This window comes from Lithobates pipiens, unplaced genomic scaffold (assembly GCF_037356315.1).
Source record: "Lithobates pipiens isolate NorthernLeopardFrog02 unplaced genomic scaffold, aLitPip1_a1.2 Scaffold_25, whole genome shotgun sequence".
Lineage (NCBI taxonomy): Eukaryota > Metazoa > Chordata > Amphibia > Anura > Ranidae > Lithobates > Lithobates pipiens.
This window is the reverse complement of record NW_027507787.1, coordinates 110,968,493-111,040,581: the sequence shown is the minus strand read 5'-3', so window position 1 is coordinate 111,040,581 and position 72,089 is coordinate 110,968,493. Positions and strand designations below refer to the sequence as shown.

Here is a 72,089-nt window from a genome sequence, read left to right as displayed (position 1 = left end):
AAATGATGTGCCCCGCTGTATATGCTTTTAAAAAAAAAAGTATCACTTGATTCCCGAAATTCACAGTAATACATCCCAATAATGTGCCACGCCGAGCCGGCCTGCCTCCCTCCTCTCACGTCTCTCGAGTCCTGACATCAGCGGGGAATTCTTAGCCCTGCCCGCCTCTCTTCTGATATAACTATAGTCAGTGGGCGGGGCTGAGAATTCCCCGTTGACGTCAGGACTCGAGAGAGGCGAGAGGCGGGCCGGTGTTGTGCCGAGAATGGTTTCCACGTCGAAATATGTTCCCCCTGGCTCTCGGCTCAGACCGGAACTCCGCCTGTCCAGCCCTCTGCATTGCGCTCCTCCCACTCTACCTTTGAATGCAAATCCCATTTCCACCATCCCCTGTACAATATTATTAGTCTATTCTATACACACACTCACACAATAATATACTATATATATATATATATATATATATATATATATATATATATATATATATATATATATATATATATATATATATATATATATATATATATATATATATATATATATATATATATATATATATATATATATATATATATATATATATATATATATATATATATATTTAATATAATGTGTGTGTATAGAATAGACTAATAATATTGTATAATATGTATTAGTCCATCCACACATATATATGGTACAATATTGTTACTCCTTCCATATAGTTCTGATTTGAGCCGAGAGCCAGGGGGAACAGATTTCTCGGCACAACCCTGGGCACGGCCTATGATTGGGATGTATTTACTGTAAAATGCGGTATAGTGACACATTTTTTTTAAAAAGCACATACATTGCATGATGTGTCCCGCTGTACTTATTAAAAAAGTAACAGTAAGTAGAGTACAAATGGGTTTGTACTTTACTTACACCTCATGCTGGCTGCGTTTGAAGGGCACAGGTGGCTGCGTTTGAAGGGCACAGGTGGCTGCGTTTGAAGGGGGAGGTTGAGTATTTTTTAGTTTGTTTAAAAAGACACTAGGCAGCCCAAGCGGAAGTGGGAGCTCGTCGGTAATCGTGATACATCGCCGAATCGAATCGTTGACCAGATAATCGAATCGAATCATGAGCCCAGTGAAGGTGTGCACCCCTAATAGAAACCACCACTGTACAGTCACATGAGGAAATACTTAATACTCACACAGTCATGCTGCAACAACTAGCATACCAGCAAGAAGACATTGAGAATAGAAACAGACACAATAATATCCGCGTGAGTGGAATCCCTGAATCCGTGGAACCCGAATAGTTAAAGGTAGCAGTGACAGCCATCTTCAATCAGCTATTGCATTTACTTAAAGATAATCCCCTTGAACTTGACCGGGTCCACAGGACCTCTGGCCCCAGGACACCTGACCCCTCATTTGTTCATGACACCCTATGCAGAGTGCACTTCTATAACATCCATCATGCGAGCTGCCAGCACTCAGGAATCTATTCTCTCGTGATGCTTCTACCTGACCTCTCATGCCAAACTTTAACCATGCGGACAGCTTAGAAGCCTCTCACGCAACTACTACAATCTCGCCAGTTGAAATAGCAATGGCGCTTTCCTTTCCAGCTGCGGGCTCACCACAATGGTAAGACTGCCATTTTCCGCACACTCGGTGACCTCCCAACATTCCTTAGCACACTGGACTTGCCTCATGTCTCTATCCCGGATTGGCCCTTCACTCCCACAACCCCAGGACTGCCATATCTGCCTCAGTGGCAAAAACAGAGCCGCAAACGGCATCCTGGATCCTCATCGCACAAAGATCCCAATGATTGATGTCCCCTAGGCCGGATGGTCTTTTATTCCTCCTCTTTTGTGAGCAGGATCACCTCCTGCATTTACTCAGAACCCTCTGAATACAACTTTTCCAAGACTTACCTGTTGCACTTCTCTCCATTGAACACCTTCCAATAGATTGCTACTGTTAGCGGTTAAATTCATGCGGAAGGTCCTTTGCCATATACCCACGTTGGGACTCGCCTACAAAAGATGCCAGGTTTTACAGTTCAGGACTGGAATGACTGAATCGGGATACTCAGGAGGGAACTTAGCAAATTTAACAGTCTTGTCTCCTGCATCCACCCTTTTTGTCCTGATATTCATTCCCATGCGTATCCATTCCTTATTGCCTACTATTTTGCACATTAGACTAACCGATCTCCTGACAAGAGCACTTTACACTCCTGTATTATTATCCTATGTTCTATTCATATGTTACATTTTATTGTTCATAACTTTTTCCCCCCACGACAGGTTATTTTGTTAATACCCATCTCCTGCCCTGTGGAGCCCGGGGCCCCGAGGGCCCCTCCATCCCTACCACTAACCCCCACTGACCAATTGGTGCCCCCTAGTGGCCTATTCATGCAACTCTGCCCATCCTCTACTGTCTGGGCCCTAGCCTCCTGTGCTTGATTTTACCAAAACATACTGTATTGTTGCTCTACCAACACTGGAGCCAGGGACTCTCTTTTCATATCTATGCTTTTATACTACCTTTCCCTACAACTATTTCTCTAGTCTCCGAAGGACTTTTATTACCCTATTTTTTACCACCCTTAATCCCCCCTCCCTATCATGGCAGTCACACCACCACTTAACTTAGCATCTTACAACTGCAGGGGCTTTAACACCGCGAAGAAGCACAGCCAGATTCTCTACCATTTTGACAAATGGCTAACATCCTGCTATTGCAGGAGACGCACTTCCATACTGGCTCAACACCCATGATACGCAATCGCCACTACACTACCTGGTTTCATAGTCCTAATCCTCTAGCTAAAACCAAAGGGGTTTCCATTGCAATTTCACAGATCTTTTCACCCTGAAGTTGTTGATTCCTGTATTGATGATAATGGCCGTTTTATATGTCTCAAATTGAAACTCATTTTCTCTTTACAGTGGCCATTATCTATGCTCCCAACGCGAACCAGGCTCGCTTGCTTTCTACCACTCTCACCAGACTATCCTCCTCCGGGGGTTCCTGTGTCACCGCCAGAGGTGATTTCAAAGTCGCTGTGCCCTTGTCTACCGATACATCCTCGGGTAAGTCATCCATATCCACAACCTCACTCTGACACATTAAATCCCTTCTGCACTCCTACCACTTAGTAGACGTATGGCGTATACACCACCCCACAGAAAGAGACTACAGTTATTTCTCCATAGCCCATAACTCCTACAGTAGACTAGATTATTTCTTCATCTCACAATCTTTCTTAGATACCCCACTGCAAACTTCCCTGGGACATGCTCTCTGGTCTGACCACTACCCCTGTATACCTATCCTTTGCACGCTCCCCACAATCTCATTGAAGGGCTTGCTGGTGCCTCAATGACAATCTATTATGGGACTTAGTGCTTATTGCTGAAGTCACCAAAGCGTTTCAACACTTTCGATCTGACCACTCCTCAGACAACACTACCTCACTTAATCCATGGGAGGCCCTAAAGTGTGTGGTCCAACGCGTACTCATACAAAACAGCTCTCGGTTAAAGAAGATTAGCTCAGACGATATCCGGAAATAATTGAGGTCTGACTATATCGGGGGTTTCCCTGACTTCCCGGCACAGGGAGGGGAGGAGGGAGCACTCCATTGTTGCTTCCTATCCCCGGATTCCCTCAGCTAGGTTTAGATGGGGGGGAGTAAGTCCCGTGCCGGCGGCATTCCGTGATCGCCGCCGCAAGTCGCGGGTTGCGCTGTGCGCTTGCGCAAATTCTCCCCGGGTTTTCATGGGGGTATTGCATTGCGCATGCGTGTGCGCATCATCGCGACGTCACGCGGGTTGCGTCGGAGACGACGGTGATTCCGGGGCATTGTTTGCCTTCCGGAACGCCGAGGAACTGACAGAAGCCATCATTATGGCTCTGGGCGCTGAGGGGAGCAGTGGAGGGGCGGAGAACAGGCATACCTTTTAGGAAGGAGGAGAACCACACCTATACTCGATCGAACAATTAAGAAAGTGATATAAATAGGGTGCAGTAGTCAGGACTCTTTCACTTGATTCCTGGAACACCACACGATACAGATCATTAAAACAGGTATGGAGGATGTTGAAGAGAGATATCTCCTCTTCCTTTGTTTTTCTCCGTTGACATAATGTGAAGCTTAGTAATTACATTACTTTATATTTTAGTTGTAGGGCTGCTGCGGTACTGGTGGGCTCTTTTATTACTCGCTATAAGGATTAACTTGCTCATCTGCATGCTACAAAACAAGTGCAGCAGATAGAATACACAGGTATTATATTATCAATCATTAATGCTACTAATATCTTTTTAGTTTTCACTGCACTTTCCATCACTAATACTATCACAGTTATATCACTATACGCAGATGGGGCCAGTGGTCTAAGCACACTCCTATGTCAGTTTTTTCAGCCTTTTTCATTTATTTTCATACACAACCTACACATTTTGGTTTGCTTGCACTATTTGTTAATCATTATGAATAATAGTAACACTACTTCACAATAACGATAATCATCATACTGGTGACTCCACACTTTTATACTAGTATTACTTTTCTTCCACTTTCTATTTCTCATTTATATACGCACTTATATAATAGCATAATATTGTAACACAATATATACTCACTTAGAATATCTTTACGTGGAATACCCATTTTATATTTTATTATATTTCATTATTTTTAGGTGCGCCACCTAGGGTGTGCCAAGAACCTCCTCTTCTGTTCCTCTGGTTCCCCTGGAGAAGCTCCAGATACTGTCAATTCTTGCAAGTTAGCGATCAATGCCCCCGTGAAGTCGTTTTCCTCTCCCCCCCCCCCTTCTTTCCCCAGTTTGGTGGGTGGATGAAGTGGGTTAGAACAGCAGGGCAGTGGACCCAGGATGACCCTTTGAGAGAAGGCACAAATTTCTTTTTCAGATTTTAATAAAAGTCTCTGGTTGAACAGTAACGGTTCGGTGGAACTGGTAAATATTACTGAAATAAGGTATAATAATTAGTTCATTTTTAGGCAAAAACTTTTTTATTGAAAGTCTTTTTTTTCCTTTGATTATTTGCAGAATATACAATATAATCACCCCTTCTGCTTGGGCTCTGTCCCCCCCCCCCCCCCCGAAGAAGACCCTGACTCCCTGAAGGCCGAAATGCATTGGGGTAGCATGGGTGTTATTTGTAGCTTTTGAAAAATGTATGTATTTGTGAAGTGTTCCTGTAACTATCTCTGTACCAAATGTTGCATATATCTTTTATCTATTGATATGCTGTAATAACACATACCAGAGTCCGTATTTAAAATTTATGACGGCGATTAAGCCTTTGAACTAATAAAATAAATATATTTTTACAAATTTATTTCTGCTTCTTGTCGCTGCCTGAAAACCCCAAGGGGAACCTATTCTTTCATTCTCACCACATATATATATATATATATATATATATATATATATATATATATATATATATATATATATATATATATATATATATATTTCACAGATTGTGAGCTCTCTCTTTTCCCTTACCGCATTGCATCATTTTGAAAGATTTAATTTAAAAAAGTCTCATGCATGTGGTATCTCCATACTCAGGAAAAGCAGCAGAGTGTATTTTGGGGTGAAATTCCACATATGCCCATGGCATGTTTGAGCAATATATCATTTAGTGACAACTTTGTGAAAAGAAAAAAAGAAAGTTTGTATTTTTCCCAAAACTTGTGGCAAAATATCAAATATTCCATGGACTCAACATGCCTATCACCAAATAGCGTGAGGTGTCTACTTTCCAAAAAGGGGTTGTTTGAGGGGGCTTGACCTGTCCTGGTATTTTATGCACAACATTAGAAGCTTATACCACATATCATCCACTCTTCTAACCACTTGAAGACAAAGCCCTTTCTGACACTTTTTTGTTTACATGAAAAAATATTATTTTTTTGCTAGAAAATTACCAAACATTTAAATCAAGGAGAAACAATCAGCGTTCACATATATCATAAGATCAAATTATTGCAAGCTGGACACCTCAAGGAGCAATACACAAAACACCTTAATGGCACATTAAATTATACAAATGGTGCAGCGCCAAATACGAAAGTCCACATATATTGGTCATGTATGACAGAAGAAGAGCATGTAGAGAGGAGACACCACGTGGAGAGACAACTATTCGCTTGTATGTGACCCTCCTTCCACCAGTAGGAATAAACTCTTACCAGCTCAAATGGACCTCTGAAATCTCAGATGGTCAAAAGCGCAGATTCACACTCAGGGTGTGCCGGAGCCTTATTAGTTGATTTCCACATATGGATGAGGCAATTTTCAAATCCGTTTAGTCAGGTGTGGCCGACTCCAGATGGAAGCCCAACAAATTCACTCCAGATGTAAATGGGCAGGCATGTATAAGCAGGAGAAATCCAGGAAAAAACAACGATTATTGTACCATACTGACTATGTGGATCGACATGTGTTGACTTAGAAAGTGAAAAGGTAGAGGAGAATCCAGTGGAGTAAACTCAGCACTTAAGCATGGCAGGCTCAGGATGCACAGAAACAACAAGATGCTAGCGGGATGATGCTGCCACTGCGACTCCTTACGTCGAATGGGCTGCTACACCACCGTGACTTCTTCAGTAAGGGCTGAAGCCCCAAACATTATATATTTTCTTAACCACTTGACCACTGGGCACTTAAACACCCTTAATAACCAGACCAATTTTCAGCTTTCGGTGCTCTCACATTTTGAATGACAATTACTCAGTCATACAACACTGGACCTATATGAAATTTTTGTCCTTTTTTTCACACAAATGGAGCTTTCTTTTGGTGGTATTTAATCACCTCTGGGTTTTTTATTTTTTGTGCTATAAAAGAGAAAATACAGAAAATTCTGTAAAAAAAATGAATTTTTCTTTGTTTCTGTTATAAAATTTAGCAGATTAGTAATTTTTTCTTCATGAATTTTGGCCACAAGCTATGGTACCAATATCTGAAAACTAATAACACCTGAAGCACTGGCTGCCTATTTCAATTCTTGAGACCCTAACATGCCAGAAAAGTACAAATACCCCCTTTTTGGAAAGAAGACATTCCAAGGTATTTAGTAAGAGGCATGATGGGTTTTTTGAAGTTGTCATTTTTTTTCCCACAATTCTTTGCAAAATCAACATTTTTTTTACTTTTTTTTTCACAAAATTGTCATATTATCAGTTTATTTCTCACACACAGCATATGCATACCACAAATTACACCCCCAAAAAGCATTCTGCTATTACTCCCGAGTATGGCGATACCACATGTGTGAGACTTTTACACAGTTTGGCCACATACAGAGGCTCAACATGCAGGGAGCGCCATCAGGCGTTCTGGAGCACCCAGGACAATTCTGACATTTCTCTCCTACATGTAAAAATCATCTTTTATTTGCTAGAAAATTACATAGAACCCCAAAACATTATATACGTTTTTTTAGCAAACACCCTGGAGAATACAATGGTGGTCGTTGCAAGTTTTTATCTTCCACGGTATTTGTGCAGCAATTTTTCGAATGCTTTTTTTTTGGAAAAAAACAGTTTTGTGCTTAAAAAAAAAACACAGTAAAGTTAGCCCAATTTTTGCATAATGTGAAAGATGAAGTTATGCTGAGTAAATAGATACCTAACATGTCACTCTTCAAAATTGCACACGCTCGTGGAATGGCGCCAAACGTCGCTACTTAAAAATCCCCATAGGTGACGATTTATTTATTTTTTTACTGGTTATAGGTTTTGAGTTATAGAGGAGGTCTAGGGCTAGAATTATTGCTCTCATTCTAACGTTCGCAGTGATACCTCACATGTGGGGTTTGAACACCGTTTTCATATGTGGGCGGGACTTACGTATGCGTTCGCTTCTGCATGCGAGCACATGGGGACAGGGGCGCTTTAAAAAAATATATATATATATTTTATTGTTCATTTTACTTTATTTTAGTTTGACATTTTTTTTCCCCAAAAATAAATTTTATGATCACTTTTATACCTATTACAAGGAATGTAAACATCCCTTGTAATAGGAATATGGCATGACAGGTCCTCTTTACAGCGAGATATGGGGTCAATAAGACCCCGCATCTCACCTCTAAGCTGGGAAGTCTGAAAAAAAAAAAAGATTCTGGCTTTGATCATATTGGCGAGTCGGTAGAAGCACCGGAGGGCGGCGGGAGGGGGGGGTGTCTATGGCTGGGTATTGCAGGGTATCACGGACTATGGCTGGGTATCTCCGAGTATGGCTGGCTATCTCAGAGTATGGCGTTGCAGAGTATTGCGTTGCAGAGCATTGCAGGGTATTGGCGGGTGTTGCAGAGCATTGCAGAGTGTTGCAGGGTATTGGCGGGTGTTACAGAGCATTGCAGAGTGTTGCAGGGTATTGGCGGGTGTTACAGAGCATTGCAGAGTGTTGCAGGGTATTGGCGGGTGTTGCAGAGCATTGCAGAGTGTTGCAGGGTATTGGCGGGTGTTGCAGAGCATTGCAGAGTGTTGCAGGGTATTGGCGGGTGTTGCAGAGCATTGCAGAGGGTTGCAGGGTATTGGCGGGTGTTGCAGAGCGTTGCAGGGTATTGGCGGGTGTTGCAGAGTGTTGCAGAGTGTTGCAGGGTAATGGCAGGGAATTGAGGGGTTAAATTTCGGTGAGCAGCGATGTGGGCACTGCAGATGCAGCCCACATTGCTGCTGACACGATCTCTTCCCCCTCCGCTGTACCGATCGGTACAGAGAGGGGGAGGGAGGAACCGGCGTCATAACATGACGCCGGTTTTACAAGTGATCACTCCGTCATTTGATGTAGCGATCACGTGGTAATCGGCCGCGATGAGCACCCGTTTACCGTGATCCGTGATGCGCCGGGTCCACTGGTCACGGATGCTCTCGTGTGCGCGCCCCAGGGGGCGCGCGAGAGTAGAATTCTGGGAGGCCGTTAATTAACGACCTCTCAGAGTTAAACAACCACCCTGAAGCCGTTAATCGGCAATGGGCGGTTGTTAAGTGGTTAAAGTAAAAGCCCTACAGATTAAAATGGTGGGTGTTGCAATTTTTTTTTCATACAGTATTTGCCCAGCAATTTTTCTAAATGCAAATTTCTGGGACAAAAAAAAACACTTTTTTAATTTTAATGCACTAAAACGCACTATATTGCCCAAATGTTTGATGAAATAAAAAAGATGATTTTATGCCGAGTACATGGATACAAAATACAACGTGCTTTAAAATTGCGCAGAAACGTGCAGAAACGACAAACTACATATATTTTAAAATCCTTAAAAAACTTTACAGGTTACCACTTTAGATTTACAGAGGAGGTCTACTACTAAAATTGCTGCCCTCAATCTGACGTTCGCAGTGATACCTCACATGCATGGTGAAATTGTTGTTTACATATGTCACGAGACCAATGCTTGCGTTCGCGCATGAGCACAGGGGGACAGGGATGCTTTTTTTGTTTTTAAACTGTTTCTTTTATTTATTTTTTTATTTTTTATTTTTTTTTAATAATTTTTATTGTTATCTCAGGGAATGTAAATATCCCCTATGATAGCAATAGATAATGACAGGTACTCTTTTTTGAAAAAAAATGGGGTCTATTAAACCCTAGATCCCTCCCCTGCCCTCAAAGCATCTGACCACACCAAGATCGGTGTCATAAAATACTTTCCCAATTTCCCAATGACGCTGTTTATATAAGTCATGAAATGCTTGTAGCTTCCGATTTCTTAGGCTATAGAGATGATTGGAGCCATTCTGGTCTCTGATCAGCTCTATGGTCAGCTGGCAGAACCACCAGCTGCATTCTCGGGTCCCCTGGTGGGACAGGAGAGCCAGAAAAAACCATGGAAGATGGCGGGAGGGTGGCGCTCCCTCCCACTGCTTGTAAAAGCAGTCTAGAGGCTAATTAGCTGCTAGGATTGCTTTTAAATGAAAGCTGAAAGAATACCAAGATGATACCTAAATCTGTAGGCATCACTCTGGTATAACCATTTAAATTCCAGCAACATACCAGTACGTTGCTGGTCCTTGTTGGGCATATATTATAATGTTCTTTTTTTTCATGCAGCCTGTGGGCAGAACAAAAAAAAAAAAAAAGAGATTGATCGGTGGATATGCCCACCATTAGAATACCTCCCTTCATCCACCTACTTCTGATGATGGGCATAAATGCACCATTTTATTTTAAATTGTGGTGGTGAAATCCCCTTCTACAGCACCGGAGTCACTGATTTACATATTGTTAGAGCAAACCCTGTTGCTGTCAAGATAAATAAATCAGTGCTGCAGCTGAATGGTATAACTGAAAAGCAAACAAACAATGGTAATAATAAAACATTAACACAATGAAACAACTTGTTTTTTATCGCAATCTGTGCCTAAAAAATATATGCCAAAGCATGGCCCATCCACCCCAATGTTAGGAGCAAATCGCCCCTCCACCCCTGCCCCCATGCTTTGGCATATATTTTACAGTATAACAGATATATATATATATATATATATATATATATATATATATATATATATATATATATTAGACATACCATGCCTGCAAAGCAAATACAATAAAACACAGTAAAAATAAAACATTACAGTTCTAAAATACACTGACAATAGAGAGAAAGAGAGAGAACGAACGTAAGAGAGAAGAAAAACAAAACAAAAACTCTTTATGGTTTCTTTTTGTGTGTTTTTTTATGTGTTTTTGTTTTATAAACTGTAAACTGTAAACATTCCAGATTGGGGTCTCTCAAAATGTGATGGCCATCTCATCTTTCAAGGCCCTGTGTGTACGTGTGCCCGAGGACTGTGCAATGCTGTACCCTACGCTAGTGTGTGGCAGCATTTGACACAGTCACCAATGCAGAGACCAGGTTGGTCAGGACAGGAGGGACAATAAAAGTGGGTGTCACACCTATATCTGCATTTCCTGCAGATAGACATCTTCTTTGGGGGTTTCTTTGGGTAGGGGTACCAACAAGGACATATGGAAAATGGCTCTCATGCAGTTGGCTCACTGCATTTGGTTGGCCACAACACCATCTGGAAACAGAAAGTCTGTGATCAGAGCTGGCTCTCTAATTAGTCCTAGGGGCCCCGCGGCTGCCTAATTTGCCTGTACCTCACACTTTCCCAGCAAGCGTGTGGGCTATTTTCGTTCCTGCATGGCGTCCACAAGCCCCACTTTTTACTGCAAAGAGAGTCATCTCTCCCCCAGTCCCCGGCTGCCTGACACACACATTGCAGAGTGCAGTGGAGTGAACTGAACCCACCCCTCCTTCTCCTGCTGTGTGATGTTTCCAGTGTACACAGAGGAGGAGGGGGAGGAGGAGACTCACCACACTGTCGAGAAAAAGCTGATCATCTGAAACTGCCTGAACTGATGCAAGTGCGTTTCCAGAGGAGGGGGGGGGGGGGACAAGCCTACAGTTCACTTTGAGTGATTTAGGGGCAGAGGATATGTTTTGGGGGGCACTTTAGGACTTGTGCTACAAGGGGGCTTGAATCAGGGGCGGACTGACCATTTGACCACTCGGGCACTGCCCGAAGACCCCGGGCCACTAGGGGGCCCCATCAGGGTTGCCAGCCTCAGTAAAACCAGGGACAGTATGTAAAAATCTGTGTTGTGTGTGTTTTTATTTTTTATTTTTTTACATCTGTCTCTGAAATGTCCCTTACCGACATCCTTTTGGTCTAAAAATCCTGAGATTATAGCTGCCCCACCTCTCCAGTACCTTCTCAGCCAACAGAAACATGTCTGTGTACACTGTGTGTATATGTATGTGTATACTGTGTGTACCTGTGTGTGTATACTGTGTGGCCCCTTAATCTCTGATTGCCTGGGGGCCCCATAATCTATTGCCCGGTGGCCCCATGAGTTGTCAGTCCGCCCCTGGCTTGGATATAAAATCCACCCCCTTAGCACATATCCCCCCCAATGAAAGAGATGCTGTCTGCCACAGAGGAGGTGGCCATTGCCACCCCACAAGTGATGTGCACAATTTCTCCAAGTGCCCAAACTAGTGCCCCCCTTCCAGGCTCTGACCATGTCCTGTAGTATGTCTGCAGTCTCTGACCATCTCCTGTAGTATGTCTGCAGTCTCCGACCATCTCCTGTAGTATGTCTGCAGTCTCTCACCGCCTCCTGTACCATGTCCGCACACTCTCTGACCATCTATTGTATCATGTCTGCAGTCTCTGACCATCTCCTGTAGTATATGTCTGCAGTCTCTGACCATCTCCTGTAGTATATGTCTGCAGTCTCTGACCATCTCCTGTAGTATATGTCTGCAGTCTCTGACCATCTCCTGTAGTATATGTCTGCAGTCTCTGACCATCTCCTGTAGTATATGTCTGCAGTCTCTGACCATCTCCTGTAGTATATGTCTGCAGTCTCTGACCATCTCCTGTAGTATATGTCTGCAGTCTCTGACCATCTCCTGTAGTATATGTCTGCAGTCTCTGACCATCTCCTGTAGTATATGTCTGCAGTCTCTGACCATCTCCTGTAGTATATGTCTGCAGTCTCTGACCATCTCCTGTAGTATATGTCTGTAGTCTCTGACCATCTCCTGTAGTATATGTCTGCAGTCTCTGACCATCTCCTGTAGTATGTCTGCAGTCTCTGACCATCTCTTGTATCATGTATGCAGTCTCTGACCATCTCCTGTATCATGTCTGCAGTCTCTGACCATCTCCTGTAGTATATGTCTGCAGTCTCTGACCATCTCCTCTAGTATGTCTGCAGTCTCTGACCATCTCCTCTAGTATGTATGCAGTCTCTGACCATCTCCTCTAGTATGTCTGCAGTCTCTGACCATCTCCTCTATCATGTCTGCAGTCTCTGACCATCTCCTCTATCATGTCTGCAGTCTCTGACCATCTCCTGTATCATGTCTGCAGTCTCTGACCATCTCCTGTATCATTTCTGCACACTCTCTGACTATCTCCTGTATCATGTCTGCACACTCTCTGACCATCTCCTGTAGTATGTTTGCAGTCTCTAAGCATTTCTTGTATCATGTGCAGTCTCTGACCATTTCTTGTAGCATGGATGCAGTCTCTGACCATCTCCTCTAGTATGTCTGTAGTCTGACTGTCACCTCTAGTATGTCTGCATCTGACTGAGCCCTGCACGGTGCACCTGAGTGGTGGTCAGTAACAGCGTAGCAAGGCCAGCCTGAACGGTAATTGCTGATGTAAGGGGCAGTGAATATAGTAAGGTAAGGGGGCACTGATATAAAGGTTCTCCGTTTATATCAGTATTTACCTTAGTGCATTCCAGGGGCGTTGCTAGGGGGTGGCTGTTGGGGCTATAGCCCTGAATCTGGGGCCCATAGCCCCGAGTCTCTTGCTGCAGGTTCCCTGCCTAACCAGAGGGTTTCGGCTGCTGCGGCAGGCGGGCTGGCTGCATATGAGAGAGGCGGAGGGGAGGAAAGAAGCTACTCCAAATTAGCACTCTTCACAGCCGGGCCTCTTCAATTTGGGAGCGAGGTGCAGTGAGCAGCAGAGAGATGACATCTTTTCTCACTGCCCGTCACACATCAGCGCTCTTCCACCCTCATAGCATGGTGGAGTGGAGATCACGTGCTTCCTGTCATTGTAGAGCTCCACTTTGCAGCCAGACCCCCTTGATTCAATGTCGGAGGTGCGGCGGGGAGCAGCGAGATGACATCATCTCTCACTGCCCACCCTGCATCCCCGCTCTCCTACTCTCACTAAATGGACCAGTGCTGTCAGCCTGCCACATTGCAGTGTCAATGCACATTTGGTGGCACTGGCTGGCATAGCAAGTGACAATCGACATCAGTTGGCAAGTGACAACTCACATTTGGTGGCCAGTGACGTGGCAAGTGACTGTCTGCAAATGGTGGCAGGAGATGTGGCAAGTGACAGTCTGCAAATGGTGGCAGGAGATGTGGCAATCTGCAAATATATTCAGGAGACGTGGCAAGTGACAGTCTGCAAATGGTGGCAGGAGATGTGGCAATCTGCAAATATATCCAGGAGACGTGGCAAGTGACAATTTGCAAATGGTGGTAGGAGACATGGCACGTGACAATCTGCAAATGGTGGCAGGTGACGTGGCAAGTGACAAGCCACATCTGCTGCTAGGTGAAAGTGGCAAGTGACAATCCACTACTGGTGGCAGGCGACATGGCAAGTGACAATCCACATCTAGTGGCAGGTGACGATAGTAAGTAACATGCTGCAACTGGTGGCAAGTGACACGCCCAGGGCTCTCACTGATTCTACAGTAGGGTGAGTTGAACCAATTCATTATATATTAGCACGTAACAATATAAATAATATACTTCAATCACCCTGACACCACCCTGACACCATATCAACCATGTCATGATAATTGAATCACCAACACCAGCAATTGCCCATGAAAAATTGATTAGGTCCCCCACCCCCACGGGCATGCAAAAAGGTTGGTGACCGCTGCTATGGTCTCTAGCCCCAGATCTTTTCCATTATGGGCGTTAGTGGGGCCTCACAAAGCTTAGAACCGCCTCTGGCTGTGATGATCTCTTCCTAGAATTTAAGGAAGGACCCAGTTCATCCTTTTGTATAGCACAAAAGCATTCAGCAGAGCCAATTGGAAAAAGTATACAGACACTTTTTTTTTTGTACCTGCGTCTGGCCTTAGGGGCAATTAGGTACGGTGTCAACAACTGGTCGTTGAGGTCCACCCCTCCCATGTTAATGTTGTATCCATGAACACAGAGGAGTTTCATCATAGCACCAGTCGCTGTAGAAATTTAGACAGTCGTATCTGCGTGAAGGTAGGACAGAACAAAAACATTCTGTGTATACATCCACTTCACTGCTAACAAATTATTACATTTCAAGCAGGCTCTCTCTAAGTCGGGATTCTACAAGCCTTTGGGGGAAGCCCCTGTGATTAGATTGCACGGTACCACATGCGCCAATTCAACAATCAAAAAGGTGACTAAAAAGTGGCACGCTTGGTTAATAATTGTTCACGTACAATAAGGGTGACACCAAGTCCCACAGAATCTTACCAGCACTCCCTATGTAGTCTGGGCAGTTCTCCGGCTCTATGTGGCTATCTTTTCCCTCATAAACCATAAAACTGTTTCCCTGTCACAGAGCTTATACATCTTGACCCCATATCTGGCACACTTGCTGGGAAGATACTATTTGATAGACAAGCGGCCAGAAAATGTAATCAGGAACTCATCAACGCAGACAACGTGATCAGGAGTAAACAAGGCTGCAAACTGCTAGTTGAAGTGTTTTACGAGGGGCTGAATTTTGTGGAGCTGATCGTATCCAAGGTCACCCCAAGGATGACAGAGTTCACTATCATTGAAGGGCATGAACTGCAAGATCTGCTCGTATTGTGTCCTGGTAATGGAGGCAGAGAACATGGGCGTATGGGGAATTGGGTCAGTGGACCAATATGACCGCAACTCACTTTTTTGTTACCTACGCCCATGAGGAGGGATAGGCCCAGAAAAGTCTTAAATTCTAAAACTGTAATGGGTTTCCATTCTCTGGCAAGGGTTAAATGGGGATAAGCGGCGATGAATTGACCAGCACACAAATTGCTTTGGTCCACAACAGATCTATATAGATCTTTCGTGAAAAACAGTGAATAAAAATAAAGTGACGTAAAATCAACTTCCACCAGAATTCCGCGTTGGCCAGTGAATTGGGGAAATATGGGTGCTGCAGAAGTGGTGGGTTCCCAATCCGGATTGGCAAATGTAGCAGGAAGGGCACTATAGGCTCGACGGGCCTGTGTTTGTCTTCTTCTTGGTGGCAGCGGAACACTACTTGTGCTTGCCACCTCACCAGCTTGAACTGCACTTATGGGACTCGCCATGTCACCAAATGTTATTGCAGTGCTGGATGTACGACCATGATGTACTAGGCCCTGGTGCTTTCCAGTTCACCAGAAGGATGAGCAGCACTGGTACTGGCTCTGTACCCCATTTGAAAGCCCTGCAGCACTTGCATCTCAACAACAGCAGAAGAACAGGGTCGGGTAAGTCTGATCTTGACAGGGACCACTACTCCATCGTCAGAGCTATCTGTCAGGGTGCCGCTGCGGTCTACGGGTTCGTATTTTGAGCCTAAATCTGACAGATGGGTGACTTCCTCTTCACTATGTGTCATGCTCAGAAACGAGTAGGCCTCTTCAGGGGCGTACCTAGAGCATTCGGCACCCGGGGCAACTCCTATATCTGGCACCCCCTCACTTTATAATGTAAAAACACCGCCCCCTGCATACCTCTGCATCCCCCAATATCTCTTTGCCACTACTTTGTACCCCCTCTCCACAACTGGACTCCTTTACATTGCACAGCTCCCCGCAGCTCTTGATCCCTTTACATTACAAAACCGGTGAACCTCTGGACCTCTTTACATTGCACAACCCCCTGAACCTCAGGGCCCCTTTACATTACACAACACCCTGCACCTCATGACACCTTTACATTACAAACCCATCTGCACCTCCTGGACCCCTTTACATTACACAGCACCCTGCACCTGTGGACCCCTTTACATTACACAGCCCCCTGCACCTCAGGACACCTTTACATTACAAAACCCTCTGCACCTTTGGACCCCTTTAAATTACACAGCACCCTGCACCTCTGGACCGATTTACATTACACAACCCCCTGAACCTCAGGGCCCCTTTACATTACACAGTACCCTGCACCTCTAGACTCCTTTACATTACACAACACGCTGCACCTCAGGACACCTTTACATTACAAAACCCTCTGCACCTGTGGACCCCTTTACATTACACAGCCCCCTGCACCTGTGGACCCCTTTACATTACACAGCCCCTGCACCTCTGGACCCCTTTACATTTCACAGCACTGTGTACCTCAGGACACCTTTACATTACAAAACCCTCTGCAACTTTGGACCCCTTTACATTACACAGCACCCTGCACCTCTGGACCCATTTACATTACACAACCCCCTGAACCTCAGGGCCCCTTTACATTACACAGCACCCTGCACCTGTGGACCACTTTACATTACACAACCCCCTGCACCTCAGGACACCTTTACATTACAAAACCCTCTGCACCTCCTGGACCCCTTTACATTACACAGCACCCTGCACCTCTGGACCCCTTTACATTACACAACCCCGTGCACTTTAGGACCCCTTTACATTACACAGCACCCTGAAGCCTTTGGGTTCACACAGGTGTCCTGGAGTTTGTCGCAATGCTGGGGTATATGCAGTTTTTCTGCATATAATCCAAATTTTTAGCTGCAGTCCCACAGACGTCTATTAGCTGGGGTAATTGTACTGTGTTTTTTGAAAGATTCAGTATAGAGGACATTCGGTGCACTTTCAGAAAATGGTGCAAAAATGTGTAACCTAATAGAAGTCTGTGGGACTGCAGTGAAAATTGAGGCAACTGAACCACAGCGCATCAGTGTGAACCCACTTGAGTCCTGCTTCACATATATGTGATGCAGGAATCAGCGATATTCCAGTGCAGATTCCTGCATTGCATGTTGCTTGTTGGCTGTTCACGCTGCCCTTTGCAAGCTGCTACGGGTGTCAATGTAAAATTAATGACATCCCCAGATCGGTTTGCAAATCGCAGTGAGAACTGTGAAATGGTGCAAGAATCGGAGTGCATAGGTGTAAACACCCATCCAATCCAATTCCAGTGCAGTCCAAAAAAAGGGTCCCTCACCATTTTTGTGCAAATGCGATTTCAGCCATTCAGTTTGTATGACTGAATTTGCATCGCACAGACATTGCATGTGATTTACACAGTAATTCAGTGCGAATCACATGGAATGTCTATGAACACACAAGTGTAAACCCTGGTAAAGGAAAATGATGGGGAACATGATGGAAAGACTCTGGAGGACAACAGAGGAAAGAGGGGGAGTGAATGAGATTTGGGAGAGAGAGAGGGCAGAGTCTGCAAACAGGGACAGTGCTGATAACTTACTTGGATGTTCCCAGGTTGCTCACACTGTTTAAAAGGGAGCCACGGAATGATCCGACCCCCCAAGGGGAGGGGTAATGAGGGGCGGGCATGACCTGGTGCCCAGGAGCCAACAGAAGCAAGGGAGTTTGCAATTAACTGAGAGAAGCGAGGGGGGCGGAGCCATATAAAAGGGGGCGGAGCTTAGACGGGGCCAGTACACGTGGAGAGTTCACAGGAGGAGGCAGCTTTTCTCACTGCTCCTCCACACTCAAGATGGCGGCGATCGAGGCGGCGCTGGCGAGATTGAGGGCGCAGGCAGCGGTGAGGGGACCAGAATGGCTGACCAGGCAGGTGCAGGAGCTGCTGGGGGATAGTGCTGAGGCGGGGGGCGGCGGAGGGACTGTACAGCGGCCCGGCGGTCTCGGCCGCCGGCACGATTTTCGCCAGGCCCCGCCCCTCGGCCACCTCGTGACCGGCGGAGCCCGGGGAGGGACGGCTCGGTCCCCCCGGCGAAGAAGAGACAGCAGGAGTGTCGGGGCTCAGGGCGGTCGACACGCCGCCGGCCCGCCCCGGGGAGCGGGGCCACAGGCAGTACCTGCGCTGGTTCCCCGTCTCGCAGCCCGGCAACCAGTCGCGTGGGGGAGCTCGGGGGGGGGCCCAGCACGAGCGGAGTTCGGGTGGAAGAGGTGCCAGGGGCGGAAGACGGCGTCAGGAGCGTCGCGAGGAAGCTGGAGACAGGGGGGAAGGGACGCAGACCGGCGGATGGCCAAGCGGGGCGCCGCGGGGGACACGTGGAGGCGCAGGGCGGTACGGGGGGGCACCCCAGGTCCGGTCCTCACCGCCGGTCTGGGAGTGCGCACCCTGTGGAGACACACCTTTCCAGCCGCCGGAGCAATGCGGCCTCTGGGGGGAGATCGCCCAGGGGGCTCCCTTCGCAAGCAGAAGCGGACGTGGCGGAGCGGTCGGAAGGAGAGCTGTCCACGGAAGACGAGGTGGCAGATCCGGCAGTGGAGAGCGGCAGTGCGGCTGTGGGAGCTGTTCCTGGTCGGCCCGGTAAGTCCATGCATAATGTTTTGACTGATGCTTTGCAGGGGTTGCTGGGGGTGGTTCAAGGGGTGCCAACGGGGTCTCCGGCACCGGTGGTGCCGGTGGGGGGGGAGCAGTGGGGGGCGGGGCCTGGCTCGGCTATGCCGGCGCCTGCACCGCAGCTGCAGGGGCTTCTGGACGGCCTGCGGGCATTGGTGGAGAGGTTTGGGGGGGGCTCCGGGCACGCCTGCTCTGGCGGCACCGTGGGGGTCGGGTGCGATTTCGGGGGCGGCTGCGGCCGTGCCGGCGGCGGTGGTTGAACCCGCGGTACCCAGGGTGGAGGGGCCGGCATCGAGTGGGGGGGCCAGTGGTGACAAGGTCGCGGAGGTGGCGGCAGGTCGGTCGGACGTGGTCAGAATTGGGGATGCGGCACGGTGCGAGGTGTACGTCTGCTTCGAGGGCCCGCTTGGAGCGCACCTGAAGCCGGAGGTCCGGGAGAAGATTACAAAAGGTGAGTACGTGGAGATATTCTCGCTGCTCCCGTTAGAGAAGTTCAATTTGGATCGGGTCAAGCCTAATGACACCAAGAAGGATGACGAGGAAAAGAGGCGTTACCGGTTGATACCGCGGACGTTTGCAAATTGGTTGCAGGCATTCGCGATATTGGCGAGCGTCATTGGGGAAAAGAACCCCGAGCACTGCTCGGCGTTGTTTTGCTACATGGACGCCATCGGGGAGGCCCACAGGGTGTACGGGGGTGTTGCGTGGCTGCGGTATGATGAACAGTTCCGGCAGCGAAAGGCGGTGCGTCAGGAACTGCGGTGGGATCACAAGGACATCAGCCTCTGGATGCGGCTGATGTCCTCGGCCCGGGCCCAGCCTTCGTTTTTTCAGGGGGGGGCCGGGGGTACAACCTCCTCAGGACTGTCGGCCAGAAAGAAGTGGGGAGTTTGCTGGCAGTTCAACGAGGGTGCGTGCAAGTTCGGGGGTGCCTGCAGATTCAAGCACGAATGTTCTGGTTGCGGGGGGGGCCCACGCGCTGTCTCGGTGCTTTAAGAAAGGAAAACGCGCCGGCGACGCTTCTAACAAGAGGGAGGACGCCGGTGAAGGTGGAAAGGATGCTTCCTTTCCTAAATAAGTATCCGGACGGGGAGGCAGCGCGTCTGCTGGCGGAGGGTTTCCGAGTGGGTTTCCGGATTCCTTGTGACCTGCAGGTGGTGCCGCCGTTGGCACGGAACCTCAAGTCGGCCCTACTGCATCCGTCAGTAGTGGATGACAAGTTGGGGAAGGAGGTTGCGCTGGGTCGCATGGGGGGTCCTTTTGAGAAAAAACCTTGGGGGTGTCTGGTGGTGTCTCCACTGGGGGTTGTCCCCAAGAAGGAGCTGAACAAGTTCCGGCTAATTCACCACTTGTCCTTCCCGAAGGGGGGTTCGGTCAATGACTTCATTGATCCGGAGTTCTGCACGGTGTCTTATACGTCATTTGACGCGACGGTCCGGTGGGTGCGGAAGTACGGCCGGGGGGCGCTTATGGCGAAGGCGGACGTCGAGTCAGCGTTCCGGTTGCTTCCGGTGCACCCGGACAGTTTTCCACTGTTGGGTTGTCATTGGAGGGAGCAGTTTTACGTGGACAAGTGTTTGCCCATGGGCTGCTCCGTTTCGTGTGCGGTGTTCGAACAGTTTAGCTCGTTCTTGGAATGGGTGGTGAGGGATGTCTCTGGCCTCGAATCGATCATTCATTATTTGGACGATTTTCTCTGCATTGGCCCCCGGGCTTCGTCTGTGTGTGCGATTCTTCTTTCCACGTTGCAGCACATCGCGAGCATTTTCGGGGTGCCTTTGGCGGCTGAAAAAACGGAGGGTCCTGTGCAGGTGTTGAGCTTTTTGGGCATAGTGATCGATTCGGAGGCCATGGAATGCAGGCTGCCATTGGACAAACTGGAGGGCCTGCAGAGGGAGATTCGGGAGGTTCAGGGTCGCCGGAAAGTGCAGTTGAAGAGCTTGCAGTCCTTGCTTGGAAAACTGAATTTTGCGTGCCGTATTATCCCTATGGGGAGGGTGTTTTGCCGACGGCTGTCGGCTGCGACGGCCGGGGCAAAAGCACCGACGCACTTCATTCGATTGACGAAGGAACACAGGGACGATTTGAGCGCGTGGCATGACTTCCTGTCCTCTTACAATGGCCGGGCAGTCTGGATGGCCGGGCCGGTGAGCAATTTCGATCTGGAGTTGGTCACCGACGCGGCCGGGTCAACGGGTTATGGTGCGTTTTTTCGGGGCGAATGGAGCGCGGCACCTTGGCCGAGCTCCTGGAAGGAGGCAGGTTTCCTGGGCAATTTGGTGCTATTGGAACTCTTCCCGATAGTGCTCGCACTGGAGCTGTGGGGGGAGAGGTGCAGGGATTTGAAATTGCGAATTAACTGTGATAACATGGGGGTGGTGCAGGTGGTGAATCGCATGTCGGCGTCTTCCCCCCCGGTTATTCGAGTTTTGCGTCATTTGGTCTTTCGGTGCCTGCGTTTAAATGTGTTCATTTATGCCGTTCACATCCCAGGGGTGGATAATTCCTTGGCTGACTCACTGTCTCGTTTCCAGTGGGACAAGTACATCTCACGGATGTCGGCATTGACTTATGGTCCCTGGGTTTGCAAGGGGGCATTCAAACTGCTTTGAGGGTGTGGGGTTGCCCTCAAGGGTAAGGGGGGTCACCCTTTCAGGCTGTGGCATTATCTTTCTGGTGGTCTTTGACGGTGGCGGTAAATGGAGGTGATCTAAAAGGGGTGGGGGGCTCATCAGTAATACGGGGCCCCTCCGGGGTATTCCCGAACGTTGGACGGAATACTGGGTGTTTTTCACTGCAGGAATTGGTTGTCTCCGGGCGGTCACAGCTGGAGGCCTGGTTATGTTAATGGTACCGCAGTGAGGTTGGTTTTAATGATTATTATTATTAAAGGTTGATAAGGGGCCAGAGGTGTTATGGGGTTAACAATAAGAAAGGGGACATTGGGCTACGCAGGTCAAGGGAGCCACGGAATGATCCGACCCCCCAAGGGGAGGGGTAATGAGGGGCGGGCATGACCTGGTGCCCAGGAGCCAACAGAAGCAAGGGAGTTTGCAATTAACTGAGAGAAGCGAGGGGGCGGAGCCATATAAAAAGGGGGCGGAGCTTAGACTGGGCCAGTACACGTGGAGAGTTCACAGGAGGAGGCAGCTTTCCCACCCTCCCTCCCTAATGTGGGGTTGTTTGAGCATTCAGGTTATTGGTATCTGGCTGGTCGTTGTTTTTCTTTCTTTCTTTCAGGAACAGAGGCTTGGTCGTCACAGCAGTGAAAACGGCCCTATTGGGGGCTGCAGCGTTATCTTTCTGGTGGTCTTTGACGGTGGCGGTAAATGGAGGTGATCTAAAAGGGGCGGGGGGCTCATCAGTAATATGGGGCCCCTCCGGGGTATTCCCGAACGTTGGACGGAATACTGGGTGTTTTTCACTGCAGGAATTGGTTGTCTCCGGGCGGTCACAGCTGGAGGCCTGGTTATGTTAATGGTACCGCAGTGAGGTTGGTTTTTGGTTATAAAAGTGGGTCACCGTCAGAGATCACCAGACTGGACGTTGGTTTAAATGTTGTTTATGGTTGTATATATATATTTATATATTTATATATTTATATACATATCTTTGGAGTGAGTTAAAATTTCGGTGTGTTAATAAAAGGCTGTTGTGGCCAGTTTACTCCAAAGAAAAGGTGTGGTCTCATTATTATTATTAAAGGTTGATAAGGGGCCAGAGGTGTTATGGGGTTAACAATAAGAAAGGGGACATTGGGCTACGCAGGTCATGTTCCCTCCCCCACATTCCTTTCAGACGCAGCACAGCTCAGCACACGGGCTGCACGGAGCATGGATGGGACACGCAGGGGAGAGAGGGGGCAGAGCTAATGCAGACTCTTCCATCTCTGTGGAGGGAAGGGGGGGAGTTGTACTCACTCACTGGGCTGTTATAATTTAACAGAGAGTGAGAGCATTGTGACAATGGGTCAGTCTTCCTCTCCCTGCTCAGCATGTCACATCGGCTGCACTACCAAGCCTGTCCCACTCTCACTGTTTCATACAGGGGAGCCGCCTGACACCCCCCTAATGTGTGGCACCTGGGGCGGACCGCACCCCCCGTCCCCTAGTTAGTACGCCACTGGGCCTCTTCATGACTGTACCTTCCATTTAACATTTTGGCCTGATAAATTTAGTGGTACAGTATAGAGACTCGCAGGATAAAAAGCACCTGGCTGTCAGCAACTGATTCAAACACTACCAAAAAAACTGTCAGCATTTGCAGGGATTAGGCCTAACTTTGGGAACGCTGCAGCTATGTGTTTAGTGTTTTTGTAAGTGACAGTGATCGATTGATACTGCACTGGGTGGGCTGGGCTGGGCGGAGGGGCTAAACGCAGGTACTAGCAGGTATCTGGGATGATCCTGCTAACACCGCATTTTTGGGAACCCTAAACTATCGGGGATGTTAATATAGCTCTGATCATATCAGATATTGATCTGTTCAGATACTATACTATTAAGAGATGTGTATGGTGCGTTCCTGGGTGTTAGCGCTACTGGCACTAATCTAACACTGCCGCAGACCCTGTCTGACGCTAAAACTGATATCACCCGCCAGGTGATCAGGTGGTTAAATCTTTTATTAGGTAATATACTGAGGGTGCCCTGACACTATGAAAAATAACTAATTATTACATAATACAATATCTAAACAGCATCACCCGTGACACTAATATGGTGATCACTGGTGACAAAGGGGGATCAAGGGGTTAAACCTTTATTGGGGGGGTTAGGGGGGTCCCTAGACCTATCTGGGCCTACCACCAAGTACCCTTAGCCCTTGTACACACTGTCGGACATTCCGACGGAAGATGTCCGATCGGACCGTGTTGTCGGATAATCCAACTGTGTGTGGTCTCCATCGGACTGTTTCTGTCGGAGTATCCGACAGACCAAGTTTTTTTTCCGACAACATGCTCCGATCGGACATAGTCTGATCATGTGTAGCCTACTCCGACGGACAAGGTGCCATGCATGCTCACAATCAAATTTGGACACGGAAGCGCTCGCTCAGGTAAAACTACCGCTCGTAATCGATATAGCACATTCGTCACGCTGCAATGTTAAAAATTCTTTCATGAAGCGCATTCTCTTGTTCTTTACAATGCTGCAAGAATGAACTTATTTTGATGCTCATAGTCACACACTTCTCCCGAACATATTTCTTGAGTCTTTTAAGTCATTTCAGCAATACAATATTTTAAATCGTCACATCTACACAATCTTTTTTATTTTTTTTTTGGAATTTTGTGGTTTGTTTTTTTAATCAACATCTCATTTTTTGACAGTTTGCTCATCTTTGCATTTTTTGGGGTGTGTTTTGGGTTTCAACTTACAACACCATTATTATCTTTTTTGTATTTTGTTTTTCTTTTTTAACCACTTTCAGACCGGACCATTTTGCTGGTAAATGACCAGAGGTCTTTTTACAATTTGGCAATGCGCTGCTTTAACTGGTAATTGCGCGGTCCTGCAATGTTGTACCCAAACAAAATTTGTCTTTGGTAAAAAAAAAGTCAATAATTGTATATTTATTGGTTTGCGCAAAAGTTGTCACATCTACAAACTAAGGTACGTTTTCTGGAATTTACGCAGCTTTTAGTTTACGACTGCCTATCTCATTTCTTGAGGTGCTAAAATGGCAGGGCAGTACAAAACCCCCCCAAATGACCCCATTTTGGAAAGTAGACCCCCTAAGGAAATTGATAAGTGGCATGTTGAGCCCATTGAATATTTTATTTTTTTGCCTCAAGCGATTGAATAATGACAAAAAAAAAAATTTTTTTTTTACACAAAGTTGTCACTAAATGATATATTGCTCACACATGCTATGGGCATATGTGAAATGACACCCCAAAATAAATTCTGCTGCTTCTCCTGAGTACGGGGATACCACATATGTGGGACTTTTTGGGAGCCTAGCCGCGTACGGGGCCCCGAAAACCAAGAACCGCCTTCAGGTTTTCTAAGGGCGTAAATATTTGACTTCACTTCTCACTACCTATTACAGTTTTGAAGGCCATAAAATGCCAAGATGGCACAAAACCCCCACAAATGACCCCATTTTAGAAAGTAGACACCCCAAGCTATTTGCTGAGAGGCATTTTGAGTCCATGGAATATTTTATATTTTGCCACAAGTTGCGGGAAAATTACAAACTTTAATTAATTTATTTATTTTTTTTCACAAAGTTGTCACTAAATGATATATTGCTCACGCATGCCATGGGCATATGTGAAATGACACCCCAAAATAAATTCTGCTGCTTCTCCTGAGTACGGGGATACCACATATGTGGGACTTTTTGGGAGCCTAGCTGCGTACGGGGCCCCGAAAACCAAGCACCGCCTTCAGGCTTTCTAAGGGCGTTACAGTTTTGAAGGCCATAAAATGCCAAGATGGCACAAACCCCCCCCAAATGACCCCATTTTGGAAAGTAGACACCCCTAAATTTAGGGGTACACTAGTGAGACTAGGTAATAAATGGCGGGTGCCCTGAAACTATAAAAAAATAACTAACCAACCAGCGTCACCTGTAACAGTTATATGGTGATCACTGGTGAAAGGGTTAACTAGGGGGCAATCAGGGGGCTTTATGCGGTAGTATATGGGGGTCCCTGGCGCTATAAAAAGCTGCGGCGAACCTAAATACCTACCTGCCTAACTAGCGTCACCTGTGACACTAATACAGCGATCAGAAAAACGATCGCTTATTAGGCTGGGTTCACACTGGAGCCATGCGGGAACGCCACGAATCCGCGGCGGGTTCCCGCATCGCATGCCTCCCGGCGGCAGTTCACACTGCCCTATGCGAACTGCTGGGAGTGTCAGTGAAATGTTAATGACACCCCCAGATCAGTTCGCATATCGCAGTGCGATCTGCAAACTCGGATCGCATGGTGTGAACACCCATGCGATCCGATTCTGCTGCGGGCCAAAAAAAGGGTCCCGTGCGAATTTGCGGCGGGTGCGGCGGGTGCGGCGGGTGCGATGCGAATTCAGCCATACTATCTGTATGGCTGAACTCGAATCGCACAGAGATCGGATGTGATTTGCACTGCAGTGCGGTGCGAATCACATTCGTTCTCATAAACCGCTGCAATGTGAACCCAGCCTTAGTGACAATGGCGACGGGGGTGATCACGGGGTTAAACCTTTATTGGGGGGGTTAGGGGGGTACATTAGAACTAAAGGGGGCTAACCCTAACTGCCCTAACAGTTATTACAGTCACAAATGACACCAATGCAAAAAAAAAAAAAAAATGATATTGGTGTCACTGTGACTGGGGGGCAGGGGTAATTGGGGGGGTGATCGGGGGGGTGTGAGTGTGCCTGGCATGTTCTACTGTGTAGTGTCGTGTTGGTGCAACTCACCGATCCTCTCTCCTCGGTGTCGGAATGAAAAATACCGACACGGAGGAGAGATTACATCACTTCCTCTCCTGTGTTTACATTACAGGAGAGGAAGTGATGTGACGAAGGATTTCTATTCGTCGGGAGCGATCGCGAGGGGGTGGCCATGAATGAATGGCCGCCCCCTCATCCCGGATTGCTCCCGATCGGGCCCCCGACCCGCGGGAAGGCAAGGACGTACATGTAAGCCCTTATGCCTGCCCTTGCCATTCTGTCGACGTACATCGTCGTGCGGCGGTCGGGAAGTGGTTAATCTACAGGAGGTTGTTTAGTGTTGGTGCCCCTTGTTATTCATTTCACTTTGTATTTTTGAAATGTACCTGCCTGCTCACAAATAAACTCTCCTTATTGAAGTAAAACACATACGCAAGTATTTCTTCAAACCAAAAAAAATCTTTATTTGGGTGTCAAACAACAAAAGAGGAAGGCTCCTGTAGTTGTGGCAGGAGGAGAAGGAGGGCGATGGTCGACCTCCCGGCTGCCACTTGCCACAGCCTCCCCCCGGCTAAGGTCTTCCTGTGTATGAAAATGGGACATAGTTTTCGTTTTTTGCTCATCAATCACACCATTTTGTGCTCATGACTGTTGCAAATTGAATGTTACCAAATAGAACAGACTATCATTCTGAGCCCAGCATTTTTCATTCTTGGCCCAAACATTTTTGCTCACTGTCTATTAAGATGTAAACCATTTTGTTAAATCACAACTTACTGATCAATAATAACATCTAGTTAACATCATTAAATGTACAACAAGAAATATGGTCAACAACGCTATACCTGTATCAAGCTGGGCCCCTCCACATGTTGCTGCCTGGAAGGCCCAGGTTGTACGTTGGAAGCCTTAACTGGGGGTGAAGGAAGCCTTGAAGGAAGACGGTCGAGTGGTGGCCTGGGTACCCCCTGGTCTACCAGAAAATGCAGCCTCTCGAAGTACACCATCCTGGGGTAATAAATGGCATCTGGATCTCCTGATCTCAGGGACTCCAGGTGCTTCTTTCTCTCCCTTACATATGTACTCTTCATGGCACCAATTTTAAACATCACATAGGTCATGTCTGCCGTGGGGACCATGATCCGCACCAAAGCAAGAAGTTTCTCCAGCGCTGCCTTCCTCTTTTTTCGGTCATTATGAAATGGGTTGTTAATCTGCCACAGGCAGGGCAGCTCCCTGAACAGTTCAATGAATAGCCCCATAAAATTGGCGTTTTGGAAGGGATCCATCTGGTCTGCAAGACACAACACAAGACAAACCCTAAAATACTAATAATGCCATGATAAACCCTCCTAATATTGTCCCAACATAGGCCTATATAGAAGCAGTCTAGTCTAGTGATGTACCAAGTTAAAAATTGCACGATCGGCGCGTCAACTCCTCACTCTGTTGACAGATCGCAAGTACGCCACACGCGTGTTGCGTTTTTTTATACAGTGCGCATGCGTGAAACTCCGCCCACCCCTGACGTTCTTTCTAGACTATTCCCCGCCCCTTCTCTTTCAGCGCAGTGGGGAGAGCACATGGCGGAGAGAACACAGGTGTGCAATCAGAGTTCCACTAACGAGGAGGAGGGTGAGGAAAGCCCGGAGCCTGAAACGTTCCAATCCTGGAGGAGAAGATTTAAGGCCTCAAATATGTCTTTTGGAGAGATGTTGGAGATGGTGGACATATTGAAGAGGACCGACTATGATGGAAAGTATGGTCCTTACCCAAACCCAAATATCAGAAAGGCCAAGATCATGACAAAAGTTGTGAAGAGTCTTCAGAAGAATTTTGGGGTACGCCGATCCAAGGATCAACTGAGAAAACGCTGGTCAGACCTGAAACTGAGGGAGCATGATCAGTACAGAAGGATCAAGCGTGTTCTTCAAAAATAGTAAGTAGTTGTCGTGTGTTCATATGATTATTATTGCTTGCATACTGCTCCATGTGCTTTGATTTCATGTTGTACAGTTTAAAATGGCCACTTTAAAGTTCATGGCTTCAATCGTTCATAAGAAACATTGTTCGCTAGCCCACTCCCAACACGATGTTTTCACAAATTACACTTCACTACATTTCTTCACACTGCAGGTAAGTATTCCAGCTTAACAAAGTGTCCACAATAATGTTCTCACCTTTGAACTCGGCCAAAAAACACAATTGTACGACACTTCCAAGCAATGTTTCATATTCCTATTTCTGCCCTCTGTGTGCTAACTATTCCTTTTTTACATTCTCATAGGGAAGAGAAGACTCTGGAAGTCTGAGGACACCAGGGACCCCACACCTCCCAAAGAAGGTGAAATTCCAACACCAGAAGCAGAGGAGGAGGAGGAAGGAGAGATCGTTGAAGTTGGACAAATTGTCACCACAACAGGTGAGTGTGGGAGACCACAGCTTCCGGTAAGCTCATCAATGTATGTCGTCATATTTATAATACATGGTGTTTTTTTTTTTTAGGTGATGTGGAAGAAGAATCGCATTTTACCAGTGAAAGTGCCCAGATCCTGAATGGGGAGATAACGGGGTGCAATCGGGATTTAGAAAATATACAGCAAAACATCAATGATGTTCAAAATAAAATGAAGAACATCATTGATGTTTTGGGGAGAGTCTGAAACACCCCAAACTAGCTAGGGTTTTATTTTTGTGTTTTGAAACAACAAATTTTGTATTTTACAACATGCCCCATCTCCCATCATGGGGGAATCAATGTACATGTTTTGTGGAAAGTGGCTGAGATGAAGGGGTTGCAGCCCCAAAACATGTACATTGATCCCCCATGATGGGAGATAGCACATGTTGACACACTGTGTGCATCTTCCAAATTTGGCTTTTCCAGAGGTGACACCCCATGTGATGAAGACAATATCAGCCCAATTTGTACATACTCATGTCTAATATTGTCTTCACTTTTCAAAAGTTGAACTTTGTAAGTTCCTGTGTTCTGTATGTTACGCTTTGATACATGCCTGTTTATACACAAATGCCAATTTACAAAAAAATTACCTTAAATAATGTTTTTGATACACCCAATATGTTGGTTTGTTGTAAAAGCCTTTTCTAAACGCACATGTGAATGTGCTTTGATTAAAAAGTTAAATTATCAAAAATGTGTGGCTTCCTTTTTCAATGCGCAAAAGCAGTATTTGGAGTAAAATTGTTGTTTTCTGTGACAATGGGTGTTATTTACTTAAGACAACTCCACTTTGCACTCCAAGTGCAGTTTCAGGTGTACTTTTGCAGTGCACTTGTAGTGCATAGTGGATGTGCCTTTAGTAAATCACACCCACAGTGATGTGTAAATTTTGCCAATCATGCCATTTTCCTGACCCCACATATTTCTGCCATGGTGCGGAAAATGAGCAAGATTTTGGTCAGTAATGCACTACATACATTAGTTAACAAAAACAAGGTGTGTGTGTGTAGCAGACCCACAACATAATAAGATTATCTGAAGAAGAGACTGTCCCCTCATCTCACTCAGAACTTGGGTTTGCACTGTTGTAGAAAAAGGCACAACAAAAATAAAAAATGTACCTATGAGACACCTAAAACCAAGCCAAGCAGTAAATTAAAACAAAGATTATTGTAGTTTCAAAGAAAAATGTATTACAAAAATGCCTCTCGGACATTATCTGGCATATCAATAGCCCCCTTACCCACAAAGTACTCCATGTATTGGGTGCAGACCTCACGGGCGCTTTGGGGGGGGGGGGGCAAGCCAGGACGAGCAGCTTCAAGGGCCGTGAGATTGTCATTTTCCGGAAGTCTGCATCTGGGCCAACTGAGACCACATAGTTAGCTGAATGTCTTTTCAAGAAATTGTGCAGAACACAGCAGGCAAGCACAATGTGATTGAGTTTATATTTCGCCATGTGGATTGGCGTTAAAAAAAGGCGGAACCGGCTGGCCAGTATTCCAAAAGTGTTCTCCACCACTCTTCTGGCTCTGGTGAGCTGGAAATTAAACATCCTCTGATCCAGACTGTCACTCTGGAGATGCCAGTAGAATTCTGTCCGTGAGAACACTCCACCATCCGGCCATTTTGTCCCACGTCCACATACAGGAAGTCATAGGTCGCTGACACCACTGCCAACATCACAATACTATTAGACCCCTTGTAATTATAATAGTAGGACCCCGAGTTGGGGGTGGGACATCAATTGCACCTCCACAATTGGGAAAGTCCCACTGACTGGCAAAGTGGGATGCCACAGTCTGCCATTCCTGTGGTGTTGAAGGAAACTGTGGAGTGAAACAAGACAAAAAAAATTGTAATTTTGCACATCAACATTGCAAGCAGATTAGACATCAACATTTTTGGCCAAGATCAGTATAACATTTTGGGGAAATTAGTATTTAAAGCCTTAAGTATAAGGTCCCCTTATCAGAGTCATCCCCCCCCCCCATCTGATGGGCCCTTGCAAAAAATGAGGGGGGGGGGATGTTTTGGACAGGTAACCCTCTCCACTTGATTGAGAGCTGAATGCCTAAATAATGTGTGATACTTTGGGAAGCCCCTCCTTACTTACACTATTGGCAGCCCACCGGACAGGTAAGAAGTGTCATAATACTAAAAATAAAACAAAATGGAAGCACATTTTGATATTCTGCTATTACCTATCAAGAAAATAATAGGAGAAAAAAAATATATATAGCATTTGAAAGTATTGAGGCAGGCCCTTGCACTACATGCTTTGGTGAATTCGTCCATAAATGTGACTAGAAAAAAGGTAGGTAGAGTGTGTATTTTGTTTGGTAAAGTCAGCAGATAGAGGATTGCTATCAGATGACCTAGCAGTTGGGGAGGAGGGGGGGTTCATAATGAGTTTGGCACAACCAAAAAAAAAAAAAAAAGTCACTCTGCATGAATTGAAGCACACACATAACATTTGTAGACATTTTAGGGGGTGTTTAGGGGAAAGAAATACTATGGAGCTGACAAAAGACAATGGTAAGTGACTAGACTATAGTTTTATGGGCCCAGAAGAGCATGGTGGGGAAGTTAGTGAGGCAAATATGCATGAAGGACAAAAGAGGAACTTGAAAAGCTTCCAGCATGCATGAGGACAAAGGGGCAGAGCATATGAATTAGAGCATATTGCAATGATGGTAATTAGGGAATGAGGAAATAAATCCAAGACATTAGCAATAATTAAATACATAGAATGTGATGTTAAAGGATAAAACTTACCTTCATATAGTCCCTTCTGCAGGACCTGAATGATGGCAGAACAGGTCTCTGGAATAATGATTCCTAGAGTCTGGGGGGAGATGCCTGTGGAGAACTTGAGGTCCTGAAGGCTTCTCCCTGTTGCCAAGTAGCGCAACGTGGCGGCGAGCCTCTGCTCCGGAGTGATGGCTTGCCGCAGGCAGGTATCCTGCCTGGTGATATAAGGAGACAGCAAAGCCAGCAGACGGTGAAAAACTGGGTCTGCGATTCGGAGATAATTCCTGAAATCATCAGGATTATTCTCCCGGATCTCACGGAGCAAAGGCATGTGCGAGAACTGGTCATGCTAGCGCAACCAATTCTTGGTCCACAAAGGCCTCCTCTCCCTGTTCATGGACCGGGCTTGTGTGAAAGCTAAAAGCCCAACACCAAGCCCCTGCACAGCACAAACTGTACGACGAGTATGTACAGGAAACATGGTTTAAAACGGTCGGCTGGTCAGAACAGACAACAGAAAGCACTGATAAACAGCAATGCCTGAAAGAATGACCTGAAAAGCATAAGCAGACAATAAGCAATGCAAATCAAAGCGTACTATACCAAGATATAGTCCACAATGAGAAACAAATGCTTACTGACTACACGCACTGATAATCAGATACGCAAAGACAAGCAGAAACTGAAGAGCAGTACCGAACTGAAGCACAAATCTGTGCGAATTGTCTCTCACCAAGCTTCTACTAACACGTGATAAACACGAGATCAGCAGAAGGAGCCCAAAGGGTGCCGGACGTGGTGCTGAACTTCCTTTTTCTAGTCCCGTCGTACGCGGCTTACGTCACCGCATTCTTGGCAACCGGAACTTCCGACAACTTAGTCCGACTGTGTGTATGCAACATCACTTCCGGACCTCTTCCAGACTAAATCCGTCGGAATTAATCTGACGGATTTAGTTGCCGGAATATCCGACCGTGTGTACAAGGACTAACACTTATTATTGTCACTAATGACACAAGTACACTGATCAGAAAAAAAAATGAACACTGCACTGGGTGACAGCGGGTGAAGGGGTTAACTGGGGGGGCAATCAGGGGTGATTGGGGGTGGCAAGTGTACTGTGTCAGTGTCAATGAGAGATGACATCACTTCCCCCTGCCTGTGTTTACACTTACACACTCAGGGGAGGATTCCATTCACCAGGACCGATCAGCAGATCCAGGCCAAAAATAATTGGCCTGGGCACCGATCAGTTCCGAAGCGAATCCGATTGGTTCGGCTGACGTAAGGTAACGCCAATTTGCCGAGCCAACCTACCGCAGTAAAACTGCGGCTGCAGGTCCGGAACTGACTAATGCATCCTATTCATCAAGCTGAATCACCAGCCCTTCAGCCCCCCATTTTATTCACCTGAGCCACTTAATGCCCACACCAGAGACATGCTCACCCTCTCTGCCCATTGTCTTGGCTCTCGATTGGATAGATTTATAGCAGCACAGCCATTGGCTCCCGCTGCTGTCAATCAAATCCAGTGACGTGGGCGCCGGGGTCGAGTCCAGCATTCTTGGTCTATAGACGCAAATGCTCAACGCTTTTAGTAACCGATGAGTCATCAGCTGTCAGCGGGCTTTGCCGCTGAATGTAAAAAAAAAAAGAGAATTGCCGGCTTAAAAAAATAAGTGAAAAAAAAACAGCGTGGTATGCCCCCCAGGTCCATGCTAGGCCCTTGGGTCTAGTATGGATATGGAGAGAACACCCACACCAATATTTAAAAAAAAATGGCGTGGGTCCCCCCAAAAATCCAAGCATGCAGGTCAGGAAAGGGAAGGAATGAGTGAGCGCCCCCCTCCTGAATCACACCAGGCTGCATGCCCTCTACATTGGGGGGTGGGTGCTTTTGTCCCCATGTTGATGGGGACAAGGGCCTCTTCCCGACAACCCTTGCCCTGTGGTTGTCGGGGTCTGTGGTTGGGGGAGTTATCGGAATCTGGAAGCCCTACCCATTAACAAAAAAAAAAGTAGTGTAGTGTGAATAGATACAGTAGACAGTTTTTGACAAGTCTTTTAGTAAACATATCTTCTTAATCTTTAATTCTTCCTCTGGTCTTCCTCCATCTTCTCCCATGTCTTCTTCAGCTCTTATTTCTCCTATAACAATGGAGGTGTGGCCACTGGATGATGTCTTCCGGGGGCCTCCAGATGTCATCTGATGGCCATGCCCCCATCATTATCTAAGACATGCTTGACATTGGTGTGACAGATCAGCGGGACGCAGCATCAGAGGAGGATCGGCGGCAGAGGAAGAAGAACGCCAGATAAAGACGACAGGAGAAAAAAGAAGAGCGGAAGAAGAAGCAGGAGAAGGGGAAGCCCAGAGGAGGAAGATGTGGGAGAAGATGGAGGAAGACCAGAAGAATAAGCGGGAAAGAAGATATAAAAGACTTGTCAAAAACTGTCGATTGTATTTTTCTACACTAGACTACTTTTTTATGTTAAGTGGGTAGGGGTACAATGTACACCATACTCATTCACATAGGAGGGAGGCCAAAATCTGGGGTCCCCCTTGTTAAGGCCTCCGATAAGCTCCCAGCCCGCAGACCCCGACAACCACTGGCAAGGGTCCCTTGTCCCCATCAACTGCCACGCTGCATAATCGCATAAGGGTCTGTGGGGGGGGGGCCCAACGCCATTTTCTTTTTACATTTTGGCATGGGGGGGTCCCCTCTGAATCCATACTAGACCCAAGGGCCTGGTATGGACCTGGGGTGGACCCCATGCCGTTTTTTTTCCCCAATTTTTTTTTTTTGCCGGCAATTAAATAAAGAATTACATTCAGAGGGGGAAGCCTGCTGATAGCTGATGACTCATCGGTTGTTAAGGATGTGGAGGCTGGCTTCCCGCATTTTGTATTTTGCACGATAAAAAGTCCCCGACTCTTTCCAAAAAGGCAGAGGCACAAAAATGCATTGATGTGAATGCATAGGAACTGTGAATCGAGCCCCATACACACGATCTGACTTTGTACAAACTTTCCTGTGGAATTTTGTACAAAGGGCGTTGGCCATGAGTTTGTATTGCATACTAACGATCAGACTTTTTAGGCAACAAACACGAATGTAGTGACGTTTCAATGTACTGAGGACACTTCAAAAAATAACTTTTTGATTTTTCAATTGTTCCAGCGCCACCTTTGGTCAACTTCTGTATTGTTGTCTGATCTTTTGCATTGATTCTGAGCATGTGTGTTTGTACTTTGTACAAATGTCTGATGGTTTTGTGTACACACAATCGGACTTTGCTCCATTGGACTTATGTTGTCAAAGTTTGTCCGTTCGCACAGCCAACAAAAGTCAGATGAAAAACAAAAAAGTTTGCCTGGAGCATACACACGGTCGGATGTTGCCTTTAAAACATCTAATTTGCATGTTTGTTGTCAAAAAGTCCGATCATGTGTATGGGCCTTTAGATTGTAAGGCCAAATTCACACCTATGCATTTTTTGTGCTTTTCATTTTGCAGATTTGCAATACAGTCCATTTATTATTATTATTATTATTTTTTTCCTATGGAACTTTTTCTGTAGTACAAAAGGCAAAAAGCACTAAACATGCACCGGTGTGAATCAGACCTAAGGTCTTATGTCTTAACAGCCCTGTATTTTATTGTATTGTAGCTGTACTGTCTCCGTTTAATATAGTATCAATTCAATAGTATAGTGATGTGCACACTTTTGGCTCTATTTAAATCCTGTTAAATAAAAATAACATTGTGCATATGTCATTTTTTATTATAAATGTGTATTTGACATTTGTAAAAATAAAAGATTTCCTATCTTTATTAACAAATATTTATACAGTCTTTGACTTTTCTTATGAACCTACATTAAGTTTACAACATTTGAATCATCCTAAGCATACTTGTTAAGTAAATCTAATCTCTAGCATAAATTAGGTAAAATAAAAGCATCTACAATAGGTGTTTTTTCCACACAATTTGCTAAGTAAGGTAACCTTTTATTTCTTTCAGTTAAATGAGCTATGAAAAAAAAAAAGAAAAGAGATTTTCTCCTATCAGCTAAAAAACTGAATCTAAATATATCTGCCCTTGAATGCTGTAGATTGCCATCTATTATGTTATAGCTTGTTTACTTCATGCTAGTGTGGGAATGTGTACAAGGATGTTTATAGCAGCAGTTTTGGAGCCTCTTGACAACCAATGTTTATAGCAACATTTAGGCAGCACTTAATGCATAAGAATGCTGAAACAGAAATTGTGAAGACTTCAAAAGATATTCAGAGGTAGAAAAAAAAAAAATGTTGTTCATTCACAGATACCATGCACTGTATGAGAAGCATGAATATAGTAAAACTTTGGAGAAACCATTATAAAGGTAATAGAACAGGCATGAAATAGCAAGGGTCGGTGGTTACAATTTGTGCAGGAGTCTCACAGAGATTTTAGTACTTTAAACCTACAATCTTGGAAAAAAAAAAAAAAGAGAACATAGTAGCCTTGAACATTAACACCTGTACTGAAAACTATCTAAATTTCTAAAAAGTCAACAGATAATATTAATTCAGTGACAATAAGTTAGATGTCTTTAACTGTGATTATTACAATTCTATTATAAATATGATCATCTAAAAATATGTTCCCAGAAGACATCTGAAGCAGCATAAGGAGTGCAGAAGTGCCATCAATGGCCACCCTTTTTTCCCTTTACTTCCCTCTACTGACTCATGTTGTTACAAGCTTTCTCTGTCTCCTAGGCGTGTTACTTGGTTACAGAAGTACAGTAGATTGTGCAGGTCTGATCTGCAGCACCCTTTTTGTTCTACTTTTGAGAGCAGTGTGAAAAAAGGTAAGACTAAATGTTTGTGGTGTTGATTATACAACAGTAGATTTTAGTCTGATGTATAATAAAAAAAAAAAAGAGTGGTAAAATTGTGCATTTTAACTCTTTAGCAAGAAATAGGGTTACTAATATACATCACAATTTACTGCTATTGCTGAGCTAACTTCGCACAGCTTGTAACACAATGGTTCTTTAAGTAAGTACTGATTAGAATTTTTTAAAGCAACTGGTATCTTGAAACAGTAGCCAAAAATATATAATATATATACCATGTCACAGCTATGGCATCCATCCTACGAATGACAGAACTGAATTGTATTATTTGTTTGGAGACTGACAGCTCGATTTTATTGCAAGAAAAAAAAAAAACTAAGCAAGCTCTAATTATACACAGGAGCGATGCTAAGATTGCACAAAACCTTGGGTACTGTGGAGAACACAAAAGAGGTGAAGTTTGTGGCATTGTGACAACAGCAGTGTCAGATCCCAGCCACTTTCATCAATATGTGACAAATGGCTATTGAAATCTCACCATGACATTGTTGTCACCACACTGTCATAAATACACATTATTATTATTATTATAATACAAAATTTATATAGCTCCAAACAGTTTATGCAGCTCTTTACAATGTAGAGGGGGACAGCAGAGTTACAGTACAGTTCAATACAGAAGGGACAGGAGGGCCAAAAGGTAATAGATGTAGGAAATGTTTTGATAGGGTGGCTCAGGGACAGTTGTTAGGTGGGTGTGGGATAGGCTTCCCTGAATGAGTTTTCAGGGATCTCCTAAAGGTGGACAGGTTAGGGGCTATGGGATATACCGGGGCAAGGAGATCAATCACATACATTTTACACTCAGACTCACCCTACAGCTCACAAGATCACAATCTATGTGCCAGCAGACTGACTGACATTGCTTAGAGTTAACCTGTTACACACAATACAGCTCCCCCAGGAGGATTATTGGAAATACCAATTGTTCACAATAGGGATGAGCCGAACACCCCCCGGTTTGGTTCGCACCAGAACTTTCGAACGGACCCCAAATTCGTACGAACGTTAGAACCCCACTGAAGTCTATGGGACTCGAACGTTCAAAATTAAAAGTGCTAATTTTAACGGCTAATATGCAAGATACTGTCCTAAAAAGGGTTTGGGGACATGGCTTCTGCCCCAGGGGACATGGGTCAATGCAAAAAAAAAAAAAAAAAATGGCCGTTTTGGCGGGAGCACTGATTTTAATGACGATTAAAGTGAAAAAAAAAGTGACATATTCCTTTAAATATTGTGCTTGGGGGGTGTCTATAGTATGCCTGTGAAGTGCCACGTGTTTCCCCGTGTTTAGAACAGTCCCTGCACAAAAAGACATTTAATGGAAATAATGTCATTTCAAACTGCTTGCCGGTTTTAATGTTATATCTGGTTCCTGCAATATGGTTGAAAATCATTGAGAAAAATGGCATGGATAGCCCTCCCTGCCCATTACCAGCCCCTTTGGGTCTTGTACGGATATTAAGGGGAACCCCGTACCCATATTAAAAAAAGGAAATACATGTGGCCCCCAGGCCCTATATACTCAGAACAGCAGTATACAGGTGGTGCAAACAAGACAGGGACTGTGTAGGTTTGTTGTGTTAAGTGGAATCTGTTTGTAATTTTCAACTGGTACATTTTTAAAGTGTAGCTCCAGTCAAAAAAACTATTTTTAAGCTTTTTGGAAAACATAGGGAAGGGTTATCACCCCTGTATAATTTGTTTTGTCGTCCATCTTATTTCATCTCACTTGCTGCTGTCTCCTTCCGCTTGCAAGTAGGAGATGTCTTTAAGTTGGATGTTTGAAAGTAGGGGCCTGCCCTATATGCTCTGCGGAAATTGCGGAACAAGGTGTTGGTTTTGCCACAACATTGTAAGCCCTCAAAGTGACTCTTGGTGGGCGCTGGAGCGCCCTGCTGTGAACGATTATATCAAGAATTGTAATTACATGCCATTGTTGAACAGTGGTAGAAAAATTTACATTTGGTGGTTGTGGTGCTGGTGCCACAACACTATAAGTCCTCACAGTTACTCTGGGTGGGCACAGGAAGGGGCCCTCCTGTGAAATATTATATCAAGAATTGCAATTACATGTCCCTGTTAAACAGGGGCAGAAAAATTGGGCCTTAGGCACTGGTGCTGGTGCCACGACACTACAACCTCTCCCATATACTCTAGTTTTATTGCAGGAATTAGCCCTGCTGCAAAGCATTGCATCAAAAATTGTAATTAAACGCCCCTGTTAAACAGGGGCAGAGAAATTGGGCTGGTGGCATCACCCAGAACCAAAAATGTTCTTCCAACATATCAGCGGAGGAGGAAGAGGAGAGACAGACAATCAACATAACAGGACAGTCACTCAGCATCAGCATAGGCAGTCTTGAAGGGATGTGATATTTCTAAAAAAATTATTCGGTTACATGAGCTTCAGGTGCTTGGTAGCTGTGGGTGATCCAAGACTGATTCATCTTGATGAAGCTCAGTCGATCAACTGATTGGGTGGACAGGCGCACCCTGTGATCGGTAACAAAGCCACCAGCAGCACTAAAGGTGCGTTCCGAAAGAACGCTGGATGCAGGACAGGCCAGTAGCTCAATTGCATACTGTGCAAGCTCTGGCCAGTGATCCATCCTCAAGACCGAGTAAGCCAGAGGTTTTTCGGTGGGAAAGGTGTACAAGTCTGACCTTGCCTCTAGGTATTCCTGCACCATGTAAATCAGACGCTGGCGATGGTTGCTGGAACCGATCATACCTTGGGGCTGCGGACTAAAAAATTGCCTGAAAGCATCGGTCAGACGGCCACCTTCTCCACCGCTCCTTCTGACCGATGCCTCAGCAACACGTTGTCCAGGACCAGGAGTTTGTAACCTCCCAGTCTCTGGAAACGCATTGCACAGACCTTTCTGCAAGGCCTCCCGGAGATGTCTCATCCTCTGCTCCCTCTGCGACAGCAAGATAAGGTCGGCAACCTTACCCTTGTACCGTGGATCAAGGAGAGTGGCCAGACAGTAATGGTCCCTCTCCTTGACCTGAAGAATACGAGGATCCTTCCGCAGGCTTTGCAGGATCAGGGAGGCCATGCAGCGTAGGTTAGCTGAGGCATTCGGTCCGGAGTCCTTTGTCACTAAGCACAACATGATCCGCAGCTACCTCCTCCCAGCCACGTACAAGTCCGTGGGTTTCTTGGGACTGTAAATCATCCCTACAAGACTGCTGCTGCTGCTGCTGCTGCTGATGCTGAGTGCCAGCCTACACCTCAATGCTGACACAATCATCCTCCTCCTCCTCATCCTCTTCCTGTGTGATGGGTGGCACAGCAGGAACACTGTCTGGATAAAGGGGGCCTTGAGAGGCAAGGAAGTCCTCCTCTTCCTGCCTCTGTTCTGCCTCAAGTGCCCTGTCCATTATTCCACGCAGCGTATGCTCCAAGAGGTGGACAAGAGGTACAGTGTCACTGATGCATGCACTGTCACTGTTCACCATCCTTGTGGCCTCCTCAAACGGTGACAGGACAGTGCATGCATCCCTGATCATGCCCCACTGGCGTGGTGAGAAAAAAACTAGCTCCCCTGACCTGGTGCCGTATGCGCACAGGTACTCATTGATGGCCCTCTACTGCGTGTGCAGCCGCTGCAGCATGGCCAACTTTGAGTTTCACCTGGTGGGCATGTCACATAAGGCGGTTCTTGGGCAGGTTCAACTCCTTTTGGAGCTCAGCCAGCCGAGCACAGGCATTAAATGATCAGCGGAAATGCACACAGACTTTCCTGGCCTGCTTCAGGACATCCTGTAAGGCTGGGTACCTGCCCAAGAACCGCTGCACCACCAGGTTAAGGACGTGAGCTACACAGGGCACATGGGTCAGTTGTCCCTGTCGGAGGGCGGAGAGGAGGTTGGTGCCATTGTCGCAAACCACCATTCCTGGTTTAAGATGGCGTGGCGTCAACCACCTTTCGGCCTGCCCCTGCAGAGCTGACAAAACATCCGCCCCAGTGTGGCTCCTGTCCCCCAAACAAATCAGCGCAAGCACGTCATGGCATCTTTTTGCCTGCGTACTTGCGTAGCCCCTGGGACGCCTACGGAGCACCGCTGGTTCTGAGGACAGAGCACTGGAAGAGGCCATGGAAGAAGAAGAAGAGGAGGGGGTGGAGGAGAGAGGTGTGTCACAACCAATAGTAGCATTTTGGAGGCGTGGTGGCGGAACAACCTCCAACACTACTGCACCTTGTCCTGCATCCTTCCCAGCTGCCAGAAGAGTGACCCAATGGGCCGTGAAAGACAGGTAACCTCCCTGTCCATGCCTGCTGGACCATGAGTCAGCGGTAATATGCACCTTACCGCTGACCGCCCTGTCCAGCGAGGCAAGGACATTGCCTTCCACATACCGGTAAAGAGCAGGAATCGCCTTCCATGAGAAAAAGTGGCGTTTTCGGGACCTGCCACTGAGGAACCGCACATTGTATAAACTCACGGAAGGGGGCCGAGTCTACCAATTGAAAAGGCAGCAGTTGAAGTGCTAGCAATTTAGCCAAGCTAGCATTCAACCGCTGGGCATGTGGATGGCTGGGAGTGAACTTCTTTCGCCGGTCCAGCAGCTGGGGCAGGGACATTTGCCTGCTATAATCGGACGTGGGTGTACTGCTAGCAGAGTGCCCGGAAGCACTTGGCTGTGACACACCTAATTCTACACCTTCATTCCTCTCAGAGCAGGTTTCAGAGAGGACTGAAGGTCTAGTGGGGTTGGAGATCCCAGCTGATGAGGAGCAAGGAGAGGTCCGCTTTGTTCTTTGGTGTGGGTCTTTGAGGTACGCTTGCCAACGAGCTGCATGGCAGGTCAACATATGTCTGGTCAAGCATGTGGTGCCCAAGCGGCTGATGTTTTGGTCACGCGAGATACGCTTGAGACATATGTTGCAAATAGCAGCGGTGCGATCTGATGCACTCGTCTCAAAAAAGGCCCACACCACAGAACTTTTAGAATAACGCACACAGGCAGCGCCCTGCACAGGCGGAGCTCTGCGGTGTGATTCAGTCGGTGTGCTGCCCCTAAGCTGGCCCCCGGAGGGCATCCTGCCTCGTTGGACATGTGCCTCCTCCTCCTCTCTCCTACCAGGCACCCAGGTGGAGTCAGTGCCCTCATCATCCCCTCCCTCTTCATCGCTGGAGCAAACCTGGCAGTATGCTGCAGCTTGTGGAACATGACTGCCAGATTGCTGTCCTTCGTGAGCATCCCCTCACTGCATTCACACTACTGCCTTCCTCTAGCTGAGTATCATCATCAGAGCCTACAAAACACTGGGCATCCTCCTGGAGCATGTACCCAACACTGTGCTCAAAGAGTTCAGGAGACTCCTCAGGAGGAAGTGGTGGGTCTAGGGAAGGAATCACTGATGATGACATTGAGAGGAAGGAAGACGATGCATTGGCAGCTGCTTTGCTAGTACCTTGAGCCTGGGTGAGAGACGATGAGGAGGATGAAGAGGGCTTGGTCATCCACTCTACCAAGTCGATGGCATGTTGTGGCTCAACATGTCCAGCTGCCGAAAAGAAGGACAAGCGTGTCCCATGGCTACGTGCTGATGATGACGATGCACCGCGTCCACGACCAGCACTGTTGTCTCTAGACACAGAGCCTGCTTGCCCTCTTATCGTCTCGCGCCTGTCTGCCTCTCCTTGCTGGCCTTCCAGACATGGTAATGGCCTGAAGGGAGTTGGGAAAACCAGCAATTGGGTAGTGTATATTGTGCTGGAGGCACACACAACTTCCACTAACTCCTGCATATGGCAGATGGCTCAAAATAGAGAAGAGCTATGTAGGTGGATATAGCGGTGTGTACTGGGTTCAGAGCACGCAGAATCTCCTAACACTGACTGCAAGCTCTATTTAAAACGAGCAAGATAGTTAGCTATATAGGTGAATATAGCGGTGTATACTGCGGTCAGGGCACGCAGACAACAACCACTACAGAAGAGCAAGAACGAAAAATCGGCGATAACGTTCGGTGTATACTGTATTGAAGGTACACAGAACACCTACTAACTGCTACAGACGCCAACACACTACACAAGGCCGCCACATCCTGCCTATGGCCAATCATGGCTCTCCTCACTGCCGGCGCTGTGATTGGCCAAGCATGCGGGGTCACAGTGCATGCTTAGCCAATCATGAGCCAGCAATGCACTGCGCCATCGCAGTGCATTGTGGGCCATGAGCGCCACACGAATTTGGCGCGAACGGCCCATAACGTTTGGAATTCGCCGAACGGGCGAACAGCCGATGTTCGAGTCGAACGTATGTTCGACTCGAACACGAAGCTCATCCCTAGTTCACAATATCTGAGATAACAATTATGACTAAATATCTGTAATACACACTTTTACGGCATATTCTATAGTTTAAAAAAGAAAAGGATTCTTTAAGGTATGGCTCAATGATTTAGTAATTAGGAAAAGGGTATTACAAAAAAGAGGCAATACTACAACAGAAAAAAACAAAAAGGGGTTCAAGAATGGGGGTACTTAAAGTGATTGTCAGATTTGTATTTTTCTTAGGGTCCTTTCACACGGGGCGGATCAGTTCTGATCCGCCCCGTGGATGTCCGTTTGCTCAGCGGGGATCACTCCGCCGATCCCCGCTGAGCAGGGAGATGACAGGTCTGTCTCTGCACACTGCGCAGGGACGGACCTGTCACAGCGCCGCTCTCCCCTATGGGAGATCGAATGACGACGGACCGCAGTGCCCGTCTTCATCCGATCCGATCCACAGACGGATGGAAAAATAGCTTTTTCCTCCGTCACACTTTTTCGGATCGGAGCGGGTCGGATGTCAGCGGACATGTCACCGCTGACATCCGACGCTCCATAGAGCTCTATGGAGCACCCGTTCAGGTCCGCCTGAAAAACTGACAGGCGGGCCTGAACGGGACGTTAGTGTGAAAGGGGCCTTAAAGGTTATGTAAATGTTCTTTATTTTTTAAACAAACATGTCATACTTGGCAATAGAAAAGGGGGGGGGGGGGGGTTGGTGTTAAGGTGCACTATGAACGTTTAAAAAAATATATATATTTTTGAAATCCAAAAACCAAACTGTGAGAACTTATAAACAAAAAAAGTGATTAATGATGAAAGGAGGGGCTGCCACTACCTTAAATATTCAACCCAAAAGGTTGAAAAACTTAGACGAATATTAAAAGAGGTAGTTGTGGCGCCCACCTGCTATTAATTATACCTAGTATCTGCAGGGAACTCACCTGCTAATAATTATACCTTATTATTACTTGCTGTTAATTCTACACATGAATGAAATTAAAACATAAAAATGGAAAATAAAAATTCCATATGTGCAATATACAGATAACCGTATGAATCGTGCATGAAAGTGTTACAGAAATGCTGTTTAAAATAGTCACTAAGTTACTATATATTAGTGCAAAAAATTCAATATACTTTCTATAGAAAAAAGTGCATATGTGCGTTTTTACAAATCACATGATGAAAAGTGCCAAGTGCCTATAAAAGTGCCACTGTTTCAATATATACTGAAAAAAAGTGTTATGTGCTTCTGTAAGTGCCGCAATATGTAAATACGGTACTTTACATTTAGTAAAATCGCTAAATAAAAATCGCTAAATGGAAGAATGCAAATATAAGTTAATACACAAGTCCAGCAGCAGAGAGTTAATATCAAAAAAGTCCTTTCTGGAACAAAAGTAACAGTGTGCTTCAGTGCTTAGTGGCTTCCTGGATTGCAACCGGTGCGATTCCCATGCATAAAGACAATATTCCGCACTCACCAGCTCCCCTACCCCTTAAGGGGTTAATGCGTCTCCACAGCGTAAGCCCCTGTGTCGCTATATGGAGCTGCTCTGGTTACAATCCGGTGGTTTTCCTCATTAAAGACAGAATGAAGCATACATAGTGTAATCCAGTTTAAAACAACATTTTACTAGGTGCATGAAATGCTACTCACAAAACGAAGGATGAGAAAAGCGCCTCAATGTATAAGCTGGTCACAGCATTTGAATTCACCACCGCCGCCGTAATGAGAGAGCGTACACCTTAGGCCACGCCCTACACGTTTTGTCATTGGCGCCCAGCGCTCCAGACGTAGGGTGTGGCCTAAGGTGTACACTCTTTCATTACGGCGGCGGCGAATTCAAATGCTGTGACCAGCTTATACATTGAGGCGCTTTTCTCATCCTTCGTTTTGTGAGTAGCATTTCATGCACCTAATAAAGAGTTGTTTTAAACTGGATTACACCATGTATGCTTCATTCTGTCTTTAATGAGGAAAACCACTGGATTGTAACCAGAGCAGCTCCATATAGCGACACATGGGCTTACACTGTGGAGACGCATTAACCCCTTAAGGGGTAGGGGAGCTGGTGAGTGCGGAATATTGTCGTTATGCATGGGAATCGCACCGGTTGCAATCCAGGAAGCCACTAAGCACTGAAGCACACTGTCACTTTTGTTCCAGAAAGGACTTTTTTGATATTAACTCTCTGCTGCTGGACTTTTGTATTAACTTATATTTGCATTCTTCCATTTAGCGATTTTTATTTAGCGATTTTACTAAATGTAAAGTACCGTATTTACATATTGCGGCACTTACAGAAGCACAACACTTTTTTTCAGTATATATTGAAACTGTGGCACTTTTATAGGCACTTGGCACTTTTCATCATGTGATTTGTAAAAACGCACATATGCACTTTTTTCTATAGAAAGTATATTGAATTTTTTGCACTAATATATAGTAACTTAGTGACTATTTTAAACAGCATTTCTGTAACACTTTCATGCACGATTCATACTGTTATCTGTATATTGCACGTATGGAATTTTTATTTTTATTTTCTATTTTTAGGTTTTAATTTCATTCATGTGTAGAATTACCAGCAAGTAATAATAAGGTATAATTATTAGCAGGTGAGTTCCCTGCAGATATTAGGTATAATTAATAGCAGGTGAGCGCCACAACTACCTCTTTTAAACATGTCATACTTACCTCCTCTGTGCAGTTGGCTTTGCACAGAGTGGCCCTGACCCTCCTCTTCTGGGATCCCTCAGTGGCGCTCCTGGCTCCTCCTCTTCTTGAGTGCACCGTCGAAAAAGTGCTCTCCCATTTGGGCACCCATGCGGGCACACTCCCATTTGGCTCTGCCCCCGGCTCTCGAGTCATTGGATTTGATTGACAGCAGTGGGAGCCAATGGCTGCGCTACTATCAATCTACTATCAATCTATCCAATCAGGACCCCGAGACACCGGCTGGAGCAGGTGTGCTCGTCCCCAGCACAGGAACGTTCGGGCTCAGGTAAGTAAAAGGGGGTCTCTGGGGGATTGGTGCACTACAAGAGGTTTTTCACCTCAATGCATAGAATGCATTGAGTTAAAAAAAATCGAGAGTGACGCTAAGATTGCACAAAACGGCAGAAAAGGAAAAGACTGCGCTATACTTCAAAATAGTTCAAACAAGGAGCTGCCAACATAAAAACCAACAAAGTCCTAAATCGTATAAAAACAAAAAATGTGGCGCTAAAATCTGTGCACATTAAAATAAAAGCATATAACATGCCAAAACACCCAAGTGCATATAAATCATCAATAAATGAAACGTTGCAACATAAGCTGAATCAATGTTACAAATAGGTATTCAACGGGTGTCTCTGTGTAGTCAAACGCTGACACTCGAACAGACTTGCCAGAAGTAATCTCAAAGTAGGCTTTACAGATGGTGTCACAGTAGAAAAAATTAGGTACGCTTACCAAAACCGTTGGACACATCCACCCTGCAGCGGTGTGTCATACAAGCTTTCAGCGCTCATCCTCCTGCGCTAAAGTAAGACGAACTCCAAGACCGGAACCAGACGGTAAGGATGACAACAACCCCGTATAGACCAACGGACATACGGACTGGTGGCTCACTGTACCATAGCTCGATGGAATTCAATGTATAAGGAAAAAAAAGATACAGAAAAACTCAGATGGTGCAGGTCAAACTTAAAAGTTATTTATTCACATCAAAGACAAGATGTGACAATAAAACGAGATCTCATTGATTGCTATATATATATATATATATATATATATATATATATATCAATGTGAAAAGCACAAGATAAGCTGGTCCGACACGTTTCGACTCTAGTGGTCTTCAACTGGGGCATATCTCTGGCCTCCTCACACTGCCCAAGTATTTATAAACTAAACTTAATGAGTTGACGGCGTCCTGGAAGCAGCGCAATCACGTCGCTTCCTCTTAATCTAATGAGATGATATTAGTAAAAAAGTATCTCAGGTGTCAGCAAAGGAATACATTCAAAACCCAGGGAAGAGAAAGACAAACAAAAAGCCCTCGTCCAATGGTCACGTCCTCCATCAAAAACAGGCCGGTGTCCCCAGATCTTACAAATATCACCTCCGGATCGGGGACATACCAGAGCCCAAAATAAGGGTAGTTTATCAAGAACAAATATACAAAATCCAAAATGTAAGACACATTGCCATATACATTAATGACTAAAAAATAATTAAAATAATATTTGGACATATTATCACCAAATAATACTATATTTCACCTACAACCACTCAAAAAGGAGAGGTTGTATTACTACGACCCCCACTCAAATTTCTCCTACAACCCCTTAAATGGAAGTTATTAAGAAAACATGAGAGAAGTGCCACTCACCCCTGGTAATGAACCTTGATGTCCCATTCAACGTTCATGCCAAAGGGCAAGTAGCACTTCAACTCAACTCATATATCCAATAGGTCTCGAGACCCCTCGTACATAAAAGTCCCCACGCCAATAACCTGTGTGTTTGGTACATGCCTTTCTATTCTTGGCCAAATGCTCATTCACTCTGATGAAAAAAGTACGAATAGTACACCCTACATATTGTTGCTTACATGGACAGATGACCAGATACACAATGAAACTAGTAGCACAAGTCGTAAAATGTCTCATTGTGTAGCACGAGAAGTGACCGTGGAAGTGAAAGTGTCAGTCTTATGTCTGCCCACCACATTATGTAGGCAGACACTACACTTCCTGCACGGAAAATAGCCCTTACATTGCTGAAAAAAGGACACGGTCCTTGGAGGATCAATGACATTGGGAGCAAAGCGGGCACCCCAAAAGATTATGCCCGACCATTCCTGTCGTTAGGCTTGAAATAAGTCCTTTATTCCAGGCCATCACTCGTAGCCAAGATCTCCAAATCCAGAAAATGGACACTGGCATACAAGCGAGCATAAGGAGATCAAGAAAATCATGGCCAGGCATTGGAAAGTGTTGCGTAGTGATCGGGTCTTGGGACCTTCTTTCCCCGAGTGGGCGGGCATAATCGTTTGGGGCGACATTGCTTCCAATGTCGTTGACCCTCCAAGGACCGTGTCCTTTGTTCAGCAATGTAAGGGCTATTTTCCATGCAGGAAGTGTAGTGTCTGCCTACATAATGTGGTGGGCAGGCATAAGACTGACACTTTCACTTCCACGGTCACTTCTCGCAGCTACACAATGAGACATTTTACGACTTGTGCTACTAGTTTCATTGTGTATCTGATCACCTGTCCATGTAAGCTACAACATGTAGAGCATACTATTCATACTTTTTCCATCAGAGTGAATGAGCATTTGGCCAAGATTAGAAAGGGATGTACATCATAACAGGTATCCGACAGGCAGCCATTGCTAAGTTTGCCCCAAATTGGCGTGGGGACTCTTATGTACGAAGGGTCTCGAGACTTGGGACCTATTGGATATATGAGTTGAAGTGCTACTTGCCCTTTGGTATGAACATTGAATGGGACATCAACAGTTTAATTAACCAGGGGTGAGTGGCACATCTCTCATGCTTTCTTAACCACCTCAATACCAGGCACTTAAACACCTTCCTGCCAAGACCACTTTTGAGCTTTCAGCACTGTCGCACTTTGAATGACAATTGCGCGCTCATGCTACACTGTACCCAAATTAAATTTTTATAATTTTTTTCCCCACAAATAGAGCTTTATTTTGGTGGTATTTGATCACCTCTACGGTTTTTATTTTTTGCTAAACAAATAAAAAAAGACCGAAAATTTTGAAAAAAGGTACCAGTTACTTACCGGTAACTGTCTTTCTGGGAAATCTTCCAGGACGGCACACCTGAGAGATGAGAGGCTCCTCCCTACAGGAAACAATCAATCGACAGCTGTTTTAAGTCCCCACCCTTCCCCTTGATCCTCAGTTTGTAGAGAAGTAACTCCTGAACCAGGTTCACAAGGGAAATCATTCCTCATAGGTACTCACCTTCTAGTGTTCTAGAATTTTCCCTCCTCCAACGGGCGGGAAGTAGGCCTGCCGTCCTGGAAGATTTCCCAGAAAGACAGTTACCGGTAAGTAACTGGTACCTTTCTCAAGTCATCTTCCAGGACGGCACACCTGAGAGGATAAACAAGTACCTCAGGCCTACCTTAGGGTGGGGCCACTGCAAGACCCTCTTGGCGAACCTTGGTTCTGCAGTGAGCTTTACCTCCACTCCATATGCGCATATGCTTGATGAAGGCATCTTAGCTGGATCATGCGGCTGATCTGCAGGTCTGCTCCACCGATGTTCCTGCCTTTTCCGCTTCGGATGCAGTATCTAGGTGAAATGGGCTCTTAAAAATGGAATCAGAAAACATGTTAAACTTGTAGGTTAGCAATGTTGCCTATCTCACACATCTAACAACCATGGCCTATTGTGCCTGTAGGTGCTACTTAGAACCACTAAAAAGATAAATAAGAGACCTGTGTAAGACAAGGACACTACATTAATCAATAAGAGGGCCTGTCTTAACACTACCCTGTTGAGGGAAATAAAACTGCAAAAAAAGGGGGGCCCCGACAGACAATTTTTTTTTTTGTTCCTTTTTATCTTTATGTCAGCAAAAGACTAAAGGGAAGCCTACTTAAGGGAAATAGATTAACAGAAGCTTGAACCCTGGGTTTAAGGCATGCCCAATCTATGTCCTTACTTACGCCTGAGAGCCTACTTCAGGAGATTAAAGTCCCTAGCAGGAGTAGACTACCCATATTGCTACGTCTAGTTTTGCTAAAAGGGCAAAATGAAGGCCATGCCCTGAGCCGAAACCTATTCGATCGGGTATACATCTTTATACTTCATCCTCAGGCCCTAATACTCCTCTGAACAGAACTCTCCAAGTTCTTACTAAACAGGGCGATTCATTATCCCCCTCCTCCAGTGTCCCATAACCCTACAGGGCTTCAAACCTAGGAAATGGTTCTGGCATCCCTGAGTGTAAGTGGTCAAGGTTTTCTGACATGTGGCATCTGCAGCCCGAACTCCTGGCCCCTCCATGGAAAAGAAGGCTGAAATACAAAAAGGTGATACATGTATTATTAATATCACAAATAAAATGATCATAGATTGTGGGCACGGCACAACAGATTTAGACAGAAAGGACACAAGCATAGACAATAATGTTGTGTGCCTGAGTGTGACTAGCTAAACCAATATATCAAATATGGGAAGAGACCCAAATCTGAACCTCAATGTAGACAAACAGTCCTCACAGTCTGGCTTTCTGATGTGCTGCCAAGACGTAAAAACATTAAGACACAAGCAAACCCTAAATGCTGCATATTTTTTTAGTGCAGCTAGCTAGGTCATAACTGATATATAAATACAGAAAGGACAGGAACCCCCTTTACTGATGTGTTTTACCTATGTACAGCAAAACAAGGCTATAAACAAAGACAGAAAGATCCAAACTTCTGTTGTGTATTTCTGACAAACCACCAAATACAGTTATACGATTAATATGAACACCAACTCCCATGTTGTGCATTTCTGCTATGCCACAGGGAAAAATATGGAACACAAGACAATCCTTTCTGTCATGCACTTCTGTAGTGTAGTTCAGATAGAACCAACACTGAGAAAGGACACAAGCAACCTGCAGCATTGTGTTTTTCTGAAACAGAAAGCACAAACAAGCTTCAATCTTGAGTATTTCTGCTGTGCAACAACATAAAAGCAGACACTGAGGAAAAAGACAGACAGCCTTTACAGCTGCAATCTTTCTGGTCTGCTGCAAAATAAAACAATAACGCCATGATGAGTATTCCTGCTGTGTAGCAAAACCTCAATCAGAAAGGACAGATAAGTTTAGGGTTCCCACACCCGTGCGACCCAACCTGCGACTTGGGACTGCAAGATGCATGAGAAGTCATATACTATGGCTTCCAATGGGTACCATTTGTGTCTGTGCAACACCAGCAGTCCCTGATTCCTGGATCCACAGACCACAAGATTACACAGGTCGCAGGGAAAAAAAAAAGCAATTTTCAGGTCGAACAAGTAAGGGGTCCCCAATGCTGTGACTCCCTGGAGGATTGCAGCCAACAAACCCCTGCTGTGTATCCCTAAGATGCAGAAAGGTAGATCCATGAGAAACACTGCTCACTGCTGTGCCTGATATACAAACGATAAGGCAGTAAATATAGGACATACAGGACACAAACATTCAATCTTTGTGTATGTCTGATGTGTAGCAATATACCAATACTGAGCAGAGATGCCACCATCCTCAATGTGTCTCAGCTGAGCAGCAAAAACAAAATCAGAAAAAGACAAGCAATCTTCACTGCTATGTCCTTTCTGATAGGCAGCCAATAAGGCAGTATATGCAAGACATAAAAGGACAGACAACCTTCAATCTTGTATATGTCTGATGTGCAACAATATAACAATTCTGAATAGAGATAGCACATCCATATTGAAGCGATTTGGCTTTGCGACTCAACATGTCAAATCGCATGGCTAAAATCAGCACAACACCACTTTGTGGTGCTACACGGATTACCAAAGGCAGTATATGTACTACACCTGGCAGGGGTTCAATTTGTATTTCTGCTATGTAGCCCAACAAATTCGAACCATCAATTTTCACTGCTGCCTTTCTGATAAGGCAGTAATACAGGACACAAAACCTCACAGACCTTAATGCTGTATATATCTGATGTGCAACAATAAAACACTATAAATAGAGATAGCACATCCATATTGAAATGATTTGTCATGCGACTCAACATGTCAAATCGCACGTTTAAACTCGGCAGCCATTGCCGTTAATAGCACTGTCTGAATCAGCACATAGCCACTCAAATCAGGACCATCAGACTTCACTGCTGCCTTTCTGATAAGTAACCAACAAGGCAGTAAAACAGGACACAAAGCCCCACAGACAGACCTCAATCTTGTGTATGTCTGATGTGCAGCAATATAACTATTATGAGCAGAGATGTCGCCAAACTCAATGATGTGCATTTCTGCTGTGCAGCACAAAACCAGAAAGTACAGATCACCTTCACCGTTGTATTTTTCTGATCTGTAGCCAAACAAAGCAGTACCTTTAGGATATAAAGAACAGCAAACAAGCTTCAGTGCAGCACATTTCTGATGTACAGCAATATAGCCCTTATAAGCAGAGATGTCACAAATCTCAATGTGTATTTCTGCTGTGCCACAAAAACATCCCAGCAAGGACAAACTTTTACTACTGATCTACTGGTGTGCAGCCAATGAGGAGTCATTGTCTATCCCTTTATGAAATAACCAACAGGCAATTTATTTCATAGGCATAGCCTGGGCTGTAGATACTAAACCTCACCACCAGTGAAGGAACAAATCCTAAAATGGTTGGACACCCTACTATTAGTAGTTGTTGTCCTACCTTACCTCCATAGACTGAGCAAACGCTAGCCAGCTCATAACCAGGTGGTGCTGATTAGCAACTAAAGTCTCAATGAGCCCAGCCCTAGAGACCAATTTAAGACAGCCTCTAGAAGAGGTGGTTACCAATTTAGCCTGGGGGGTAAATAGCTATTTGCAGGCTTCAAACAAGCAATTATGTAGCTCTTGCGTAGGTTTGCACAGAAAATCCTCAATTAAAAGGATGTAGGAAGCGATCCATGGTGAATCGCCTTTAGATCTGCCACTGAGTGGATTGTAGCCCAAACCAATAAAAAAAGTTTCTTCTTACCTCCTACACTATAATATAACCACAGTGTAAAGGTGGAGTGGGAGGTTGGAGCTTATGAAAGTTAACTATAGCAAGCAACCCCCAAAAGGAGGATCTGTCACAAGGGAACCCCTATTGTGCCACACAGAAGCTTGGTCTCTGCCCATCCTTGAATGTTAGGTCAGCTTTTAAACATCGTGAAGCAACTTCAGATTCCTAGCAGCTGGGTTAATAGGGCTGGTAACCCAGTGCACCTGCTGACCAGGGGAGCTTCTGAATCCACCAACCACTGTCCAATTAATAACTTGTTCAGTCGTATACCTGGCCTGTAAGTAACTTTGTATCTACCAGGTCCCCTCTGTATGCTATATTCATCCCTACTAATGTACCACAACTGGGCATGTAGGGAGAGGCTGGCAACCTACTGCTGTGATAACCACAGTGTCTCTGCTGTAAGAGGGAGCTGTGGCTGGTGGTTTTAGCAGTGGCGTCTGCGCTATTTGTATCCTGACCCCAGGTTCTGCACTGCACCAATCAGTATATACACAGGGAAGGGGAAGCAATGGCCTACCTACCTCTTTCTCATCTGAGGTGGTTTAGGCACACTCGTTCCTCTGCACCACCTGTCCACCATACAGCTTCTCTGATTTAAGAGGGAGCTGCAGCTGGTGTTTTTAGCAGAAGCTTAAGGGCCATTTGAATCCAGACCCCAGGGGAGATCTCAAATGCCCAGAAACCCTCTGGCTGGAATTGGGGATTTTGCAGCTAAATTCCCACGGCAAAAGGAAAGTACTCACCGTTGTCGTCTTCCTCTTTTTGCCACAGCCAGCGGGCTTGCTTTTCCGTCCTTATGGTCCACACGCAAGGAGTATAGCCGCCAAAGTGCTCCCCCCCCCCAACTGCTGTCCCCATAGGGAGGTGCCAGGTTAGGTTGTGTCCTGCACTGTACCAGTCAGTCTATATACATGGGGGGGGCAATGCCTTCCATTCCTCATTCCCATCTTCCCATCTGAGGTGGTTAAGGCAGACATCCACCATAGTAAACTGGTGCCTCCTCGCTCTAGAGAAAGGAGGATGTGGGAGCCTGCTCCTACTGACTCTCAGCCTTCCCTCCTGGGTAGGAACGCCGCCGCCATTTTCCCAAAGTTTGAAAATGACGCGGGTGCTTGTTGCCACGCCCTCTCCGGCAGCCCACGCGAGCTACCGGGGACCCAGGAGTCGGGGACACAATCCCCCTGGAAAGAACTGATGGCCAGCACCCCCGTCTGAACAGCCACCTGTACAGGTAAGGAGGGGAGACAGGATAATGGCCCCTGAAGTTCTGGGTACACCACTGTACCCAGGGTCCTTCAGCTCTCAGGGGGGCTCTTCCAATTTCTGCTGCTCCCCCTGAGGAAAAGATAGGGGAACCCCCCAGGAAGGACAAGAATATCCTACCAGACCCAGAGGCTTCCCAAGCTTGTGGTCCGGCTCCCAGGGGGAGACCACCAGCCCCAGGCTTCGGGTCATTTGGAAAAAAAACAAACAGTTTCGCTGTGTAGGGAGAAACACAATCAAAAACTGAGGATCAAGGGGAAGGGTGGGGACTTAAAACAGCCGTCGATTGATTGTGTTTCCTGTAGGGAGGAGCCTCTCATCTCTCAGGTGTGCCGTCCTGAAAGATGACTTGAGAAAAATGTTTTTTTGTTTAAGTTTCAAAACTTTGTAAATAAGTACATTTTCTCCTTCACTGATGGGCACTGATGGGGCTGCACTGACAGGCACTGATAAGCACTGATGAGGTGGCACCAATGAAATGGCACTGATGAGGTGGCAATGATGGGCACTGATAGGTGGCACGGATGGACACTAATAGGTGGCACAGATGGGCATGGATAGGAGGCACAGATGGGCATGGATGGGCACTGATAGTTGGCACGGATTGGCACTGATAGGCGATATTGTATTGTTTTGTATTGATGGATGCCAATCAGTGCCAAACAATAATGCATGCCAATCAGTGATGCCCATTGTGGGCACTGATTGGCATCCATTGTGGGCACTGGGTGGCATCCCTGGTGGTCCAGTGTCGGCATCCTCAGGGGGGCTGTGCTGATAATAGATCGGCTCTCCTCTACTCGCGTCTGACAGACGCGAGTGAGGAAAAGCCGATCACCGGCTCTTCCGATTTACACTGTGATCAGCCGTGATTGGACACGGCTGATCACGTGGTAAAGAGTCTCCGGAGACTCTTTACCAAGATCGTAGTTGCGGGGTGTCAGACTGACACCCCGCAACAACGGTCTCCGCGATGCGTGCCCCCGGGGGCGCGCATCGGCTCATAATCCCGAGGATGTCCTATGACATCCGGTCAGGATTTTGAAACCACTTTGCAGCCGTCATTTGACTATTGGCGGCCGGCAAGTGGTTAATAACTTTCATTTAAGGGGTTGTAGGAGAAATTTGAGTGGGGGTCCTAGTAATACTACTTCTTTTTGAGTGGTTGTTTTTGGCCCCATTTTTAGAGTTGAGGTTGATGGTGATAATATGTCCAAATATTATTTTAATATTATTTGAACTATTTTTTAGTCATGAATCACCGCTGCACCACCAAATTAAGGACGTGAGCCAAACAGGTAACATGGGTCAAGTGTCCCTGTCGGAGGGTGGAGAGGAGGTTGGTGCCATTGTTGCAAACCACCATTTCTGGCTGAAGCTGGCTTGGCATCAACCACCTCTGAACCTGCCCCTGCAGAGCTGCCAGAATCTCTGCCCCAGTGTGGCTCCTGTCCTCTAACCAGACCAACTCAAGTACCGCATATCATTGCCTGAGTGCTTGCGTAGCCCCTAGAATGTCTACGGAGCACCGCTGATTCTCAGGACAAATCTGCACAGGAAGAGGCCACAGAGGAAGAAGCCGTGAAAGAAAGATAACATCCCTGTCCATGCCTGCTGGACCATGAGTCAGCAGAATATGCACCTTACCACTGACCGCCCTGTCCAACGAGGCCAAGACATTGCCTTCCACATGCCGGTAGAGAGCCGGAATGGCCTTTACAGAAAAAAATGGCGTTTGGGAACCTGCCACTGAGGTACTGCACATTCCACAAATTCTCGAAAGGGGGCAGAGTCTACCAACTGAAAAGGCAGCAATTGGAGTGCTAGCAGTTTAGCCAAACTAGCATTCAGCCGCTGAGCATGTGGATGGCTGGGACTGAATTTCTTTTGACAGTTTAGAAACTGGGGTAGGCAAATTTGCTGCATGGGAGCTTGATATTTTTCTGGTCAAACATGTGGTGCCCAAGTGGCTGCTGTTTTGGCCACACTTGATACGCTTCAGACATATGTTGCAACAGCAACGGTGCAATCTGCTGCACACATCTCAAAAAAGGCCCACACCAAAGAACTTTTGAAAAAACGCATGGAGTCAAGCAGCGCCCTGCACATTTGGAGCTCTGCGGTGTGATGCAGTCAGTTGGCTGTCCTTAAACTGGCCCCTGGAGGGCATCCTGCTTTGTTGGAGATGTGCCTCCTCCTCCTCTCTTCTATCAGGCACCCACGTAGAGTCAGTGACCATCATCCCCTCCCTTCTCGCCACTGGAGCAAACCTGGCAGTATGCTGCAGCTGGGGGAACATGACTGCCAGTTTCTTGTCCTTCTTGGACACCCCTTTCTCTCTGGGCTTACGTTACTGCCTTCATCCTCAACCTGGGTACCATCTTTGGAGCCTTCAAAATGCTGCGCATTCTCCTACAGCATGTACCCCACACTGTGGTCGAACAGTTCGGCTGACTCCTCAGGACATAGTGGTGGGGCTAGGGAAGGAGTGACTGATGCCATTGCGCCGATGGAATAGGCTGCTTTGGCAGCAGCATTGGCAGCCAAACTTCTCTTACCCTGGGTGACAGAGGATGAGGTGGATGAGGTGGATGAGGATGGCTTTGTGAGCCACTCTACAAACTCTTCTGAATTTTGTGGTTCAACATGGCCAGCTGTCGAAAAAAAAAGGACAGGCGTTCCCCACGGCCATGTGCTGAAGATGCTCCATGTCCATGACCAACAGTGTTGGCTGTAGACACAGAGCCTGCTTTTAGTGGCCTGTGAGCTTCTGCCTTTCCTTGGTGGCCTTCTAAACATGATGTAAAATTGGATTAGCAAAACACCGCCAGAAGTTTACTAGAAAAATTACACCAGGAATGACCTGCAGTCAGGTATAGGCTTGGCTAAACTAGAATTCAGTGGATAGATATATAGATATATAGGAGACAGTATATATATATATATATATATATATATATATATATATATATATATATATATATATATATATATATATATTTATGCACTGCGGATCACTCAATCACTTGCCTGCCTGCCAGTATATTTGAAAACACATGTTCGACTCGAACAGAAAGCTCATCCCTAGTAGCAAGCAATAAAACCCACTGGAGTGGTAAGCCTTGTACAAAGCATACATACAAACTATGCATTTTCAGAAAAGGAATTCAGATAAATAGCAAAGTTCAAAATGAATAGTGTTGGTACCAGTGCCGGACTGGCCTACCGGGATACCGGGAGATTTCCCGGTAGGCCGCCTGCCCAGGGGCCGCTATGCGGCTGCACTACTCCTCTCTCCTGCTCCTGTGTATCATAGCACTGGCTGAGTCTGTGTTTGGTAGCCACGCTGTAACACAGTCCCGCCCCCCTAGACCAGCTTGTGTGATACTAGAGAGAATCAGCGTTCCGCCTATCACACAAGCCAGTCTAGGGGGGCGGGACCGTGTTACAGCACGGCCGCTGAACACAGACTCAGCCAGCGCTATGATAAACAGTAAGAGATGCCGCCCTGTGTGCCTGGATAGGAGGAGAAGCAGGGCATGTTGCATGGAGGAATATAGAAAGCTCATCTCCTCTATATGCCCTGCTTCTCCTCCTATCCAATCCAACTTCTTTTAGTGCCCCCCCAGTTCTCCTTGTGCTCCCTGCCCTCTCCCCCCGCTCTCCTCCCCCGCCACACTCTCCAGCCCCCTCACAGTTTTCTCAACCCCTGTTCTTTCTGCCCACCCCCCCCTCCAGCTCTCCCCATCCTTCTCTAGCCACCATCCCAGTGCTCTCCAGCTCTCCCCATCATTCTCCAGCCCCTCACAGAGCTCCCCAGCCCCCCCTCCACAGTGCTCTCCACCGCCCAGTGCTCTCTGCCCCCCATGCTCTCCACCCCTGTTCTTTTTGGCTCCCTCTCCAGTGCTCTCTCAAGCTCCCCCCAGCACTCTCCGCTGCCCACCCCTGTACTCTCCACTCCCTCCTTCATTTTGCCCCCACCCATGTGCTCTCCAACCCTGCTAGTGCTCTCTGCCCCCCCCCCATAGTGCTCTCCAGTCCCCCGTGCTTTCCACCCCTGCTCTTTCTGGCCCCCACTGGTGCTCTCAAGCTCCTCCCATTGCTCTCCACTCCCCCTGCTCTTTGTACCCCCCAGTGCTCTCCAGCCCTGTTTTTCTGCCCCCAGTACCATCAAACTCCCCCCAGTGCTTTTTGCCACCCCACACTCTTAGCCCCCCCAGTGCTCTAAGCCTCCCATGCTCTCCACCCCTGTTCTTTTTTGGCCCTCACCATTGCTCTCAAGTTCCCCCCAGCACTCCCCACCCCTGTGATCTCCACTCCCCCCTGCTCTTTGTCCCCACCCACGTGCTCTCCAACCCCACCAGTACTCTCTGCTCCCCCTTCACTCCAGCTCCCACCCAGTTCTTTCCACTTCCCCAGGACCAGAGGACAGGCTGACTGGGGCCGGAAAATGGCGGCTGAAGGTGCAGGTGGCCAGGGACCACTCCATCTCAGAGCAAACAGATCCTCTGGAAGGAGCCCTGTCCCCATCCAAAACAAGAACAGACCCTGCCTGCTGCTGGCCGTCATGGATATCCTGCTGGCATGCAAGGTACCATACCGAGCATCAACAACACACCTTCCCACAGACAGGGACTGCAGACTGGGACATGGGGCACAGGAGAGGCTGAAATGATGGGCACAGTGAGTCTGCATTCATGGGCACAGAGACTGCATTCACGGCACAGTAAAGCTGCATTTAATGGGCACAGTGAGGCTGCAATGGTGGGCACAGTGAGGCTGCATTTGATGGGCACAGTGAGGCTGCATTTGATGGGCACAGTGAGGCCACATTCATGGGCACAGTGAGGCTGCATTTGATGAGCACAGTGAGGCTGCATTGATGGGCACAGTGAGGCTGCACTTAAATGGGCACTGGTGAGGCTGAATTGAGTTCTTGTATCATGTCTGCAGTCTCCGACCATCTCTGGTATTATGTCTGCAGTCTCTGACCATCTCCTGTTATCATGTCTGTAGTCTCTGAGGGAGTCTGTAGAGGAGTCAAGAGTGGGAGCGCCGCCAGGATGGGGGGTCATGGGAGAAGTCAGACTTGTGTGGACTGTGGAGAGGAGACTATAGATTAAAACCAGAGCCACCAAGCTGCAGCCAACTGACTGAGCCCTGCACGGTACACCTGAGAGGTCGTCAGTGACAGCACCACCAGGCCAGTCTGAAGGGGGGGGGGGGGGGTCACTGATGTAAGGGGAGGGGGAGTGAATACGACAATGGCACTGATATAAAGGGTTTCCCCCTTATATCAGTAACCCACCCCCCTTACCTTAGTGTATTCTTTCTGTGGAAGGGGAAGGTGGTTCCCCCCCACGTTCTGAGTTCCTGGGGTCCCCCTTGACTATTGACCACTTTTAATTGGAATTTGTATATATATATATATATATATATATGCTCATTCTGGAATTTGTATATATATTATATATATATATATATATATATATATATATATATACAGTGGTGTGAAAAAGTGTTTGCCCCCTTCCTCATTTCCTGTTCCTTTGCATGTTTGTCACACTTAAGTGTTTCGGAACATCAAACCAATTTAAACAATAGTCAAGGACAACACAAGTAAACACAAAATGCAATTTGTAAATGAAGGTGTTTATTATTAAAGGTGAAAAAAAATCCAAACCATCATGGTCCTGTGTGAAAAAGTGATTGCCCCCTAAACCTAATAACTGGTTGGGCCACCCTTAGCAGCAACAACTGCAACCAAGCGTTTGCGATAACGTGCAATGAGGCTTTTACAGCGTCCTGGAGGAATTTTGGCCCACTCATTTTTGCAGAATTGTCCTAATTCAGTTACATTAGAGGGTTTTCGAGCATGAACGGCCTTTTTAAGGTCATACCACAACATCTCAATAGGATTCAGGTCAGGACTTTGGCTAGGCCACTCCAAAGTCTTCATTTTGTTTTTCTTCAGCCATTCGGTGGTGGACTTGCTGGTGTGTTTAGGATCATTGTCCTGCTGCAGAACCCAAGTTCGTTTCAGCTTGAGTACACGAACAGATGGTCGGACATTCTCCTTCAGGATCTCTTGGTAGACAGCAGAATTCATAGTTCCTTTTATCACGGCAAGTCTTCCAGGTCCTGAAGCAGCAAAACAGCCCCAGACCATCACACTACCACCACCACATTTTACTGTTGGTCTAATGTTCTTTTTCTGAAATGCAGTGTTCCTTCTACGCCAGATATACTTGGACACACACCTTCCAAAGAGTTCCACTTTTGTCTCATCGGTCCACAGAATGTTGTCCCAAAAGTCTTGGGGATCATCAAGATGTGTTGTGGAGAAATTGAGACGAGCTTTGATGTTCTTTTTGCTCAGCAGTGGTTTTCTCCTTGGAACTCTGCCATGCAGGCCATTTTTGCCCAGTCTTTTCCTGATGGTGGAGGCATGAACGCTGACCTTAACTGAAGCAAGTGAGGCCTGCAGTTCCTTGGACATTGTTGTGGGGTCTTTTGTGACCTCTTGGATGAGTCGTCGCTGCGCTCTTGGGGTAATTTTGGGCGGCCGGCCACTCCTGGGAAGGTTCACCACTGTTCCATGTCTTCGCCATTTGTGGATAATGGCTCTCACTGTGGTTCGCTGGATTCCCAAAGCTTTGGAAATGGCTTTATAACCCTTTCCAGACTGATAGATCTCAATTACTTTCTTTCTCAATTGTTACTGAATTTCTTTGGGTCTCGGCATGATGTGTAGCTTTTAAGGATCTTCTAGTGGACCTTACTGTGTCAAGCAGGTCCTATTTAAGTGATGCCTTGATTGTGAACAGGTGTGGCAATAATCAGGCCTGGGTGTGGCTAGAGAAATTGAACTCAGGTGTGGACATCCACAGTTATAGTATTTTTTAAACAAGGGGGGCAATCACTTTTTCACACAGGGCCATGATGGTTTGGATTTTTTTTCACCTTTAATAATAAACACCTTTATTTACAAATTGCATTTTGTGTTTACTTGTGTTGTCCTTGACTATTGTTTAAATTGGTTTGATGTTCCGAAACACTTAAGTGTGACAAACATGCAAAGGAACAGGAAATGAGGAAGGGGGCAAACACTTTTTCACACCACTGTATATATATATATATATATTTGCTCATTCCGGCCAAAAAGTTCTATTTTAACCTCATCGGTCAACAGAACTTGTTTCCAAAATGCCTAGGGCTTGTCTATATGTTCATTTGCAAAGTTCAAACGCTGATTTTTGTGTTGAGGACGTAGAAGAGGTTTTCTTCTGATGACTCTTCCATGAAGACCATATTTGTACAAGTATCTCTTTATAGTGGAATAGTGCACCACAAATCCAGTGTCTGCCAGATCTTTCTGGAGGGATCGTGCAGTCAAACGTGGGTTTTGAATTGCTTTTCTCACAATCCTACGAGCTGTTCTGTCTGATATTTTTCTTGGTCTTCCAGATCTTGCTTTAACTTCCACTGTTCTTGATGACTGCCATTTCTTAAATACATTCCGAACAGAGGATATTGACATCTGAAAATGCTTTGCTATCTTCTTATAACCTTCTCCAGCTTTGTGACCGTCTATTTTCAGTTTTCTAGACAACTGTTTAGAAGAACCCATGGTGCTGATTGTTGGGGCAAGGTCAGATGAGTCTGGCCATTTAAAACCTTTGAGATTGACATCACCTGGTCTTCCCAGACGATGATTGAGAACAATCCATGACACTGGCAGGTCTCAGCTTTGCAAAGGGGGCAGTGCATGCTATAAATTCTACAGGGTGTCCAAACTTTTGCAGACGCCATTTTTTTGTTTACTGTAATTTTGAAAGTGTAAATGATGGAAATAAAATCTAACTTTTTTGACATATTATAAGAATATCTAATCTGTAATTTGATGCCATTTGGAGATTTTTCCATCTTTCCTTGGCTTGGTTATGCACATTAATACACATTTTTACCTGGGGTGCCCAAACTTTCGATCCCCACTGTAATAGCTAAGTAGACACATAAAGACAATTTCTATGTTTATTTTTTTAACAGTTAAACATTTCAATGAATTTGTACAATGGTACACAAGGCAGGTTACAATTCGAGTGACAAATCTTGTACACAGTGGCATTGTTACCAAGTTTAATTTTGTTTTATTTAATTGCTATATACTTCAAATTCTAGTTTAAGTGTTTTGGTTTTGGTTTTCCTTTTTTAGGACAATGCCAAAAGGGAAAAGTTCTCCCAAGGGTAAAAAAATAACCCTTAAAGCTGCTAAGAATTCCATCAGGATTACATTTGATGGTCGTCGAAGGTTGGATCTATCTAAGATGGGAATTGCAGTCATTCCTAAATGCTTGTTGAAGCTCTGTGATGTAGAAGAGCTGGATTTAAGTCGAAATATAATTCAGAAGGTGCCTAATTGGATACAGCGTTTTCGGAACCTTCGCTTGTTGGATCTGCATAGCAATCAGATTGAGAAACTTCCAGAATCTATAGGACAGCTTCAAAATCTTCTTCATCTTAATGTTAGCAACAACAAACTCACAGCAAAAGGTGTCCCTATGGAACTGTGCCAACTTAAGAATCTTCGACACCTTAATTTCGGCCTTAATGCTATTGATGTTCTACCTACTACAATAGGTGCCCTTAAAGAACTCAAAGAGGTAGGTCTTTTTGATAATCATCTTACTACAATGCCCCCCTGCATCCTTAAATTGCCTAAATTAAAGAAACTGAACACCAAGAGAAATCCTATATTGCCAACAAATGAAGAACTAGAGGCAGAACAACAAGAGACCATCCAACGTGTTGCAAATCTTTATCTTGTACGCAAGAAGAATTTGTGCAGCCTCTGTGTCGCAGAGTGTCAAGCCGAAAAAAGCAAACTGAATAAACTGAAGAATATTGCGATTCCCATGGTAAAGAAATCCCTCTTTACAAACATGCTGACCCCAAATTCAATAGTCAAAGAAATCCAAGTAAAGGATTAATAAATAAATATTAAACTGTCACTTTGACTATAACACCTGATAAAAACGTATTTATATACTGTAGGCACATAATCATACAAAAATCCATTAATTTTCAGACCAGGAATACAAATAATGCTCTATGTAGCTCACTCACCTTGATCTGAGTTTGATGTTTCATGTGAAATTATATATATATATATATATATATATATACACACATACATATACATACACACACACACACACACACACACACACAGCCTGATTCACGCCTATGCATTTTGCAGATTTGCTCTACAGAACGTGTTCCATAGGAAACCATGTTAAATGCACTGTAGTGCAAATCTGCAAAATGCAAAAAAGCACTAAAAATGCATTGGTGTGAATCAAGCCTTACACAGCTGTCAAGCCTCATTTACCGTATTTCAACAGCAAAAACCAACAGATTCTTGCAGCTGGAAAAACCAGGACATACAAAAAGCTATGTTTGCATATAGCGGCACACTAACGTTTAGCAGTGAATGTCTGAGCTGGGATGCAGCTGACTGCGTCCAGGCTCAGACATCTGTCTCTAACCACAGGTAACTCTGTGGTGTGCAGCTACATGTGAACAGCGGCAACTGCAGTTAGCATGTCATTAGTTAAAAGAAGTTAGGCTTTTTTTTTTTCAGAAATCATACTTACCTAGGTGGATGGAGCATTACTCTGATGCACAGAGAGCAGGTGACTGTCTATCACTGCTCTCTGCTCTGTCCCACCCCCCCACCCGCACTCACTGGAACACTGGGCTAGCTGAGAGGCTGAGTCGGGTGCCGGTCCATGCATTTGGGCAGATCCCGACTTTATTCTTGAAATCTTGCCCAAGCCTGAACCGACTCTGATGTCCCCCAAAAAATGGGTTATAGGAATGCAGAACGTACTACACTCCTGTGACCCACAGGAGAAGTAAAACCAAACGAGCTTTGGCTGTACTTCTTTAATATAGGCTGAACAACCACCGCTATTTGCATACCCTGGTCAATGCAGCTGCAGGAATCAGTTGATTGTCACTGGAATCCAGTGTATGTGGCTACATGGCTAATTGGCCGTATAAAGGAGGCCTTAGGGTACTTTGCAAAATATGTACATGCAGGGATCTATAAATATCCATTGCAGGCTTAGTAGGGATAAAAAAAAAAAAAAACAATTACGTTTATTAAAACCGCAACATGCCGCTTACATGCCAGTTCACACTAGTGCGATGCGAGAACCCTGCGAATCCAGTTCCCGCATTGTACCTGAATCGCACAGTGGTTCACACTGAGATCTGCGAACAGCTGCGGGTATCAATGTAAAGTTAACAACACCCCCAGATTGGTCAGCAGATCGCAGTGCGAACTGTGAAATGGTGCAGGAATCGGATCGCATAAGTGTGAACACCCATGCACTCCGATTCCAGTGCGGACCAAAAAAAGGTCCTGCACCATTTTGGTACAAATTGATTTGGTACAAATTGATGCGATTTCAGCCATACAGTTTGTATGACTAAAATCGCAGGCACAGACATTACATGTGATCTGAACAGCAATGCAGTGCAAATCACATGTGAGGTCTGGCATCGCGCTAGTGGGAACCAGGCCTTAAAGATAAACTAATGATACCTAATTTTGGTCTAAAGTCATACATGGATCAAAATTCTTCCAGTTCAACAGGGACCATCAAGATTTGATCTAGTTATGAACAGGCTGATTGACTTGGGTACAATCAATCAACTTGGGTACAAAAAGCCTGTTGGATTCTTTACATTCAATTACTGCTGGTGGCTATAGCTGTGACAGGCATGTCCTCAATCGATTTTCTTTCCTGCCACCCAAGGTAGAAAGAATATTCATATATCAATCCAGACTAAACCTGGCTCCTTTTAAAAATATGAACACAAAATAGGAGACCAAGAAGTTAACCTGCAAACCAGATGTCCTCCTTTCTGAAAACGCAAGCTTCCTATTTTTGTATATTATGGGTGTTATGCAAAGAGATACTAAGGAAAAATAAAAAATATTTGAACCACTCGAGTCCCAGCACTATTAGCCTGTAGACACCCCTTTGAGTCCCAGGGCTTTTTTCAGATTTTGGACATGTGATAGATTACAATTTCTGCTTTGGTTTGTCAGTCTAGCCAGTTTGTTTTTAGGGGACAGTTAGAACTTTCTTTTGATAGCATAAAAAATAAATAAAATTGTGAAAATTATGAAAAAAGTGCTTTTCGTGATTTTTGACCACATAAAAATGAGGCACAGTGCTTTTTTTTCTTAAAATAAATTTTTAGTTTGTCTGGAATCAAACATGAAATTTGTCTTGGTTTTTAAGTTATGGAGACAATGGGGGTAACTTACTAAGATGAATGTGCTGCGCCGGTTCATACCTTAATTTGTGTGCCAGATAAATTATTAATTGAGCGCGTGAACCGGCGCACGCATAAGCGCAAAAGATAATATGCCGGCGCACGCGATAATGATATGCCATTGATAATAGCGCATGCCGTATCATTAACAGTCCATTCACACAGGGGCAACATGACTTCCAGCGCAACTGTCATGTACCTGGTAGACGAGCCCAGAATGCAGGGAGCGGCCTCTCGTAGCCCCTGGCTCGAGAACCCCTGAGGGTGGTAACAGGGATTCAAAAGTTCAGAGGGCACAAGTGCCTGGCAGGTGTAAGGCAGATCCGGATTGTCAGCAGCAACACAGGCAGCAGATAAGAACGGCTGGTGACAGTCGGCAGGTGGCAGATGGACTGGAATAGCAGAAGGTCGTCAGCAGGTGACAGCAGGCTCAGGCAATCAGGCTGGGACAGCAGAAGGTCGTCAGCAGGTGACAGCAGGTATTTGGATAACCGATTGGATCAGCAGGAGGTAACAGCAGAGTCGGGTACAGGCCGGGTCGGTAGCAGGCGGACAACAACGGTACAAGGGAAGAGGCAGAGACGTAGTCAGACAGGCAAGGAGTCGGTGGCAGGCAGCAAACGAACGTAGTCAGGAACAGGCCGGGTAACAGGAATCAAGGCAACAGATAGCAAGTAACAGAATCCCCGGACACGCTGTAGACTGGACAGCAAGAGGGAAGCGGAGGCAGAGTCCTTAAGTAGCCTTTAGGGCGCCAAAGCGGTCGCACGACGAGTCTGCGTGCCCCCGCGAGTAGCCGTGCGTCCGTTCGTGACCCCGCGCACCCGCTCATTCGCAACATCGCGCACCCACGTGCGTCCGTTCGCGTTAACACGCGCCAAAGGGTAACGACTGGTTCTCAGCAACGGGCCCCTGCGAGCAGACCTCCCATGTGCGATCGGATCGCCAGGACGGTCATGACAGCAACTTTGGGAGGCAACTTAGACACCACTTGATTTAGAAACAGCGCGACTTGGGGCAACTTACAACACGACTTTCAGTCGCCCCAGGCCAGGTGACTTTAATGGTTCCCCTCCATGAGCATACCAGGCCCTTCAGGTCTGGTATGGATGTTAAGGGGAACCTCACGCCAAAAAAATTGCGTAGGGGTCCCCCTCAAAATTCATACTAGACCCTTATCTGAGCACGCAACCTGGCAGGCCGCAGGAAAAGAGGAGGGGATGAGAGAGCGCGCCCCCCTCCCTGAACCGTACCAGGCCACATGCCTGGTACCCCCCCAAAGTACCTTGTCCCCATGTTGATGAGGACAAGAGCCTCATCCCCACAACCCTGGTCGGTGGTTGTGGGGGTCTGCGGACGGGGGGCTTATTGGAATCTGGAAGTCCCCTTTAACAAGGTGACCCCCAGATCCCGCCCCCCCCCCCCCGTGTGAAATGTTAAAGTACCCCTACCATTTCACCAAAAGTGACAAAAGTGTTAAAAATGACAAGAGCCAGTTTTTGACAATTCCTTTATTAAAGTCCTTCTTTCCATCTTCTTCGGGTCTTCTTCCTTCTTACATCCTTTGGTTTCTTCCTCCATCTTCTTCCTCCGATCTTCTGCTTCTTGCTCCGGTGTTTTCATCTGGCATCTTCCTCCACGGCGTCTCTTCTTCCTCGTTTCGTTCTTGGGCCTCTACGCGCAATGGAACGCTCCCGTCGTGTGACGCTTCTCTTCTTCTGACACTTATATAAAAGAACGGTGAGTCAGAGGGGGACGGGGTCACCAGGTGGCCCCGCCCTCCATTATATAAGAACTGTCAGAATAAGAGAAGCGTCACACAGCGGGAGCCTCCCTCTGGTGAAATGGCAGGGGTACTTTTGGGAGGCCAGGATCTGGGGTCCCCCTTGTTAAAGGGGGCTTCCAGATTCTGATAAGCCCCCAGCCCACAGACCCCCCACAACCACCGGCCAGGTACCCCAAAGCACCCTCCCAATGTTGAGGGCATGTGGTCTGGTACTTTTTTTGGTAGGGTGAAATGGTAGGGGTACTTTTGTACCCCCTTACCATTTCACACAGGGGGAGGCCGGGATCTGGGGGTCCCCTTGTTAAAGGGGGCTTCCAGATTCTGATAAGCCCCCCGCCTGCAGACCCCCACAACCACCGGCCAGGTACCCCAAAGCACCCTCCCAATGTTGAGGGCATGTGGTCTAGTACTTTGTTTTGGCGTGGGGTTCCCCTTAAAATCCACACCAGACCTAAAGGGCCTGGTATGAAATTTCAAGGGACCCCCACAAATTTTTTTTTCTTAATGTTAACATGACCCATGTGCAAATAGCCTTAAAAAAAACATAGAAGGGAACCAGCATAAAAAAAAAAAAGGCAGGTTGAGAGGTGCACCTGTTCAAGAGCTTCGGTTCACTACGCCAGCAAAATCTTTGCATAAGTTGAACGCGCAAATGCCGCTTGTGCATGCGCAGTGCATAAATTGACCTCGCGCAGTTCCAAGTGTATTTGCAGGCGCAGCAGGCTTGTCCAGAGAAAGTTACTTTACCATTCTATTTTGGGCATATTTGTTACTTGGACAGTTATAACTATACTTCCTCACATTACACACATAACCCCCATAATATTGGCACTTCCAGCTTCTTTTAATTCTGAGTTGAATAATGCTTGCGCCATGTCTATAGCGGTGCACTGATCGCCGCCTCCCTGCGCCGGCATGATAATCATAAATGGGGAATTGCGCTGTGCAAATGCTTTGTGAATACGAAAACGCCCGCTGCGCATCGGCGCAAACCCTTCGTAAATCAGCCCCAATGTATGCTGTAGAAACAACGGTGTATATTTTAGATTTTATTTACAAAACATTTTTCTCACACTATGACATTACAACATAGGACTTATCTTTGAAAATTTGAACAGTAAACAGTCTGACATGTTAGACTGTAAGGCTCGGTTCACACAGGGGCGACTTGTCCAGACGACTTCGCCGCCTGAGAAGTCGCGCTCCGTTCTGTACTATGGAACCGTTCTAATAGGAGCGACTCAAGTCGCTCCAACTTAGAAAAAAGGTTCCTGTACTATTTTTGGGGCGACTTCAGGCGACTTGCATTGACTTCTATTCTATACAGAAGTCGTTTTGCAAGTCGCGCATGATCGTGTGCAGGTCTCGGCGCTGCAAGTCGTGCCACCCCTGTGTGAACCGAGCCTAAATGTTTTGAACATTTGTAATGAATATTTTTTCATATTAACGTTACTTGAAATTAAACAAATAAATTAATTAAAAATGATTGTTTTTAGTTGTTTTTTTAAATTTTTTTAAATATTTAAGTAGTTAATGATGTTATCAAATAAATTTATACTACTACTCCTTTAGAGTTAGTTCACACTGGGACGACTTGTCAGGTGACTTAACTGCCTGTCAAGTCGCGTTCTGTTCTGTACAATAGAATTCTCAAGTTGCTCTGACTTAGAAAAAGGTTCCTGTACTACTTAGGGAGCGACTTGAGGCAACTTGCATTGACTTCTATATAGAAGTCGTTTTACAAGTCACCGCTGCTGTTGTGTGCAGGTCGCCTGCAAGTCGTGCTTCCTCAGTGTGAACTGGCTCTTACATAAGAACGACACAAACGTATGTCTTTGTTACATGGTGTGAACAGGGCTTGAAAACAAGGAAAGGCATTCTTATGTCAATGGATGAAAACTGACATGTCTGTTTTTTGGCAACAAACTGTATTTACAGTGGCTTTGGAGTGACAGGACCCCAGAAACTCCCCCAACATTACTCTATTTAGAAAAGTAGTCCTATCAAGGTTTTTGGCGAGTGATAACTTGGACTTTGAACCCAGATTTTTCAGAATGCAATTGGCAACAAATTTAAAGGTTAAGTTCACCTTTATTCACATTTTTTTTTTGTACTTTTTTTTGCAACAATATCAAAACTTTCCATTAATTCTACATACACTTACTTCCCTGTCCTCATCCATGTTTACAAACGCATCCATTAGTTCTACCTTACTTCCTGGACAGACTAGGAGAAGTTTACTGTAAAGGTAGGTCCTTGCTCTGTTAGGTGCTCGATTTCCCTCTTCCTATCTTTCCTAGGCCGTGGTCTGGATGTACTTGGGAGTCCCATTCACCGGTGAGATAACCAAAACTCATACACGAGATGTATGCGAATAATGATTACAATTTAATGTTTTGAATACAACAGGTTATATGCTGAAACAGTTGGGGTGGCGCCCTGTGGAGTAGCCAATCAGGGATCCGCTCGTAGGTATACACCAAACTTTTCCTAGTAACAGGTTTATTGACAGAACAAGCAAAATAAGCAGAAATTGTCTTCACGGCAAAGCACGTCATTAACCTTCACGAGATAAGAATAAGTCTACGATATTCAACAATATTGTGCTAATAGTCTGTGGTCCAGACGTTCTAGGTCAGAGACAATATAAGATAGTTGCATATCTTGGCTTTCTCTGTACAAACTCTCGCGGCCAAGGGCATTCAAGGAAAACAGCATGTTTTCCAAATAGCAAGCATTTATGTCAAAAGTAATTAGAATTCTAGCTTGGTCATACAAAGTTTTAAAATGGATGACAGTATAACAAAATGGAGACTTGTTAATCCTTATAATCCCTCCTGTGATCATAACTTTGGCACGAAGTTATCGATCATCCTCTATACCAGACATTCTTGGAAAAAGCCATAAGTGCTTTCTCTTCGTCATTGGGCTTGGTTGCTATTGTTGGATGGGAAACCTTGGAGGCTGCTATGCAGCAGCATTTGGCGATCACATAGAACATTACTATCAACAACACTATCATCACTAATACGAGAAATATTTTCTTAAAAAATCCCAGTATGCCCCCCCAAATACCTCCAAACCACCCTCCTGTACCCGAGAAAAGGTTCCAATCATCTCCCAAGTTTTTTGCTTTCTGTAGGAGGGTCTGTCTTTGGGCTGAATGGCTTTTGATAATATCGTAATAATCGGGTACCGACAGACTTTCCACAGGAACGGTGAAGTTGTGTATGAAGGTGCAACACATCTCCGAATTGGCCATGAGGTTACAAATCCCAGTGATGGCGGCCAAAAGTTGTTCCTGCCTCATTTTTATCAGTTCCTGCACAGTTCGGATCTTCCGAGTTTCTTCGTTTAGCAGAGAAACATCTCTGGAAGTAGAGTTCACTACCCCAGAGATTATTTCAGCAAAAAGATCTATTTTATCTAGGGCATTCCACATTCCCGGGCTTCCAATGGAGGCGGCTAATTTTTCCCACCATGATGTTACTTGTCTCTTAGCCCTCCCGAACTCTAAATGCCCATGGGCAGGGGTCATTTTGATGTACTGATTGTCAGAGGCTATACCCATATATGGTACCATCCTGGCAATGGTGCACCAACCACCTGTAGAGGAATCTAGAGGGTAAGGTATGGTGGTGTGACATATTAGACCGCAACACACCATCCATCCATGAGGCAGATGAGGTGCTGGTATTATATCAGGGGGTTGGGATATGCCTGACCGGAGTCCAACTAGGCATAACCAATCTCCTAAACTCGCGGTGCTACTGTACTCTAGTAAAGTATCATTCATGTGGTAGGACTCTAACCAGTCTTTTAGGTCAGTATCGTCAAATGTTTCTGATGATAGTACACAGTCCATTATGTTATATAAAGACATGTTCCCTATCCTTTCGTCACTATCTCCAATGGTGGAAGTATTCAACCCCTGGATGTCAAACGTCCCATCCCGCAGAAACTTCCCTAAGTCTCTAAGGGTAAGATTTACTAGTGTGTTTCTACAGAATTGGCCATTTGGGATTTCCCCGTTTTCTTTCCAAGCTCCATTTAGGAAACAGAAGGATGGGGGTTGTGTGAAACCAGAGAAAATAAGGGGGGAGGGTCTGGTCGTTATATTGGCCATATGGTCTTGTGTCGTCTCGTTAAACAGGTCCTCTACTGGGAGGGGGATTCCCACTACTGGGATTTGATTCCTACCCGTTCCCATGTGGGAGCACACCCAACAGGGTGCCCCTTTTCCCATTACTTGACCAAACGCGTATTGCCATAAAAAATGATGTGGTATTGTTGGGGCTAAAGAAAACGTTTTACTGTCCTGGGGGGGTAGTTCGTTCCGTGCTACCATTACTCCTAAACCTTTGTTATTATTATTATTATTATTATTACTGGGCCTTGGAACTAATGCTCTTCTGTCTAGTGATCGGTTCTCAGTACCTTTTGGGCTTCTTGTAAACCCACATGACCCTGTCATGATACATGTCATCATGACTATAGAAAAAACCACAAAAGTCAATACTATCGACCAGAGCAAAATGGTGTGTAGTACATACTGATCTTCTAAGCCCTTGTCTCTTTCTTTTTGCAAAGACTTCAGTCCGAGCTGGTGGGAGGAGGAGGAAAGTCCAGGGAGATTCTGACAAACTGTTCCTGGAGGGTCTGTAGGTTCGTCTCTGGGGTCCCTTTGGTGGTGGCGTCCTCCTGTTGGTCTTGGGCAAGTGTCCTCTGGGAGTGTTCTGGAGTCGGTGGAGGTTCGGGGCATTTTTTTAGTCTGCTGGCATGGATCCACTGAGGGGTGTAGTCTGTGAGGACAGCAGTCCTGGAGACCTTCTCCACGTTCCATGGACCGGAGTAGATGGGCCCCACGTGCTTCCGTTGGGCAAGCTGCTTGATCAACACTTTATCCCCCGGGATGAATGGGTGAGTAGGTTCTGTTGGAAGAGGAGAAAAGGTGACAGCAACTTGTTCATTATGTTCTTCTATTGTACTTACCAGATGTTTCACGTACTCTTCCTGTAAAGAATATATGTTAATGTCAGTCTGTGCATCTAATGCTTTTAGT

At 45.9% G+C, this 72,089-nt stretch overlaps 1 protein-coding gene across 1 annotated transcript; it reads left to right on the top strand.

Annotated features, from left to right (window-relative positions):
• The first annotated feature begins 36,367 nt into the window (after nt 1-36,367).
• Nucleotides 36,368-68,513, top strand: LRRC18 (leucine rich repeat containing 18). The gene is made up of 2 exons (XM_077454801.1): nt 36,368-36,530; nt 62,105-68,513. Exon 2 carries the CDS (start codon nt 62,109-62,111, stop codon nt 62,877-62,879), a length of 771 nt encoding a protein of 256 aa, XP_077310927.1. The 5' UTR covers nt 36,368-36,530; nt 62,105-62,108; the 3' UTR covers nt 62,880-68,513.
• Nucleotides 68,514-72,089: the final 3,576 nt, after the last annotated feature.

Coding starts and splice junctions, on each gene's coding strand:
- LRRC18 (XM_077454801.1), top strand. CDS start 62,109: ATGCCAAAAGGGAAAAGTTCTCCCAAGGGTAAAAAAATAACCCTTAAA.